Source organism: Balaenoptera acutorostrata, chromosome 16, assembly GCF_949987535.1.
Source record: "Balaenoptera acutorostrata chromosome 16, mBalAcu1.1, whole genome shotgun sequence".
In the NCBI taxonomy this organism is placed as follows: Eukaryota; Metazoa; Chordata; class Mammalia; order Artiodactyla; family Balaenopteridae; genus Balaenoptera; species Balaenoptera acutorostrata.
Genome location: NC_080079.1, coordinates 38,292,092 through 38,364,180, shown reverse-complemented (window position 1 = coordinate 38,364,180; position 72,089 = coordinate 38,292,092). Strand labels below are relative to the sequence as shown.

The 72,089-nt window shown below is 39.7% G+C and overlaps 2 protein-coding genes across 13 annotated transcripts in view; one reads left to right on the top strand and one right to left on the bottom strand.

Annotated features, from left to right (window-relative positions):
• The window catches only part of ANKRD22 (ankyrin repeat domain 22), a 32,775-nt gene extending 30,062 nt beyond the window's left edge, over window positions 1–2,713 (bottom strand). The window contains exon 1 of the mRNA XM_057530595.1: window positions 2,666–2,713. Within this exon, the coding sequence (XP_057386578.1) occupies window positions 2,666–2,713 (48 nt within the window). The remainder of the gene's footprint in view (window positions 1–2,665) is intronic.
• Window positions 2,714–20,446: 17,733 nt separating this feature from the next.
• On the top strand, window positions 20,447–66,193 carry STAMBPL1 (STAM binding protein like 1). Of its 12 annotated transcripts, XM_057531271.1 has the most exons (14): window positions 20,944–21,134; window positions 21,990–22,050; window positions 38,779–39,013; window positions 39,602–39,655; window positions 44,273–44,355; window positions 47,289–47,506; window positions 49,832–49,907; window positions 51,620–51,715; window positions 53,844–54,201; window positions 55,268–55,392; window positions 57,359–57,496; window positions 62,656–62,768; window positions 64,544–64,643; window positions 65,868–66,193. In XM_057531271.1, the coding sequence occupies exons 5-14, from the start codon at window positions 44,326–44,328 to the stop codon at window positions 65,922–65,924; spliced, it is 1,311 nt and encodes a 436-aa protein (XP_057387254.1). In that variant the 5' UTR covers window positions 20,944–21,134; window positions 21,990–22,050; window positions 38,779–39,013; window positions 39,602–39,655; window positions 44,273–44,325; the 3' UTR covers window positions 65,925–66,193. The 12 variants fall into 12 exon arrangements, with proteins under 12 accessions (XP_057387261.1, XP_057387255.1, XP_057387251.1 ...); XM_057531272.1 differs by lacking the exons at window positions 20,944–21,134; window positions 21,990–22,050 and adding an exon at window positions 20,448–20,878; XM_057531276.1 differs by lacking the exons at window positions 38,779–39,013; window positions 39,602–39,655 and adding an exon at window positions 44,597–44,655 and having other exon boundaries at window positions 20,943–21,134.
• Window positions 66,194–72,089: the final 5,896 nt, after the last annotated feature.

Sequence of the window (72,089 nt, the reverse complement as noted above, 5' to 3'; positions counted from 1 at the left end):
AGACACCACTAGACCACAGAAACTCCATATTGCTTGCCATGAGCTTGGATTCCCTGAACTTTTAAGAATCCAACTCGGGGACTTCCCTGGTGGCTCAGTGCTTAAGAATCAGCCTGCCAATGCAGGGGACACGGGTTCTAGCCCTGGTCCGGGAAGATCCCACATGCCACGGAGCAACTAAGCCCGTGTGCCACAACTACTGAGCCTGCCCTCTAGAGCCCGTGAGCCACAACTACTGAGCCCGTGCCCTAGAGCCCGGGCTCTGCAGCAAGAGAAGCCACTGCAATGAGAAGCCTGCGCACCGCACCGCAAGGAAGGGCAGCCCCCGCTCGCCGCAACTAGAGAAAGCCCACGCGCAGCAATGAAGACCCAACGCAGCCAAAAGTTAAAGAATTAGATAAAAAAAAAAAGAATCCAACTCAACCAGCTATTGTCCTGTTACATTTTAACACAGGCCTTATTAACTCTGACCAAATAAATGCCACAGAAGAGAAATCCACAGCTCTTAGAATGTTCCCCTCTCAGAGCAGGCCCTCCTGACATGAGCTCTGAGGCTAACAGCCTCATTTGCAGGTGGTCAAACAGAAGGCTGAATGAGCTAGGAGCTAGGGTCAGGTTTCCTGTACAATTTCCCAGCCCCTCGCCTCACGGCTCCTCTTCTCCCTGTAGCTCCTTGTCACATAGGGCAGGTGAGAAATGTCTGTTGGTTCACTTCTGCCTCCTGGATGACTGAGCACATCCTGGAGCCCAACAGTTGGCAGCCCGTAACACTCAGACGAGAGAATGGGGAAATGCAGCCAACACAGCTGGAGAGTCTGGTGAGCTCACACAGCAGGCACTTCTATGGGCTTCCAACCCCTAAGGACAGTGCTGGACCTTGGCTTGGGCTGTGGCATGAAATGTTAGGACACTAGATTTCCAATTCCTGCTCTGATTTTCTATGTGAATTTGAACATGCTTAGACTTCAGTTTCCTCATCTGTGAAGTGAAGGGGCTAGACAAGATTATTTCTCAAGTCTTTGAGTTCAGAGTTGTTTAAGTTTATGCCGAAATGGTGTCCTAACTAAATATTTCAAAAATGAGAGACGCTGTGGCATAATTGAAATGAACATGGGCTTTGGGATCTAAGCGACAGAGGTTCTATTCCTGGCTTTGTTACGAAAAGGCTGATGACTTCAGACAACTTTTCTGACTACTGGTTTCTTCATCAGAGAATTGAAAAGGTAATCATCAAAATTAAATGAGCTAATGATTAGAAGTGTCTAAATCATAGCAAACACAGGAAATTGTAAAGACAGTCATCAATTCCTCCCATTCCTATGCACGCATATTGCTCTTCCCATCAATATGGGACAACCTTGTGATTTGTTTGACTAACAGGATGTGACAGAAGGGATGCTATGCCGATTCTGTACCTAGGCCAGTTTATTTCTCACCTTCTCTTGGGATCCAGTCATGCTTAAAAAACGTAGGCTAGACTACCACATGATGGGGGGCCACAGAGAGAATCCCACCCAAACTCCGGTGGCTTCAGCCACCCAGCTGAAGCACCAGACACTTGAGTGACAGTATCTTGGATGTTCCAGCCCCAGGAGCTCCCAGCTGAATGCGACCACATGAGTGATCCCAGCAAACACAATGTGAGATAAAGGCACCTCCTAGCAGAGCTCAGCCAACTCTCAGAATCATGAGATAAGTTTTTTTGATTCACTAAGTAAATTTTGGAGTGGTTTGTTACACTGTAAGAGATAACTGAAACAATGAACATGATAATTCATAACTGATATGAATATTAGTTAATATATTTTGATCTCTAATTCTTTGCTACTTTGTTTTCACTGGAAATTCATGTTTTTTAAACTGACTGCTTCCACTGATTAGTTTTCCCTGTCCTCCCACTTCTCCCCTTATAATCAGACTACATAACATAGGAATATGACTTCAGTGTATATAGTCAGAGTTTCTCCACAGATAGAATTTCCCCTGGAAACAAAGGGAGAATCCAAGATGACAAAATGCACTTAATATGAGCTCTCTGGACTCCAGAGGAGGATAGGCCTGGCTTGATTAAGAAGAAACCAGTTTTGGGTGGGGTAGCTCATTGACCCTAAATGTTCCTTCCAGCTCCTGATTCTCTGATTCCTTACGTCAAGAGCTGGGTTAGGGCTTCCCTGGTGGCGCAGTGGTTGAGAATCTGCCTGCTAATGCAGGGGACACGGGTTCGAGCCCTGGTCTGGGAAGATCCCACATGCCACGGAGCAGCTGGGCCCGTGAGCCACAACTACTGAGCCTGCGCGTCTGGAGCCTGTGCCCCGCAACGGGAGGGGCCGCGATAGTGAAAGGCCCGCGCACCGCGATGAAGAGCGGTCCCTGCACCGCGATGAAGAGTGGCCCCCACTTGCCGTAACTAGAGAAAGCCCTCGCACGAACCGAAGACCCAACACAGCCAAAAATAAATAAATAAATAAATAAATAAAGTAGCTATAAAATAAAAATGGTAAAAAAAAAAAAAAAAAAGAGCTGGGTTAGTCATATGGTGTAGCCAGAATATTAGATGCTGAGTCAGATATGCTTGTTGGAATGACTGGTGATACATTTGCCTCAAAAACATCAGGGATCAAAAGATTGAGGAAAACATTTGGACTCCTCTTTTGATAAATCTTACCTCCCTCCAACCTCCTTTCACCTCTGGGTTCAGTAGCTCTTTTTGCATCTTGCCGTTGGTAGAGCTTACAGTGACATGCATTTACTGTGATCACTGAATGGAGTGCATCTCTTTTCAGTAGTGAAAGTTAAGAGCACATGCTCTGGACTCAGAGATGGATCGACTTGCTCAAAAAACCTTCATATTACTTTTATTTATTTAGTCAATAAATATATATTTATTACCTACCATGTGCAAGGCTCTATTTTATTTTATTTTATTTTAATAAACTTATTTATTTATTTTTATTTAGTTTTGGCTTCATTGGGTCTTTGTTGCTGCGCCTGGGCTTTCTCTAGTCGCAATGAGCAGGGGTTATTCTTCGTTGTGGTGCACAGGCTTCTCACTGCAGCGTCCTCTCTTGTTGTAGAGCACAGGCTCTAGGCACGTGGGCTTCAGTAGTTGTGGCACGTGGGCTCAGTAGCTGTGGCGCACGGGCTTCATTGCTCCACGGCATGTGGGATTTGCAGACCAGGGCTCGAACCCGCGGCCTCTGCATTGGCAGGCGGATTCTTAACCACTGTGCCACCAGGGAAGTCCCAAGGCACTATTTTAAATGCTCAAAACCAGTAGCAAAAACGAATGATAATGTCTCTGGCCTCATGGAATTTATTCCTCTAGTTCTTCACCTATAAAATGGAGGTTTTAATAGTTCGTACCTCAGAGGGTTGCTCTGGGGTTAATAAAACATTATGTATATAAATAACACAGTAAAAGAACTCAACAAATATTAACTATTATGGATAATATTATTCAGCCTAGTCTACTTAGAAATAGAAGCTAAAGGAACTTGTAACTTTTAAATTGCCTTGCTAGTCTTATTTTACTTGGATATATTCCATAAAGAAAAAATTTTTAAGTAACCATTTCAACAGAAAAAATATTAAATATATAAAATTTAATGTTTTTCACATATTATGTTTAAAATATTAAATAGAAAAGACAGTAGCAAAAATTTTCGTATTTACCCATGGCTATTTTTTGTCTCCAAGGAGAAGATAATAATAGTGCTGTTTTCCAACTGTTATCACCCATACTTCAGTGCACGTGTCAGAGTTGAGTTCCCCATGAGCTATGAACCTGGTTTGAACCAAATATTGATCCCTAGTTTATAATTCCAACCTTAGGGGACCGTATTCAGGAATTTTGGCAGGGACTCAGAAAGAAACCAAGAGTGGGGAAAGGAAAGAGCTATCTGACAAAGAAGGCAGTGACTTAGCTTGTGCTAAGAAATATGGGACCTTTACCTACATTCCGTCCAAAATTCTGTTAACGACTCAGAGACATTTGATGATCCAAGATGGAAGATTCTATACAGCTTCAGAGCTTGATGTCCCTCAAAGTTTAGCCCCAGTGCAGGTGGGAGTATAAATTGCTATAGCCACTCTGTAAAATTGTCTGGAAGTATTTACTAAAATTCTGCACATGACTATCCCATGACCAGGTAATGCTACTCTTAGGTATATACTTAAGCAAAATGTAAGTACCAAAGACATACAAAAATGTTCAAGCAGCATTATTTATAATAGACAAAAGTTGGACTCAACCCAAATTCCATCAACTGTAGAATGGATAAATAAAATTTGATATGGTAGTATAATGGAATACCACACAGCAATAAAAATGAACAGACTATTGTTACATGCAAAAATATGGATAAATCACACAAATATAATGTTGAACAAAGAAGTCAGACACAAAAGTGTATATACTTATAATTCCATTTTTATAAAATTCAAAAGAGCAAGCTAATATATGATGTCAGGATCAGAGTAGTGTTTACCTTTGGGAAAGAGAAAGAGATAGTAATTTGGAAGGCACTTGAGAGAATTTCTGGGGTATTTGCAATGTTCTATTTCTTGATCTGGGTTATGATTTCACAGATATATTTGCTTTAGGATAATTAATTGAGCTTATGATCTGCACATGTTTCTGTATGTATGCTACTCTAAAATTAAAAATAAAACACACATACACTCACCAAGGTCAAGGCTTCTACATGATGAAGGGACTTAACATATATGATCTTCTAGGACCCTCTCCCCCAGTGCTGCTTCCCCACTCCTAGCAACTCGCTGTTCTCTTAGAGAATCTTCCCATCTTCAGTCTTGCCTCTTTCCTTGTTATCCCAAGTGTTGGTGACTGGCTTCCACCTATGGTTCTGGCAGGCCTTGGACACCTGTAACTTGCCTCATCCTAGCCCTGAATAATCCATGGCTCCATAGGAAACCATCTTCTTTGAGATATATGAAAGGAAACACTGGAATTTGGCCATATCTCTCTTCTTCTCTTGGAAGGATTCTGGGGTACCCCGGCTTGCCTTTCTATGCACAAGTCATAAAACAAACAAAAACAAAACAAAAAATCCCCCAAATCATCCAAAACAGTTAGAAGAAAGCAGAAGTATCATTACCACTTAGAGTGCCATCTGGTGTATTTTTTGCCTCGTGGCAGAAACATCACTGCCAAGAGCCATGGAATTTAAAGCCTTTCCCTGAGGGATATTATAGACCTCTTTCTTTACATCTAACCATTGACAGAGTCCTAAGAATTCCTGCTATGTATCAATTTGAGAAATATAGAATAACTACTGATGCAGTGAACATTTGTCTGTACTTCTGCCTGTGTTCCTAAAAGCTATGTTTGGAGACTTTCCCACTGTGAAAACTGTAGAAAAACAAATATTGGATTTCCCGGACTCCTGTTCACCTCAGACATGGGCATATGACCTAGGGTCCACTGATTAGAAGCAACTGCCACCTGAGCTTAGTATTGGAAGTTTGGAAGAGAAAAAAGGCTGAGACTGCCATTTCCATTCTAGTGGTGGCCTCCAGTTTCTGAAGACAGCAATGGGAGTAATTCTAGCAGCAAGGTGCAAAAACTGATGGGTATGAGGTTTTGCCCTACTTTAAGCTAATAGGTTCACGTGCCACAGTTGGATGGATGCTAGTAGAAGACACTAAACCCTTGGGTCAAAGACAAAGGACTCTATTAATCATGGCACATTAAGCTGGATGGATATTAGCATATGCACTAGTTAGCTGCCCTTGATCCTAATTTTCGTGGGAGCAATGCAAATGGGCCAGATAGATGCCTGAACACGCAGTGGTTGTGTTACAGGAGACGAACCTGGATCCTTTATAATGGGCAGTGAGCATGTCTACTCTTTGCTCTGGAGGGAAATACGATATCTTCTAAGGCTTCTGCTGTGCAAACATCCTTGAAAGATAATCTGAAACGAAGGCAACCAGTGCCTCTGCTTGCAAGACATGCAGAAATGCAAGACGCCAATGAAGAAGTGTCTCCTAACACTTCAAGGACCAGTGTTGATGGCACTGGGGGCGTTAATTGCAGTGACTCAGCTGAACAATGGTGTCAGTGGTACCTTTACCAGACCAGTTCTGCAGCATTATTTTCAGCACTGGCCCAGGCTGCACCATCTCCAAATCTGATTCTTGGACCCATCTGGAGTTAGTGAGCTCTGGCCAATATTTTCTACTTGATCTCTTTCACTCACACCTATCAATGCTGACTGATATATTAAAGAAGTGGTGAGAAAATGCCTATACAAAACCATTTCTTATCCTTTATTTTGGTTGATTCGTTTAGTCTCTTAGGTGTTGGGTAAATCACCTTCTCATCCCCCAAAGCAGGTATAAGCTCTCTCCTCGGTCCAGTTTTAAAGAAAAAAGGAAGTGGTATCTATATCACCTCAAGATCCTGGACCTGAGTTAAAATCCCCAGATAATACAGTTTCTGAAGGTGCTGGATCTCTGGCCTGCAAATTGCTAGAACCCTAGAGATTTTGTCTTAATCAAGAATATAGAGAAACTCAGCTTCATGAGGACCATTGATGAGTTTTTTCAATTGTTGTTCTCTTTCTCCACAGCAATGCTCCCTAGGATAGCATTTCATGGTTCTTGCAAGATGTAATTTTTGTTTATTGATTGTTGAATAATGGTCTTAGTTTTAATATTTCTTGATTAGCATACACTATCATTGCTGAGAATCATAAAAAAAAAAAACTTAGGCTTGAAAGATTACTTCTCAAATAGTTCACAATTTGATATTGACTTTCTTATCTAAAAATGTTATTCAAAGTTTCACTATTGTCTTGATAGTGAAAAATACTTTTCTAACAGTTTTCCAAGACGGATTGTGTATATTGCATCATCTTCCCTCTAAGACCAGCTACTTTGATTATATTCCAACTCTACGTTTCAAGTTAATTAAATATCACATAATACTTCTTAATTTAAAGAATCATGGACTGATAGAGAAGGGAGGGGCCTTAGAAGTCATCTTCTGGTTTACTGCTTAATTTTAAAAGAAGGAGGGAATCCTACCTGCTATAAATTTTAATACTCTTTCTATTTCTTTTAAAAGCATTCCATTTGTTATATTTCATTTGAAGCAATAAAGTAATACTTGCTTACTTTTTTTAGTTGGAAAATAAAGAAACCAGTTTTTTAAAAGTCACCCAGAGAAAATTCATTATCAGTGTCTACATGCATTTTTCCCAAGCTCTTTAGTTCTCCCTGTATGTATATTTTCACACACCTTAAATTACAATGTGTATTTCATTTACATCTTGGTTATTTTTCCACTAGTTGCACATCACTTTTTTCTTTTTTCTTAAAGTGCCAGTGCTTCTTAAAGATGTCCTACCTTTTTGCCCAAATGATGAGGAAAGTTAACAGTTTTATGAAACAGTCTTCAGATATTAAGTTGCTTTCTAATTTATTTTTCATTTTATATACATAGTCTGTTGTTAAAATAATCTCTTCACAAAAGTAATTTTGAATTGAAGGGCTTCTTTAGGTTTAAATGGGATGGTAAACAGTAGAGTGTACGTGGCTATGATAAAATGTAAAGTTAGATTTATGTGCCCTGATGTAAGTGAAGACTGTGCTGGTTCTTTCTAAACCAACATGGGCACTTACGTGTCCTGGAACTATATGACCCCGAAGAAGAGAAAAGAATGTGGGAATTTCTGCTGGGAAATGGAACAGTTGGGCAAGATCAGGATAACAGATGTCATTGAAAAGTGTGGTCAGGACAGGCTAAATAACATTATTAATAATGGTAATAATGTTATTTAATATTGGCTGAGAGTCTGCTATACGCTAGGAACCATACCTTAAAGGCACTGTCTTACTTAATCATCACACAAACATCAAAGTAGATATTATTATCATTACTATTTTAGAGATCTGAAAATTGAGGCATAGAGAGGTTCAGTAACTTATCTAAGGGTGAAGAGTTTGTAAGTGACAGAACCAGAACTCTTGAAGCATCTTTCTTGGTACTAGGCATTTAGAAGTCATCCAGTAGGGCTTCCCTGGCGGCGCAGTGGTTAAGAATCCTCCTGCCAATGCAGGGGACACGGGTTCGAGCCCTGGTCCGGTAAGACCCCACATGCTGCGGAGCAACTAGATCCCACGAGCCACAACTACTGAGCCTGCGCTCTAGATCCCGCGAGCCAAAACTACTGAAGCCCACGCGACTAGAGAGAAGCCCGTGCTCCGCAACAAGAGAAGCCACCCAATGAGAAGCCTGCGCACCGCAGTGAAGAGTAGCCCCCGCTCGCTGCAACTAGAGAAAGCCCACACGCAGCAACGAAGACCCAACACAGCCAAAAACAAATAAAAGTAAAATAAAATAAATAAAAATTTTTAAAAAAACATATACAAAAAAGTCACCCAGTAATGATCTGTTGAGCTGACATAGTTGGATGTAAATTATATTTTAGGAATATATTTAAAGATGTAGGGGGAATTCCAGTGGTTAGGACTCTGTGCTTTCACTGCCATGGGCCTGGGTTCGATCCCTGTTCGGGGAATTAAGATCCCTCAAGCAATGTGGCACTGCCAAAAAAAAAAAAAAAATAGATGTGGGAATATGTTCACAATATGTTAAGAAGAAAAGGTTATTTAAAATACTCTAATGTATATTCTAATACTAATTAGGTAAAATAAGTATATAGAGTGATATGTGGAGTGTATATATGCACACGCACGTGTGTGTGTGTGTGTATAGATGAATCTGAGAACAAATACAACAATGTGTTGGTTTTTTCTGGGTAGTTAGATCACCGATGATTTTTATTTTCCTCTTTGAGATCTCTATTTTAGAAATAGTCTCGTTTTATAATAATAAGAAGCAAATAGTGTGCTGTTTGCCTCAAAATGTTGGTTGGGTAATTGGTTAAATGGTATATTAGTCAAAGGTTTCCAGAGAAATGGAATCAATGAGGTAAATATAGAGATATGTATATAGAGAGATTTATTATGGGGAGGGTTGGCTCCCACTGTTATGGAGGCTGAGAAGTCTCATGATCTGCCGTCTGTAAGCTAGAGGCCCAGGAATGCTGATGGTGTAGTTCCAGTCTAAGCCCAAAGGCCTAAGAACTGGGATCACCTACCTATGTTTGAGGGCAGGAGAAGGTGAACGTACCATTTCAAACAGAGGGAGCAATTTTGCCCTTCCACTGCCTTTTTGTTCTCTTCATGCTCTCATTGAATTGGATAATGCCCACTTACATTGGTGAAGGTGATCTTCTTTACTCAAGCTACCAATTCAAATGCCATCTCTTCCAGAAACATCCTCACAGACACATCCAGAAATAATGTTTTCCCAACTATCTGTGCATCTCTAAGCCCCATCAACTTAACACATAACATTAGCCATCACAAATTGTATCCTACCAAGCCTGGGGTAAGAGGGGAGGAACGTGTTATCAACATAAACAGGCCAGTATGCAAGCAGATGTGGCTACCAAGGGTATCTAAGCCAAGCCTCAGCGTCTCATCCTAGATTTACTCTATAAAGCACCCACTGCGAGTTCTTAGTTTAAGGCAGGGCCTCAGGGGCATAGCCTAGATACCCTCAGCAGAAGACTCACTGGAGGCCTTAGCTTTTATAAAACCTTCCAATCAACCAGGTCTGTCTCCTGAAACAAAGGCTTTATCCCAGCCTCACCTTCCAACCTCAACCCCTCTGGCAGCTTCAGATATCCCTGTCCTTCAGTGACAGATTTTCTTTTCCGTGACCAGGAAGACAAAAAAAAAAAAAAAGAAAGAAAGAAAGAACACATTGGGGATAAATCCAAAGTTTCCCATCTTACTCCCAGATACTTACCTCCAAGCCCTCTCCTCTCCAAGCCATTTTTTTTTTTTCCTTTTTTTGGCCACTCTGCTTGGCTTGTGGGATCTTATTTCCCCAAGCAGGGATCGAACCCGGCCCTGTCAGTGAAAGCTCCGAGTCCTAACCACTGGACCGCCAGGGAATTCCTTCCAAACCATCTTGAACAGAGTGGGCCGATTCCCCTTTCAAACTGGTTTTTCACACTGATGTGTTTAGTGAGAGAGATGTATTTCCTTAATAACTTAAAAAAAATTATTATTATACTTGTAATAGGTGCTCTTGGCAGAAATATTGAAAAAATAGAAAAATCATACAATTAGAAAAACTACAAAAAATGAAGAAACTAAAAATCACATATAAATCCATCCCCTGTCATCCAAGAGCTTCCAGAATTCAAATCATTCTCTAGGCACTAACACAATGCTAGAGTAGTTATTCCTATTGCAACGGCTTCCTTAGGCTAAGTCAATACAGATTTTAATCAATTTAAATCAGATCTTAATGAAACATCTGCTGACAGATGCATTTTGTCTCCTTAGTCTAGCCTGCATTACAGATATCTCTTTTGGGCTCAGATATCAGGGCTGAAAGAGTATCCAAATGCTTACAAGTAGAGCACACCACTTTCCAGGAAAGTAAGCTTGGATATTTGCATGCTAAATGTCCTGTAAGTAGATAGGCAGACTCTGTGCCCCCAGCCCTCAGACCCCACTCCATACACACACTATTCTGTGGCTAAAGAACTTGCAGGATGGCTCAGGGATGTCTCTCCATCTGACTCCGCCCATCTGACTGCCCCGCTAACCGGGACTCCTCTTTCACTACCAGCTGTATTGGTGACTATTTATTGAGTGCCCACAGGGTGCTGGTCACTGTGCTAAGTACTTTACTATAACAGCTCAGTGAATAGTTACAAACTCCCTTTGAAGTATATTATTATCCCTGTTTTATGGATGATGAAGAAACTAACATTCAGAGAAGTTAATTCACCCGCTCAAAGGTCACACAGCTGCAAAGTTGCAGCATTAAGATTCAAACCCAGGTCTGCTGACTCCAAAGCCCTTTCTCTTAATCATTGTAGTAAATGTCCTCATTTTTTGCAGACATGGTCCACGTTCATGGTTCTGATGATCCAAGTACAGAGGAAAATGCTGAACCAAGATTGTGTAGAGGGTCTCGCACTCAAACCTTAACTCCTTAAAGATCCCACCTGGAAATAAAATTGAACACTCAGGGGTCAGTAATTACTGCATGGCTGACGTCTTGAATTTTTATATTTGGTAAGATAGTTCCTATCTCCCTGAAGCACCTCTACCTGATGGGATGTTAAAGCAAAGAACTTTGTTTTGGGATGGATACCACATGCTTTCGACCCTATACTTTTCTTTTCATCCTTTCCTTCTGCCACTAGATGACTTGCATGTGACAAGAATACATGTTCATATATGTTCTCAATTTTCCGCTCTCTTCTTGGACTTGGAGAGGTAGCAGGAGGTGGTGAGAGGCTTCTTGCTTATAAGTTAATTCCTGGTCTCTCTTTCCTTGTAGGGAATCTGAATAATGTGAGAATGAGTCATTGGAAAGAGTCTAGGAAGCTATGTAGATATCACAATAAAGACAAGGGGCTTGGAGTAGAAAAGGAACACAACAAAAACCTTGGAGTAACTGCCATTTACAAGATACTAAATAATGAGAGGGAAAAAAAACTATTTAGCATCATGAAAACAAGTCCTTTGGCATCTTTGTGTCACACAGCAAAGTTTTAACTTGCTATCTAAAGTCTGGATGTTGAATGGATGTTTCTTTGAATGCAAGAGTGTGCTAAGAAAGAGTTCCAAGGCAGTAGAACATGGGAAGTTTGGTTCTCTTGTTCTGAAAACAAGTCCTCATGCCTGCATTACTGATACCATCCTTCAAGATCTTACTGTCTTCATTAACTCTTTCCATATTCCACAGTCTTCTATCTTCCTTTTGCCACCAGGTCTTTCCCTCTGCTTCCCTGCCTGGAGGAAGAAGTTACTAGGCTCTGGTTACCCCCTGATTACCAATCTAGTCCTTGCCTTCCTTTGGGGTAACTGGTGCACAGCTGGCTCCCCCACTCCTTTCCCAATACCCACCTCTTCACTTCCCTGTAACACGGTGGATATGCCCACCCCTCTTCTGAAAATGTACTCTTCACGACCAGTGACTTATACATGGGAAAATCCAATTGCCTTCTTTCCGACTTTGTTCTCCTTGCCATCTCTGCAGCATGTGGCCCTGTTCGCCACCCCTTACTTCTTCTGTCCCTGTGGTTCAGAGTGCCAGCTCTCATCATGGCTGCATCACTCCATATTCTCACCTGGAAATAACGAAGGTGATGATATGACCTACCTTGTTGGGGTGTGTGGATAAAGTGAGGTGATGCAAGCAAATCACTCAGCACAGGGCCTGGCTCAGAGAAGGGCCAGTAAAGGGTGGTGGTTTTGTAATTAATATTCCCCACACTCAGTTATGCCTGGCTCTCTTCTAAGATTACCCTTCTCTGGCTCTTCTTCCTTCTGCAGCCCAGTACACGTGGACATGTGTTAAGGTTCAATCCATGGTGCCCAGGCCTTCCCCATCCATCCTTGAGGCTTTCATCCATTTTCTGGCTTTTACTTATTACCACTCAGCAAATGTCCTCCAAATCTACACCTTAAGGTTAACTTCCCAGGATTACTAGGCATTTCCACCTGACTGCTCTTCATTCATCTCCAACACATCACCGTCTCATATAGCCTATATTATTGCTTGATTTTTTTTCTAGCAATAATAATGTGAAAAATAATAAAGGGAAATCTCACAAAAATGGAATTGAGGGGCCAGAAGAGTGAGCTCTCCCACACATACCACTTGCCATCAATACAGATTCCAACAGGGACTTCCCTGGTGGTGCAGTGGTTAAGACTCCGTGCTCCCAATGCAGGGGACCCAGGTTCGATCCCTGGTCAGGGAACTAGATCCCACATGCATACCTCGACTAAGAGTTTGCATGCCACAACTAAGGAGCCCACGTGCTGCAACTAAGGAGCCTGCCACCACTAAGGGCCAGTGCAAATAAATAAATATTAAAAAATAATAATAATACAGATTCCAACAGAAAGAGGTGTACCTTGCATCTCTGGCAAGAAGAGACACTACTTTACCACCACCAGCAGGAGGAAGGAAAATTTTCTCCTTGCCTGGTAATAGCTCAGCTAATGAGAGACTGTCACAACTCGGCCAATGAAAAGCCACTGTACTTTGAACTCCTCCCAGTATCTTCCAATGGACTTCTTTTTTATAACAGCCCCTCCCACTTTCCCAGTCTCCTCTATAGAAGTAGAGTTTCCTCTCTTTTGCTTCATCAGACTTGCATGTGGTTTGCCATAGCTGCATGTCCTGAATTGCAATTCTTTGCTGCTCCCAAATAAACCCGTTTTGCCATAAAAATAACTGGCTATTTTATTGCTTTAGGTTAACAATAGCACCATTCTTTTTGTAGTCCAGGCTCCAAAACCTCCTTCCACCCCTTCCTGCCTTACACACAGTGCTAGATGCTTTATAGATATGATTTTATTTAATCTTCATAAGAATTCCATTGGGACTTCCCTGGTTGTCCAGTGATTAAGACTTCGTGCTTCCACTGCAGGGGGCGTGGGTTCGATCCCTGGTCTGGGAACTAAGATCCCACATGCCTTGTGGTGCAGCCAAAAAAGAAAAAAAAAAAAATTCTATTGTATTTACCCATCAGGAAACTGAGGCTTAGAGAAATTAACCAACTTGCCTTTGATGTACAATTTGTCCAAAGAAAAGTACCCATTTTTTGTGCTCAACTATCCTGCCACTTCATATCCAATTTCACAAATTCATTTATTGTTTATAATATGTAACAGATACCCATTTGTTTCTATGTGGCATTTGAGTTCCACTTTAATTCTGACCCTTATTGTCATATGTTTTGCAGATTTGCAGTCTTCTGTCCTCCACACCTTTAGATTGTACCCCTTCCTAGAAGCACAACCCTTTACCCTTTGGCCTCACATATGGCCTTCTGGTTTCACAGGGTTAAGAGAACCAATTGACATCATGTCTGGGAAAGGCATGTACCGTTGGTAAAGGTAAAATCTAACAACACTAGCTAGTGGCGAGCTAACCACGTTTCCTGACTGTAATGGAACAGACTCAAGACTCGGCTGTGGTGCTGCAGTCAACAGTGACCTTGACAAGTCAATGCCACTTTCACGATCTCAGTTTCCTCCTCTGTGAAGTAAGGAAGTTGGACTAGATGATATCTGTGATAACTTCTGATTCTCAAATTTGAAAACTCTGCTTGTTCAGGAAAATGTACCCTATTTTCCACCTCAAAGAACGGTAAAGATCTTTCTGACTAAAAAAAAATGATTAAGTCAAAGAAAGGCAATAACAACAACCTCTTAGAATTTCTCCCTTCTCTTTTTGGAGGGCAGAGTGTGTTTTGTGTTTATTCGAGTCTTTGAAAACATAATGGATTATGACAGAGTGACCTGTGATGGCAAAGTTTGACATTTAGTCAGAGAAACTGAATAGATGAGTGCATAACAATGACAGAGTCATGATTATTTTGTGGCTTGGGGTCAAAGAATCCTGCAGTTTCTACGAGACTTGTATGAAACTATGTGGCTTCATTCAACGTCTATTTTGGACTTACTTCAAATGGCAAATAGGTTGCTAGCAACTGAATTGGGTCCCCCCAGATGTGACTCAATATGACCGTACTTAAAGACAGGACTTTTAGGGAGTGATTAAGGTTAAATAAGGTCATAAGGGTAGGGTCCTAATCCTACAGGACTGGTGGTCTTATAAGAAGAGGAAGAGAGAGAGAGATCTCTTTCTCCCCTCTACCCCCATATGAGGACACAGTGAGAAGGTGGGTGTCTGCAAGCCAGGAAGAGAGCCCTCACCAGGAACGCAGTCGGCCAGAGCCTTGGTATGAACTTCCCAGTTCCCAGAACCATGAGAAAAAGTTCTGTTGTTAAGCCACCCAGTCTGTGGTATTTTGTCACAGCAACCCGAGCAGACAAAGATATTAGTGTTTATCTACATTATGAGCCTAAGCTTTAAGCCCAGCAGCACATGCCTAAATGTATATTTAGAGATCTGCTATTTTTACTATTTGTCCTTGGAAAAGGTCATGTCTTTGCTTACATAGCAATAGATAAGTTTAAGAGTTGTATTTTAGGAAGGTATTATTCAGTCCAGTGAAAACTTCAGTGGGCACATTTTTCTATAAACAGAAGGTATTCTTTTTCTGTTGACCAAACACATTTTAAATTTAAATAACAAGTACAATGCTATCTTGTGTGTTTTGCACTGTTTCTGCTCAAACCTACTGAATAGCTGTTAAATAATAGTCAAAGCTTACCACAGAAGGATTTCTATTGCATGAAGCAGCCCCAGGGGAGATGTGACCATCACAGTATATGTTTTGACAGTGAGGGTGAGGGTCAGATGCTTTTCTACCACCTCCTTCCCGCTCTCCCTCCACCTGTCTGCCCCTCCCCACACATCCTTTGTATCTGTAAGTCAGCCTGCGAAAAAAGGTTTTTAGAAAAAAATCTATCTACTAATATTTGTTCCGCATTTATCAATATCTTATGTACCTAAATCCAAGAGATTAAATAATGTCAGCTGAAGAGAGAATTCACATTTTCATCAAATGTCTGTCTGGATGTTGAAATGTTAAATAGTAGTAAGCCTTATATCTGTAAAGCACATCGAAATTTCCAAAATGCTTTCATATGTATCAGCTTCATAACTACCTTAAGAGCTTCCCAGCTACCTTTGTAACATGGCCATCATTCCCATGTTTTGCTGGAAACACTGGGCTCAGAGGAATGAGGTTCCAGGAATTCTGAAACCTCACCTAGTATCCAGTATACTGGATATGAGAACATAATGGACATAGAATTCTCCAAGCCTAAGTAATTAACAGGAAGAGGGCAGCAAAATAAATCTCAGGAGTGGAAAAACTCAAACGTGCCTGCAGTTTCCATTTTTGAAGCAGTTGCTTCCTGCATTTACTGACACAGGCTAGTTGCCACAGTTATAATTCCTCAACGAGGTTTGAGGAAAAAATAGGTTATTCAGAGCTTATTAGTTCCTTAATGGCACAGATTAGTGGTTTTTGCAAACTTTTCAGTCTCCGGACTCTATACAGTCTTTTTCTTTTTAATTTATTTTTTATTGAAGTATAGTTGATTTACAATGTTGTGTTAGTTTCAGGTGTGCATCTATACAGTCTTAATCTTAAAAACTATCACGGGCTCTAGAGAGCTTTCATTTAAGTGAGTTATATCTATCCATTCTTTACTATACTAGAAAATAATATAGAGAAACTTAAAATATTTATCAATCTATTAAAAATAATAAACTGATTACACGTTAAACTAAACATCTCATTTTCATTACAATATAATGATATTTTTCCCAAACACAACAAAAACTAGTGAGAAAATTGGCACTGTTTTATATTATTACAAATCTCTTTCACATCTGGCTTCATAAGAGATGACTGGATTCTCACACTTGCATCTGCATTCTAGCCGTGGCGACATCAGCCATGTAGCTCTGGAAAACTCCACTGCAAACTCATGAGAGAATGAAAAAAAAGGTCAAAGAATGGATTTGTGTTTTCATGAAAATAGTTTTGACCTTGCTGAGTAGACTGGATAGTTTTGACTGTCTGAAAAGATTTCAAGGGTCACTTCCATACTTTGAGAATTATTGGTATAAACAAAAGCAAACTCCAGAGTTTTAAGAACACATGTTTTTAAGAATATAGTCATTTCTGAGGTACATGCTTTTAAGTACACAACCTATGAGATGAATTTTTCTTCTAATAGAATTGAGTTGGGTATTTTAATTCATTTTTCCCCTTGATTTTAAAGATAATCCAGAGCCAGGAAATTCTAAATCTGTGAAACAAAGAACAAGAACTCCAGTCCATCTGGTCTCAGCAAGGACCTCCGGTAAGGGCGGTTATTACCCCAAGGAGCACCATTTTATGTGCAAACACCAAACAATTACAGGAGGGCACAAATTAATTTCAGTTTCTCAATCAATGTAAATTCAACATTGCCCACTTTCTCCTTATACTGTCAGTTCCAACAAATAAGATTCTCTTAGGATGTCAACTGATGGGGAGAATAAAGACTACTCCAAACTCATCTCCAAACCTGTGGACTTTTGGGTGCCCCAAGGAGAGTGGCAGACCTCCATGTGATGGCCAATCAGAGGCAAGAGGTTGCCTCTTCTTCTTGAATACCAGCACCCTGTGCTCATCCAGCTTCTCTGAACAGATCTATCTCTCATGTTGTGGAACAGGAGAAAAATCTGAGTGCTGACTCCCTGTTACTTACACAGTGAGAAAGGTATTAATGTTTCACCACTTATCACATTTGGGAAATACTCCAATGCAGCATTACTTAATAAAGCAATTTAGAATGTAATGTCCTGTTTCTATATGTACCATCAACTAAACAAAAGACAGGGGAGTCCCTTAATTCACCACTCTTCTTTGTGAAATAGTGTGTCCTTCATTTTTTCCTCTCTCTCTTCTTTGTTCCTACCTTTGTCCTTTTCTCAAACATTTATTATGTACCTATTTTGAATGAGGCACTGTGATAGATACAACTTTATATTTTTCTGGCTTCCAATATTGTTTATTTTTAATTATTAAATCTTTCTTTTCCTTAAATAAGATGAAATCATGCCCTTTATAGGAAATTTAAATTGCAGTAAAGTATAAAGAAGGCAATTATAATTGCCTATAACTAATCTCTAGGGATAATTTTAATAAATTCTCCTAGATGTTTTCCCTGTGTTTTTACCTACTTGAGATTATATGTTTATGCAGTTTTGTATACTTCTTATTTATTTAACATTGTATCATAAGCAGCTTCATCATAAACATAACTCTAATGCCCAAAGTTGATGATAAATATCCCAGTGGAAAAATCTGATTCCTCATTTCAGATTTCCTTAGGATACATTGCTTCCTGGAAGTGGAATTACTTTGGGCAAAGGGATGTGCATATTTTACAGCTTCTGTTAACATACTGATAAATTCCTTCCCTGGCAGTGTATCCAAATTATACCACCAGATGAGGGGGCTCATTTCATTGCATCCTCACCAGTATTGATGGGCAATGTTTATTTATACACAATCTTTGTTAATATAATTGATAAAGGCAAAAAAATTCTATCTTTTAAAGGGATTTATATTGAAATAGAATCTTTAAAAGTGCAAGCAAAATTATAGAACATTTTAAAATTCTCTAAGATAAAAGATGTATAAATATTTCTGTGCCCACTTTTCATTAATTCAGTTAATGAAAGGGAGGCAGAGCTTGGATCAACCCAACCTCACTGTGTCAGAGTTCTCATGGCAAACACTAAAACCAATTCTGGTTAACTTAAGCAGAAGAGAAATGTCTTGGAAGGCCATTACATAGAATACCAAAGAGACAGAAAGGTTGGAGAATCCGTCTCATGAAAACAGGCAGGGCAGCTTGGTAGCTGGAATCAGAACAGGCCACACCACCCAAGCAGCCCACTTAGGACACCACTGGTACTGCCATTGGACAGTCCCACCTCTCACCGCTGGCACTGCTGTCTATGGGCACGAAAGCTACTCCACAGATAACGGTATTATTTCTAAAATGTCCCTTTGAATCAGACTGCAGATTCAGAGACTTGGGTAGGAGACTCTGATTGGCTGAACTTAGGTCACATGATGCTAGCTGCTAAGGGGAGGAGACAGTGAGTGCTGAGCTATTTTGCCTTTTATGAGAGTTTGGGATTCTAGGCAACAAGACTACGATCAATGACCACTATAAATATTTATGTGCATTCTTTGTTTCATAATAATTTTTAGGAATCTGATTAATCTTTTTTTTTTTTTTGGCTGCCTAGGGTCTTAGTTGTGGCATGCGGGATCTTCATTGTTGCACGTGGGACCTTTAGTTGCAGCACACGGGCTTCTCTCTAGTTGTGGCATGCGGGTTTTTCTCTCTCTAGTTGTGGCACACAGGCTCCAGAGCATGTGGGCTCTGTAGTTTTGCAGCACGCGGTCTCTCTAGTTGAGGCATGCTGGCTCAGTAGTTGTGGCGTGCAGGCTTAGTTGCCCTGCGGCATGTGGGATCTTAGGTCCCCAACCAGGGATCGAACCCGCCTCCCCTGCATTGGAAGGCAGATTCTTTACCACTGGACCACTAGGGAAGTCCCTGAATAATCTTCTTAATTATCACTGAATTTTAGATTGTCTAGTAGGTCATGAGATTTTCTAGTTCCAAACTACACACTCAAATGTCTACCATATCCTCAATGTCAGGGGATGGGGCATATAGGAGTGGTGGGGACTGGGGAAAACTGAAGAGCATCTTCCCAGTCTAAAGGATACACCTACTACTTAGTTCTAGCTGATGGCTGCTAGAACCCACCATGAAGCAAAAGTTGACAGTCCTTCCAACTTTCCAGCACATGCCCAAAGTCTGAATTTTTGTTAAAATTTAGACTCAAATTCAAAATTAGAAAAAACAATGACACCACTGCTTCTTAAAAATCAAGGCTGCAGGCTGCCTGTAATAGTCAGACCTCTCCATTTCAAAAACCAGTGCAGGGAAATGAGGCCTAAGAGGGTGAAATGCCTTAGGCCAAACAGCTCATTTGGTGGCAGAGCCAGGGCTAGAAGTTTGGTCTCCTGAAGAAAAGCAGGTTAGAAAAAGTTCATGTTCCATTACCTCTCTCTGCAGTCACTTCCCTCTCTTGGAAGTAACCTCCCAACCAAACTCAGGAAAAGTAAAAAAATGTCTGCGTTTCACCCAGAAGTAGTAGTATTTGTATAATGTTTACACATTCAGAGATTTACACATTAAAAGCCAATAGGAATAGCCTTTAGTGTCTGATCAGAATTTAAATCTACAACTTTCTAGGTGGGTCACCTGGGACAAATTACCTTGCTTCTCTGTGCCTCAGTCATGGGAAAAGTAAGAGTACCTTATATAAGGGCTGTGGAGAGGATGAAATAAGATTTCATGTAGAGTGCCTGGCTCAGTGCCAGGACCATACTAAAAACACCGCACATGATAATAATATAATATCCAAAATATATCCTAATAGCCTGCATTACCCCAGGACACAGAGCGGGGAGAGGGGAAGAGGACTGAACTGTTTCGCGGTGGGGGTGGGTTATGGATAAATCTCAAGGTGGAATTCCTAATACGGTAAGTGGGGTTTTCACGAAAACCCTAGCCTTCCTCTGACTGCGATGCGAGTTCACGGTCAAATCCAGCTGTATCACCTCACGTGTACACTTGAAAGGCACCCACTCTGGTCCACCTCAGTGAAACTGATGGTGGAGCGAAATGAGAGTTCAGGTGGTTCTGGGCTGAGAAGGGGACGGGCAGGGTTTCAGAAGAGAAAGTCGCACCCGATTGTTTCACATTCGCTCTAGGCCGAACCGCGGGGACCTGCTTCCACCCGCGAGCGTTTTCTGCGGAACGCGGGAGGCCGCCGCCGAGGAAGGGGCGGAGGCAGAGGCGGAGGCGGCACCCAGGGGCCGGGGCAGAGGAGGCCGGGACCATCGCAGTGACAGTTTATTTTCCTGCGGCGGCGGCGGCATCAGGGACGGCGGCTGCAGGCTCGGGATCGCCAGGCCTGCGCGTGGGTTTTCGAGGGAGCTCTCTGCGCTGGGCGCTGGGGAGCTACGGCAGCGAAGGGGAGGAGGAGGAGAGGAACGCACGGAAGCCAAACGAGTGAAGGTAGCAAAGCTCCGTCAGTCCGCAGAGAAGCGGAGGAGGGTCGGCAGAGTGAAGGGAGCGGGCGCCTGCTCGCTGAGTGCCCTATCACCCTACTGCAGTGCCTTCCAGCAAAAGCCACCGCGGCCCGGGCTGCAGCGGCCAGACGGATGCCAAGGCCACACGGCAGGCGCGGGGACAGCCGTTGCAGTCGCCATCCCACGCGGGCTCCGGACATCAGGGGCTGGTGGTGAGTAGGCGCGCTCGCGTGTGTGTGTGTGTGTGTGAGTGTGAGCGCGCACCGGCACAGGCGAGTGTGCACGCCGGGCGCGTGTGCCCGGTGGCCTGGCGCGCGCCGGCCCCTCTTCCGCTGGCGACGTCCTGTCCCGGGCTTGCTCCGCGGGAGGAAAATGCGCTTTGCGGCCGCTCACTTCCTTCCTGCCAGTCCTGCGGTCGGCTGCCTCCGCCTGCGTTGCCTCTGTCCGCCCCGCGGCGGGCTCCGAGGGGTTAGTTTCACCTTGATGGGGAAAGCAGGAAGCTGCGGCTCCTGGGGGCAGGGTGGGACGCCGGCAGTGATCTACCTCCACGCGGCTGTTTCTGGTTTAGGCTTGGGGCGCGGCCTCGGAGATGGTGTCGGCGTTCAGAGAGACCCCCGCATTGCCTTTGGGGGTGCGTGGTGTGGGGAGGGAAGGGGCGGCGGTTGGAAAAACAAGCGTCCTTGCAGGACCGTGTGTCATGCCTTTCTAGATGATGCTTACTGTTACGCCGTTTATGAGCCACTCATAAGGCATTTTCCCTCACCTGAATAATTTATAAGCCTTAACGGAGAGCCTTTAATGAAATGCACAAAGAAGTGGAATGTCACTAAAACATAATTTTCCAGAAGTCTCTGAAACAACCCACACCGCTGATAGCCAAGAGCCTAAGGTGCTGTAATTACTGAAATTTAAAAATAAATAAATAAACAATAAGTAATTCGGGAAACAGAACCTGATCGAGAGGACTGAAGAAAATCTTAAGTGTCTGGGTGGCTTGGGGGTGGCTTTCTGGAAATCGGTGTTTGAATCTTTGAATCTTTCAAAGTAAGCTCCAGAGAGCCCAGTGCTTTCCAAACATCCTGCTAATCACTGAGAATAAAATGAAGTCCTAGGTTTTAAGGCATTTCTAAGTTTATAATGGATATCACCAGGATGCTGATTTATGATCTCATGATTCAAGGCCCTGTCAAGGTCAATATGGCAGATTTGTTCCAGCAGTTCAATTACACGTGAATGTTTGATTTTCTGTTTCAAGTTTTGGGGAGTAGTTTTCTATGGTTGTTTTACACAGAGTTTAAGCCACTATCTTCTATGCTTTTCCAGACCTTGTTTCACTTGGCAGTCTTATGTTTGTGGGATGGATGCTAAATTGAACTTCAAAAAGGTACTCTGTTTTAAAATATATACGTATAAAAAATGTACTCTGTGACTCTATTATTGTAGACATTTTATAGCTACACTGTAAATATCTATGTTTCTTTTTAATACTGAGTCAATGCCTTTGGGAAGGCACCGGGAAGTAGGTTCCTCTTGTTTACCGTTTGCTCCATTACATCTTCATTCAAAGGCATGAAATGTTATTAGAATCTCCCTGGAAAATGAACAAGCTGCTTGTTTTCTGTTCAAGCATATATGCAGCAATTTGCTTGCCTCTTGGGAATCGGCTCTTGAATATACTACTTCACCTGTAATTTATGTATTAGCTGGTTCTTGGGAATTTTAAGAAGAAACTTGTTTTCTTACACTCTTTTGTAACATAAGCACCATTTAAATCAGCAGGCAGAGAATCCAAGTCCTTTACCCATATTGTGCTCTTCAGGGCCAGTTTCTTGCGTACTTTTGCTCTGTTTGATAGGACTCATTCCCATTGAAAGTCTTGGAGGGAGAAATGGGAGCATCGTGGTCCCAAGGGTGTCTTCAGCAGAGAGATTATTTCCTGGAGGGGAGACTGTTTTGGGGATTGGCTTCTGAGAAGGACTGATAAAAAATAAATAATTGTTAGTAATAGTTACCTCTGTTTACTTTTGGCACAAAGGTCTTAACACAGTTCGATCACATTCCTCCTTCAAGGACTCTTCCCAAGCCTACTTACAGCTACAATCCAGAGAGCGAGGTTGCCTTTTATAGAGAAGCAAAACCTGGTAATTCTTGCTCAGGATCTGAGGGGTAGAAGAAATAGTAGATGCTGCCCAGAAAATGCCAGGTGCCTTCAGGGAGGATACATTTACCAATTAGACACACTTATAAACCACTGGATTTGTGATTCTGTCTAATCCTAGCATTTTTTTTCTCCCCCCTGTGAAAGATTTAGGAGTAACTTCAATTGAAACTATGAGAAATGACTCATGGTCATCCTTGAAAATATGACAGTCAGTTCTCTACCCCTGAGGGCTAATGAATCTCAGCTGCCCATTAAATATTTGTTAAATGAATACCAATTCTAGAATCTTCCCAACCTTACTACATCACCTCTTCTAGTATTGATTATTTTTAGCCATAACTTTATATGAATCATCAAACGTTTCATTAAATTGGAGCCAATTGATATAGTCAACTAAGACCAACTTCCTCAACTGAAGGAACAATAACGATCCCGCTAAAACAAAACAAAACCAAACAAAGAAAAAAACACTGTATTGGTACTTACTGACTTGCTTATTTCAGCTATCTGAACATGTGAATTGTCCAGTTGGATGTGTTGAGTGTACATTCAGAAATCCTGAGTTGACATCGTAATGTTCAACTCAGGAATGATCTAGATGTAGCTACATCTGGATATGCCTTTTGTCAGAAATTAGTTGCATTTCTAAGCAAATTAGATGAACTTCTAGTACAATCCTTCATCTCCTCATGTTGAGTAGAAAAGCCAGTTAAACATTTGGCAAATTGCTAAGTCTTCAAAGTTCATATTTGATTTTCTTTCTAAATTTTAAATTAAATCCATGTTATGTCTGTCCATTGATGTGGCTGGCGTACAGACATTAATTCAGACCACTGGCTACTTAGTAACTTGTATTTATTAAAAGCAGCTCCTTGATATAAGCACCAGTAATTGGTATGTTTTGATTAGCTCTAGCTAGCCTTTCAAAATACTCTTGGAAATGAGTGCATTGTGTGATCTTGAATATGAAGAGTGTTATGCCTTCCTTTTTTTTTTTTTTTTTAAATAGTTCTGACTTTCCGTCCCCAGTCATTGGAGGTTTACCCTATGATTCATGATCTAATTTCAGGATGAACGATTAGAAAGCTGACTGAAATTTGTCTGGATATTAACATTATGGTGCATATAATAATGCAGATTTTTCTCTGGTATTCTTCCCTTTTTGTCCTCCAATCAAGCTTGTTTCATCCTGAATAAAAATCAAATGAGATCCTTAAACATTTAAAAATGTTTTCCTGTTGGGCTGTGTCCAAAATAAATAAATAAAATTTAAAAATTGCTTATTACTGTTGTGAAGTAACACAAACACTACTGCTATTCTCTGCATAATGAAACATGGCCATTCTTATCAAGTATTCATTTGATAAGTAGGCACCTAAGCACTTGAACTAGAGTTAAAGGCATGTTCCTTCCATGTCTTATTAAGGCCCTTGAAAGCAAGGGGGTGGAATTTTGATTTAGATAAAGTAGCCAATTCAAGGTAGGTTCCTTGAAGGGAGTACGTATGAAAGCATCTTTTCGGAAGAGCACTTTGGCAGTTGGGTGGGGAGTGAGTGGGTTAACAGAAGGAGAGAGTGGAGGTGAAATCTGATGTCAGATAATGACAGCCTGACATAAGATCCCAGAGACACTGAGATGAAGAAGGGAAAACTTCAGACAGCCAGACATCAGGATTCTTTGTTTTCTGTGGAAGAGGAATCGTAAACCTGGGGCATAGTGTGATCACACACGTATTCCACATCCACGGGACACCTCACCAGTTGACCACAGCATTCTTTCCTGCCGAGCCCTGGTGTAACCTCAGAATCTTGCAAACGTTTGACAAATACTTATTAATAAATACTAGTTATTAAGCATGTGCTATATGCCAGGCACTGTACTCAGCCTTTACATTTGTTACCTCAAGGATGATGGAGTGGTTAGGAACATGAATTCTTTTTGCCATTTACGAGTTGTGGGTCCTTGGGTAAGTTACTAACTTCTCTGAGCTTCAGTTTCTTCATCTTTCAATTGGGATATTAGTTTCTGTCTCATAAGGTTTGGGGAAGGATTAAATGAATAAATAGGTATAAATGAAAAGTACTGAGAAGTGTCTGGCACAAGGTTAACTGCTACATGTATTAGTTGTTACTATTGTTATTAATTCATAAGACAACCTTATGCAATAGGTACCATTTTGCAGATTAAAAAATTGAGGCACAAAAAGGCTAGGTAAATCACTCAGGGTCATAGGCTGGGATAGAGTGATAGAGCTGGGCATCAAACCCAGACAATCTTGACTCCGGTGTTTGCTTTCCTAACTTGTGTGTATCCCTGATCACATGCCAGGTGCTGGGGACGCTGACTGGGGGAGAAAAGTGGGGGCTTGTCCTAATGAGATCCGGGCCTCCAGTCATTTCCACTGCAGAGTTTGTCATCTCCTATATAGAATTAGTACCCAATTATTGTACAAAATTTTGGCTATTTTTCCTTGATGTTTTGGTATTTTGTAAATGTGTTTCATTAAATACTTTAAGAAGGGGTCCAATTTGTGTTTTCACATATGCTTTAAAAATAGGTTATTTTTTGTTTTTGTCTAACAGTTGACATATGCAATACATATTATAATCATTTGTAATATCTTTCCTTGTACCTAGTGATCCTTCGCTGGAGGCAGCAGGATATGTCTCCCTAATATAATGTATAATATATACATTAATGTTTTATATATATTGTGTGATGTAATATTATTTAACTATATAATATATATTAGATGCATTTTATACAGTGTATGCCGTGTGTACATAATATAATGTATACATTATATATAAGGTATGTATTATAAAATATATACATTATACTACATATTATATGTAATATAATACATACTGTATAACGCATTGTGTTAGGGAGACATTTACGTTAGATGTAAAGAATCATTGGAGAAGAGAGATGTTACAAATGAGTATGTGTACATTATATTATTGGAAAGGTATCAGTATTCTGAAAAACTTCTATGCCATCCACCTTTGTCCACACTCTCAGAGTCTTATATATCTCCCATTCAGAAGCCATGGTGAAGTTATGATGACATTTCATAACCATTTTTATTCAGAATATTTTATAGAGTAAAAGCAGAGTAAATTTTAGCTGTTCTTTGACTTGACATAATTACGTCTAATTATAAAAGGCCAGACATTTTTATTATTGGACCTGCCATTAACATTATATTATACTTTGACTATACCTCAATTTAAAAAAAAAAAAAAAAGAGAGAGGCCAGATTTTAATTATAGGTGGGAAGACTGCTGTAGCAACAAAGAATCAAAAATTCTGAATTCTTCCAGAACTTCTTTAGCAAGGAGTATGTCATCACTGATTTCAATATTTTAACATTACATTAGTCCTTATAATTCTTTATTCTCATAAATAAATTTCAGAGATCTGTAACTAGTATTGTTTTTTTCTAAGGAGGCAAAAACTTTTCTTGGTCTTGTGTAAAGTTCACAGATACTATTTAGTTGAGGAAAATTTTTTTAAATCTCATTTTTAAAAATACAGTCTGCATTGTTTGATTTTACCCTTTTGTGCAAATTACATAATTATTTAACTAAAGTCCAGTTTCTTTTAACTATTTTAAAATTTTGTGAGTTTAAACTTGATTAAGTTTGAGTTTTGGTGAATTTGGTGTTTTGTTTTGTTTTTAAACTTTTGCTGTACTTAGGTTTCAGTGCTTTCACAGTAACTGAACCAAAGATTCAGCCCAGGCTCATACAAGAGATAGCTAGCTGTTCAGGGACTCATCACAAATTACTCATTTTGATTGCTTGACTTGATTTGACTCTGGTTTATTGGAAACAGGAGGCCAGTGATGACTCATTTTTAACCCTTCCAGTCCCCAGTTAACACTGCCTGTTTTGCCTTTGCAGGTACTCAGGGGGAAACTCCACTGTGGGTCTTTTTTGGGAGTGTTACATTTCAAACTTGAGTGGCTAGGACAGTAATCAACTGTGCACCTTTTCATTAAAGGCATAAAGAAAACTGCAGTCAGTAATGGTGATCAAGTTTAAATTCAGCTCATCTAGGGACCCTGTAATTTTATTTAATCTGTTGCTGGAGCCCTGTCTTTTAACACCGGAAGTATGCATTTCAACCACTGAGAAGAAATATGGAGAGGCCTTTATGCCTGTGGGTTCATGCTTCAGTCTTCTGATAGATTGACTTCAGTTCTTTTTCCAATCTGTTTTGTCCTTGAGAGGTTGGTTTATAAACTGTTCCACAGGATACATTTTCTTTAACAAGAGGAACAATTGGAAGTGGTAGATGGAATGAGATTAGAAAAGAGAAGCCTGGAATAAATCCTTCATATGTTTTTGTAAAAATGGGGCAGAGAAACTGCTTACTGAATCAATATAGTACTTTAAGGAAAAAAAAGATGAAAATCACTTAGAATCATTGGTGGGTGTGGAACTTTTTTTTGTCCAAGTATTGAAAAGTTCAAGAAATTCAAATGTGGCTTTTGAAAGAAATGTAAATGACCATCACATTCTTATGGCATCAAAGTTCTTTGTCTTTTGTCAAGTGTAATATTATTGAAAGACTTAGAAAGGTAACTAGGGCAGTGCATCTCAAACTAGTCTCAAAAACCCAGAATGACTTCCATGCCACCCCCATAGGTTATTATTTAGTAAGTTTGGGCAGGGCCTGGGAGCCTTCTTTTAACAACCTTTTCAGAGGATTCTGATGCAAGTGGTCAATAAACCATACTTAGAGATAAACCTATTTAGAAGCTAAATCTAATTTTATATGCAAATTTGTGCTTCTGTTTTTAAGCTTTATGCATTTATTCCTCTGATTTTCATATACATTTTTATGGAATAACATATCCATCAAGGCTGCCTTGGAGTTTGTTTTTTTTTAAAATAATTTCTAGTTTGCCTTTATTCCTGGAGGATATTATTATCAGGGGTCCCAAGTGAACATTTGAAGTCTTTTTTTTTTTAATTTTTATTTATTTATTTATTTATTTATGGTTGTGTGGGGTCTTCGTTTCTGTGCGAGGGCTTCCTCTAGTTGCCGCCAAGCGGGGGCCACTCTTCATCGCGGTGCGCGGGCCTCTCGCTATCGCGGCCTCTCTTGTTGCGGAGCACAGGCTCCAGACGCGCAGGCTCAGTAATTGTGGCTCACGGGCCCAGCCGCTCCGCGGCATGTGGGATCTTCCCAGGCCAGGACTCGAACCCGTGTCCCCTGCATTGGCAGGCAGATTCTCAACCACTGCGCCACCAGGGAAGCCCTGCCTTGGAGTTTTTGTAATGGCACCCAACACTGTGTTTAATTTTCTTATGAATACCTGTTTTCAGGTGGAAGAAATCAGAAAACCACAGAGTTGGCAGGAAAGAATGTTGCACCTCCTTCTGAATGGCAGATGCTGGGATAGCGCAGAGAGGGTTTGATCAAAAAGAAAAGTAGGGGGGCTTCCCTGGTGGCGCAGTGGTTGAGAATCTGCCTGCCAATGCAGGGGACACGGGTTCGAGTCCTGGTCTGGGAAGATCCCACATGCCGCGGAGCAGCTGGGCCCGTGAGCCACAATTACTGAGCCTGCGCGTCTGGAGCCTGTGCTCCGCAACAAGAGAGGCCGCGATAATGAGAGGCCCGCGCACCGCGATGAAGAGTGGCCCCCACTTGCCGCAACTAGGGAAAGCCCTCGCACAGAAACGAAGACCCAACACAGCCATAAATAAATAAATAACAAAAGTGATTGTTTAAAATAAAAAAAAAGAAAAGTAGGGGAAGCCTTATATATTGGGAAGCAGTGGAAAGCAAAGTCTAATAATGCACAGCACTGAGGGCCAGCAAGGGTGTTTAGACCTCTTCCGGTAGACACTAGGTTATCAGTTGCTTTTTTGAGCAGACCAACCTGGTGCAAACAAGCCTTACTCTTGTGCTAGGGACACATGGTACGTGGTCCAGAAGAGAGGATTAAGGAAAGGCAGAAGGGAGCAGGGTGAGCCCTTGGGGCCTTGAATTTGGCGGGACTGACTGAAGGGTTCATGCAACAGGGTTCTCCCGTGCTGTTTTCCTGAAGGTCTATAGCCAATCAACTGCTCTCTCCAGCAGCTGCATGTTATGGTGTGTAACACCAAGGCTGCCCAGCCATCAGGCCAGATAGCCTCTCTGGGTTTAGAAAGCCCTTGAATAACTGTTTCAACTACCACTACCTTCATAACATTGTGAGGCAAGTAAGTGTCTCACGTTAGACAAGGGAAACAGACTCAGGGAGTAATTGATCAAAATCCACACATCTGGAAATTGGCAGGGCTAGGCTTCAAATCTGGAGCTACCTACTGACAATTTCTAGGCTTTAAAAAAAGTATAATTTGTCTGATAATGAACCGATACATACTTGTAACAAATTGTACTGAAATGAGTAAGTTAAATATGAAATCCTTCATGATTTCATCCTTGAGAGAACAGCTGAGAAAAATCCAGTGCATTTTGTTCAGATACCTTTCTTGCAAATGCCAACATACATTAAATACATATGTATTAGTACTACAAGGTGGGAGTCCTACGTTATATGCTATTTTACAACTTGCTTTTCTTTTCACTTAATGCTGTAACGCGGACAACTTCCTGGTTCAGCACATATAGATGTAAGTCTTTTCTAATGGCTTCATTTCCTGTAGAGATTCTTTATTTCAAATAACCTCCTTTTGACGGCTATGTATTTTAATTTCCAAAATTGTAATATTTTTAAGCCATGCTACAGTGGGAGCAAGTGTGTGTGTGAATTAGTGTATTATTTGGGCAGGACAGTCTATGGGGGAAACTTAGAATTGCTTGGTCAACAGGAATGCGTATTATTTTTTTTAATTGCCAATTTTTCTTCCAGTCTTCATCAATATTAAGTATGACCAATCACGTAAATTTTATCAATCAAATAAAGGGAAATACCATTTCAAATCCATAGTTTCTTAATTACTAGTGAAATTAATATTTTTCACGTGCTGCTTAGCCATTTATATTTCTCTCATGATGTGTTCATTCCATTTGCTGATTTTTATTCAACTTTGTATCTCTTTCTTACTGTTCTGCAAATATGCCCTATAGTTTAGACATAATCAATATTATATATGTTGCATATAATGCAAACTTTTTTCCTTTTGTTGTCATTTTACTTGTTGAAGGGATTGTTAAGGTACTAATTGAACATTTTAAAAATATTTAATTTTAAAATAATTTCAGAATTCCAGAAAATTGCAAAAATAGTACACAGAATTTCTGTATATCCTTTTTACCCATTTCCCCAAATATTAACAGCTAATATAATCACGGTAGTTATCAAAATCAGGATACTAACACTGTTACAATACTATATTGTCTAATCTACAGATCTTATTCACATTTCACCAGTGCCCTTCTTCTGGTCCAGGATCCCATACAGGATCACACATGGCATTTTTTGTCATGTCTCCTGAGTCCCTTTTGATCTGAAACATTCCTTCAGTCTTTCTGTCTTTCATCATCTTGACACTTTTTAAGAACACTGGCTAGTTTTTTTTGGTAGAAAATCCCTCAGTTTGGGTTTGTATGGTATTTCTTCATGAGTATATGACCAAGAGTGTGACTTCGTTTGGAAGTGGTCAAAAATATCTGCCTGAGGAAGAGATGCTTAAACTAACACTGGAAAGATACAGAGGAAGTAGAAGTGTGAAATGAGGGTGAATAGAAGGCTGGTGGGTTGGCAGCTGGATCAGACCCAGCTTTGTGGGACCTATTAAAGATGCATGGTATTGACAGTGATGGAAAGCTATTAAAAGGTTTTAAGTGAAGAAATGACAATATCTGAATAGCATACCTGTTGAATGTAGAATTAAACAAAGGGGAGCATGATGGAGACAAATAGACCAATTAGAAGGCTATTCTAGCGATACAGACAGAGTAAAGGGTGACACAGATTAGGGTACTGTAAGGAAAGTTGGTGAGAAAATGCAGATTTGAGAGATATCTTGGAGGGTGACTCAGCAACTATAAGTGGTAGAATGGATGTGGAGTTGAGGGAGGGAGGAGATTCATGGTGACTGTTTCCAAGTTTTGCCAGGTTGTGTGTAATTGGGTGTTGATGCCATTCACTGAGATACAGGAGAAGTTTTCTCTGTTGAAGTCAGAAGCATCATCATCTCCACTTCCCTTAGATGCCAACATTTACAGTATCTTTGCCTACTTACGCTCCTATATCCCGGTCTGTCCACTTAACTTCCAGGTTCTATGTTTTTTTTTTCCCTCAGAATCGCTCCCAATAGCTATTTATCCTTCTACATTCTTTTTACCACTCTCAGTCCAGTCCTGGGGTATCTCAAACACAGTTGCATACTTGCCTCCTCTCTGAATTGCCGATATCTCTTCTCTATGTAAGTTTATCCATCACTCCCAGACATTTTTTTTTCAGCTTCATTGAGGTATGATTAACAGAGACTACTTCAGTTTAATAAATATGTACTTAGTTCCTAGTTTGGGCAGATCACCTTATTGAGCTGAGTTGAGAATTAAATAAGAAGCTAAGCAAAATTGAAGAGATTCAGGGTCATTTTGCCTAATGATAAAAAGAATCTGTATCCTTGTCATACTCCTTACATAAAAATAAATTCCATACAGATCAATGGTATTTATTCAAAAATAACTAACCATAAAATTACTAGGAGAAAAGATTGGTAGACCAATCTTTTCTCCTAGTAATTTTTTATCATCAGTCAGTTTGAAGACCTTTTAAAGAATGATGAAAAACCCAGATACCATAAAAGAAAAAAAAGATCCATTTGACAGCCTAAAATTTTAAAATTTTATACAAAACATTAAACAACCTTCAACAAAAACTCCAACTAAACTAATAAATATAGAAAGAAGGATAGAAATAGAAAATTCACCATTTTCAAACATCACAGTAATAATCACTTCAGAAAAGAATAATCTTTGGATACTAAAATGAATGGGCAAAAGTACACTTGCATATTCGCAAAGTAATTCCCTGTAAGACACTTTGTAATTACAAAAGGAAAAATAGTATCTTTACAGGGGAGAAACATGGCAGACATAACTTAGGTGATCAAAGTAAACATCGCTGATAACGGCAAATCAGTGTCTCCTGATGTACTGAGAAGGACACACCACCACTTCTGAGATATTTTTGCCAAAAAATGCATGTCCACCTCTGTTGTATTTCATATTTGTAGCACTTACTGCAGTTTTACTGATATATTTGTGCAGTTAGTTGTTTAGTATCTTAGTACCTCTGTGCTCAACCTCCTGCCTCTAGCAGAATGTAAATTTCATAAGATCAATATCGTCTGTGTCTTTGCTCACTAGTTCCTAGCAGGAAGTAGGAGCTTCATAAATAATGTTGAATAAATAAATGAATGAATGAATTTACTTGGAGCTGATACTTGTGGGAAAGATATACAGTAGTTATTAGCCTTGGAACTATTGAGTGAGAAATCACAGTCGGATATCCTGGTGAAAGTGGGTGGAGTGAAGACACAGTGCTCAGATTAAGCCTTAAATGAAGCCTTGAAAGAAATGTGTCCCATGGAATAAAAGTATGTTAAAAGACAGAAAATTAATAGGTAAGATGCAAGGTGAGGGAAGTGGGAGGAAAAAGGAAATGCCTCTACTTCATTTAGAGCAAAGCAGGAGTTTGTTCTAAAGTAGGTACTGCTCAGCTGATCAAGGCGGGTATTTAGGGGGTTATTTGTAACTGTCTTAGAGCAGTTTTATCTGATGCAGTGAGTCTCAAGTTTCAATGTGCATAAAGATCTCCTAGGCTGCTTGATAAAAATAGAGCTCTGTGGGGCACCCTTGGCAGAAATTCTGACTTGATGGGGCATAGAAATGTTTCTTATTAATAACCACCCTTCTCCTCCACTGAGTAATTATGGTGCAGGTGGCCCAGGAACCACACTCACAGGAAACTTTATATCAGAGTAGAGGGGTATAAGCTGCAGGGAAGGAAAATAAGAAGGAAGTGAGTGGGGTGAGCAAAGAGAAACAGTGGATGGCCACTTGCTAACGGCTTTGGCAGTATAAGGAGGGGGCTCTTTAAACATTTAAAAGTAACCTGCCAGGGAAAGTGATGAAGGGACACAGCCTGTTTTGATTTTGTCCACCTCGTTGAAGAGATGGTCTAGTTCAAAACCAAAAATGTGACTGCAGCTGTCTATTAAAATGTGTTGAACAGTTAGAATATTTCCTTTGGTTGAGGAACACTGGAGAAGCCGTGTATGAGAGGTATTCTGGGACAGCTTTTGCTTTTGAAAGGAGTGCTGGACTAAATTCATGTCTTTCAAGCACTGCCCTTAGGAAATTTATGAAAATTAAATAAAATTGATTAATAATGCCCAAGGACTGACCTCATCTCTGGGCTTCAGGCATCTGGCAGGCAAGAAGATGATGTTATTTTAAAAATGTATTTCTGACTCATTATGCTTCACTGAATTAGATAACTTGTGGATAGTATTTTCTTTTCTTTTTTAACATCTTTATTGGAGTATAATTGCTTTACAATGGTGTGTTATTTTCTGCTTTATAACAAAGCGAATCAGCTATACATATACACATATCCGCATATCCCCTCCCTCTTGCGTCTCTCTCCCATCCTCCCTATCCCACCCCTCTAGGTGGTCACAAGGCACCGAGCTGATCTCCCTGTGCTATGCAGCTGCTTTCCACTAGCTATTTTACATTTGGTAGTGTATATATGTCCATGCCACTCTCTCACTTCATCCCATCTTCCCCTTCCCCCTCCCCACATTCTAAAGTCCATTCTCTACGTCTGCATCTTTATTCCTGTCCTGCCCCTAGGTTCTTCAGAACCTTTTTTTTTTTTTTTTTTAGATTCCATATATATGTGTTAGCATACGGTATTTGTTTTTCTCTTTCTGACTTACTTCACTCTGTATGACAGACTCTAGGTCCATCCACCTCACTACAAATAACTCAATTTCATTTCTCTTTATGGCTGAGCAATATTCCATTGTATATATGTACCACATCTTCTTTATCCATTCATCTGTCGATGGACACTTAGGTTGCTTCCATGTCCTGGCTATTGTAAATAGTGCTACAATGAACATTGTGGTACATGACTCTTTTTTTTTTTTTTTTGGATCCCCATTCTCTTTTATTTTTTTTTTTTTAAACATCTTTATTGGAGTATAATTGCTTTACAATGGTGTGTTAGTTTCTGCTTTATAACAAAGTGAATCAGTTATACATATACATATGTTCCCATATCTCTTCCCTCTTGCATCTCCCTCCCTCCCACCCTCCCCATCCCACCCCTCTAAGTGGTCACAAAGCACCGAGCTGATCTCCCTGTGCTATGCGGCTGCTTCCCACTAGCTATCTATTTTACATTTGGTAGTGTATATATGTCCATGACACTCTCTCACCCTGTCACATCTCACCCCTCCCCCTCCCCATATCCTCAAGTCCTTTCTCTAGTAGATCTGTGTCTTTATTCCCGTCTTGCCACTAGGTTCTTCATGACCTTTTTTTTTTTTTTCCTTAGATTCCATATATATGTGTTAGCATACTGTATTTGTTTTTATCTTTCTGACTTACTTCACTCTGTATGACAGACTCTAACTCCATCCACCTCATTACAAATACCTCCATTTCAGTTCTTTTTATGGCTGAGTAATATTCCATTGTATATATGTGCCACATCTTCTTTATCCATTCATCCAATGATGGACACTTAGGTTGCTTCCATGTCCTGGCTATTGTAAATAGAGCTGCAATGAACATTGTGGTACGTGACTCTTTGAATTATGGTTTCCTCTGGGTATATGCCCAGTAGTGGGATTGCTGGGTCATATGGTAGTTCTATTTTTAGTCTTTTAAGAAACCTCCATACTGTTCTCCATAGTGGCTGTATCAATTTACATTCCCACCAACAGTGCAAGAGTGTTCCCTTGGATAGTATTTTCTTAAAAGCAAATTGCAATAAAAAGGGAAGTATGTTCAAGTGGATATTAGAGTTTAGTGGCTTATGGGTGGCTTATCTTTAGAATGCATAATTTCCAGGAAATTTTAGTATTTCAACAGCAAGATAACACAATTAATCTCATATGAATCTATCTTGGCAAATTAACTGAATTTCTCCCCAACACTTCAAATTCATATTCCAAATGTTTTATGAATTTTTAATTGTTTTATGAAGATATTAATTGAATCACCTCATTTAAAATGTACAACAGAATCATAAATTAGTATATTTATGAGCATATGAAATGCCTTTTGAATACCAGAATTTATTTTATTTTTTTATTGAAGTATAGTTGATTTACAATATTGTGTCAGTTTCAGGTGTACAGCAAACTGATTCAGTTATACATATATATATTTTTTCCAATTCTTTTCCATTATAGGTTATTACAAGACATTGACTATAGTTCCCTGTGCTATACAGTAAATACATGTTGTTTAGCTATTTTATATATAGTAGCGTATATCTGTTAATCCCGTACTCCTAATTTATCCCTCCTCCCCTTCCCCCTTCAGTAACCATAGCTTTGTTTTCTGTCTGTGAGTCTGTTTCTGTTTTATAAATAAGTTCATTTGTATTATTTTTTAGATTCCGCATATAAGCGATACCATATATTATTTGTCTTTGTCTGGCTTACTTCACTCAGGATGATAATCTCTAGGTCCATCCATGTTGCTACAGAGGCAATTATTTCATTCTTTTTTATGGCCAAGTAATTTGAGTACCACAATTTAGAATTTACATTAAAAACCAGCACATATTTTGAATTAAACTGTGTCTTGGTCGAATAATTATGCATTTGAATTTCTTAACTACATATTCCAGGTGGTCAGTGCACAGACATCGAATCACTCTGCCTAAGAAACAAGTGGAGGGAATGGATGCCCTTTTATTTCTTTGGCAGGAAGAAGACTATGAAACAGATGTAATGCTGGCCTGAAGTCTCATTTCTGCAATAAATCCTATCACTCTTGTCCAAAGCCCAAGAATTTGACCTTCCCCTGATTTCACCATCAGCTATTAAACATTAATTGCCAGTATCGCTGTGTGACTACGAGTATGAACTCTGGGATCTTACACACCTAGTCTTGAGTCCTTGCTCCACCACTTACTTAAGTTGCTTGCCTAGTCTAGGCTCAAGTTTCCTCCCCTGTAAAATGGAGATAATGGTCATTATCATTTGCTGAGTGCTTCCTGACACCAAGCATCGCGCTCTTGTTTTCACAAGCATTTTCTCACTTCACCTTCTCAACAGGTCTTTCCTTAGTTACTATTATCAAGCCCACTTTGCAGTCTGGGTAGCTGTGATTCTGCAGTTATTGCTTGGAGTCAGAATTTGAACCCATGTGGTCTGACCCTGGAGGCTGCATGTCTAATCTCTAGACTCAACTGCTTCCTATTTGATAAGGCTGTTGTGAGGGCTGAGAATGGAGGTCAATGCATTACTTCAGATAACCAGGGAAGGAAAGCTTTTGGTTAGTATATAATTAGTAACCAATTACTATAATATAATTATGATATTATATTATCATAATAATATAATTATTATTACGATAGCTCTTTTGCTGAATTAAAGGTGATATACATAGTCCTACCTCACCTGCCCAGAACTCAACTTGCTCTTATGTAGAAGACAGTAGAGGAAAAAAAAGGTAAGAAAAATGATTTTTCAGCAGCCAAATTAGAAATCATGTAGCAGTCACTGTAATCAGCATATAGTTTATTCACAGGAGATCCTTTCAGACCCATGTCCAGCTAAACTTTAATTTTACAAATAAATTTAAATTATTTTATCAGTAATCAAGATAGACTAAAAGGAGAGAAAGACTGAAGTCAGAGAAGTTTAGTAAAGAAGTTGTTTTTTAAGTGATTTTCTAGATGAAAGCAAATTAGAAATGGAGGGAAGCATTGCTGTTGGCAGGTACGTTGAAATAAAACTGTGAATCATGAAGAAAGAGTTAAATAACATATTTTAATCAAAGAAGAATATAATATTATGATAGAAATATTTCCTTCGAAAATTGTTAAATCTCACAAAATTCTTCCCCTTCTTCTTCTTCTTCTTCTTCTTCTTCTTCTTCTTCTTCTTCTTCTTCTTCTCCTTCTCCTTCTTCTTAATATTAGTATTAGTATTCAGAATTAGCACTTTCACCATTGGATTCACATAGGTAAACATTTCCTTATGTTGCCGGAGGAATCCTGTATCAATTAGGAAGCAGATTACAGAATCCTAAGAGTGCCTTAAATAATGGTACTTATGTCTTACACAATAACAGTTCAGAGGAGAATGGTTTCAAGATAAGCTCAGCAACTCAACAGTGTCTGCAAGGAGCCAGGCTCCCTCCCCCCTCCACCTCTGCCATCCAGCTGGGTCTTAGGCTTGACCCGTCTGGGTTACCAGATGGCTGCTGCATTTCAAGTCTTACATGAAGACACAGGTCCAGCTGATGAAAAGGCACATATTCTCCAGACTATCTCTTTGTATTAGAGATGAAAGTATGTCAGAGTCCTCCCAATAGATTTCTCCCTTCTGGTCCCATTGTCCAAGATTTGGTCACTTGCCAACTAGTCAAGTCCTGAGTGCCAGGGAGTCTGGAAAAGTGAATATCTCTAGTGAGGCTGGGCCCTGCTGGCAGGAAGAAGAGGGGGTGGGGAGAGTGGGCGGCTGTTGGATAGACAACTGACAGCGACTGTCAAAGACTAATTGCAATGAAGCAAGTAGTTAAACATTAGTCATCTCTGCTATTTATAATAGAAGCCTACATCACATTACTTTTCTAACCATTTGATGTGAAAAGGGACTGATTTTCTTTGAGTTTTCTACTGCATGCCAGGAACTGTAATAGAATTTGTGTGTGTGTGTTTTAATGATCTTTATTTATTTAATTTGGTCATGCTGCGTGGCATGCGGGATCTTAGTTCCCCAACTGGGGATGGAAGTGGACGCCCCCTGCAGTGGAAGCGTGGAGTCCTAACCACTGGACCGCCAGAAAATTCTCTTTTTTGTGGTTTTTTTTTTTTAACCTCATGTAAGCTTCCACTGAGTTCTTCTGGAAGGGTGTTATTTCCCCCCATTTAATAGATGAAGATAAAGTACACAAAAGGGTTAAATAAGACACCATAGCACTCCCACCTCACAAGTGGTAGAAGCTGGTTTCTCCTACACGTATACTGCCCCAAACCCTGAGCTGCTGGGCTAAGGGTGCCCAAACATCTCATCCTGGTGTCAGAATAAAAATTGTACTGCACTATGAGAAATAATTCTTTTATGGCCCAAAGTGCGACTTGATTGCCCTCAGGGTAGCCTAGACTTACCTCAAAGTAATTTGAAACATATATTGGGCATGGTGATTTATTTAATAATCTTTCCTGTAGCAACTGCATTCTTGCTGATTGATCTAATCTTAACCACACTGCTGAGGTATGTTTAACTTGGAATATCCTTCTAGGGATAAGAGACAAATACCTGATACCTAGCAGGTACTCACATGTAGTACTTACAAGTGTATAAAAAAGACAATAAAAGCTATTTCTAATATTCGGATCAAGTTTCATATTTATCTCATCAGTATTTTAGTACAAATAATGTTATCATCTGGGTCACAGCAGATGATAATTTCTGATTTACAAATATTATATAAAAATAATCTCTTGAGTATAAAAAAATAATCTTTGGTTTTAACGTCTGAATCCTTCCAAATGAACAGCAAGGATGGGCTTAGGTCATTTTTTTTTTTTCCTGAAGCAGGTCCCAATCTGTAAGCCTGCTGTGACTCAGGAGATGCTCCTTTCTGCCTCTGTCATTTAAGGCGTGGGAGTGACCTTTAACCTCCTTTTATCTAAATCAGATTAGGTCACTGCAGCCCACAGTCTAGGTTATGATCATTTCCTTTATCTCCAACTAAGTAAATTGCACCATGTTCTTCCAGGAAAACCTGAACTCTGACCCAGTGGGGAGAAGAAAGGCTGCTTTTGGCCAATTAGAAATGAGACTACAGCATGTGGCATGAGATGTCCTGGCCTCTCTCATCTGCCGCCCCTGCTTATCCAGTTCCCTGCAGCACTCAGCCTGAAAGGAGTACCAGTGAGAAAACAACACGTTTGGGCGATGGTCTCACTGGCTGTCCTGTGTGCCCAGTCTCTCAGGAGACTCTTTCCTGCCTGGTTAGTCTTTGTATTCTGGAAAATCTGGCTCTGTGTATGCAAGTAAGTCAGGATTCTGGGCTTAGCCCCCCAGCTCCCCAAAAAAAGTATTTAAGAAAAAAAAAAGGAAGAGAAGGAAAATTAAGGGAATTAATAATTAAGGCTAAAAAGGTCACAAAAGAAACACTGTGTTAACGGGTTAGATATTGTCCTCTTTTGTTCTTGGCGTTACTTGCTGCTGGTTTTAAAGGGCAGAATCATAGATCTGCTTCCACATTTCCTTGGGGGCAGTTGAGACATAGAGACATCCAGTTGGGACCCAGAACCCAGAAGGATCCTGCTGTTGGGCTATAGCACCAAGAGGGCGTAGAGAGAGTGAACTGTTAAAACTCAGAGCTGAGAAGTGCCAGTTTGGAGAGGGTCCTGCCCCATCCCAGGCCACTCTTGAATGAGACTAGATTTTTGCCTCACCCGCTCTGGGCACAGTCAGGAGCTGCTCAGATGGTTCCAGGAGCTACTTGTTAGCTGCTCCGCTGGGACGGGGGTTGGCTTCCGTGTGCTCGTTGTGAATATGTGGTTCTGATACCTTTCTGCGCCCGGTTTCCCCAGGCCCTTGTGTGCGAGGATGAACAGAAATTGGATACTCTCCCTACTCTTTAAAAGGTCAGTTTAAAGAGGAAAATGGTGTGTCTTTTGAATCTACAGTGAGGAAAAGGGTCTGGAGATAAAGGCAAGAAGACAGGAGCTCTACAGCCAAAAGAATTCTCAAGAGGTATATTACAGGTTAAAGGTGTCACAAAGCTGTAGTTCAGATGTTATCAAGCTGCAGGAATATGGGCTCTTCTGGGGGCAGAGAGTAGGGAGTAGATTGAGATTAAATCAGGCATTCCTGTTGAATGTTTTTCATTAGTTGTAAACCACTCTGAATTGATGAAGTGGTGATGATCCCAGTTGTGAATGAAGGAAGTGAGCCTGGAAGGGTCCAGTGAGGATGACCAGCAAGTAGATAATGAAGCCGGGACTCATACCCAAGCTGAAGCCAAAGGCTGTCTTTGCACTATGTGCTCCTGGAGCCTCCACTTTGAAAAGGGATTTTATATTTTATTCCTGCATGATGTTGAGTCCTTCCCCTGCGCCTTTGGCATCCTCTGGGTGTCTTGTTTCAGTATATTTCTGATCCTCCAAATTGCAATGTTTATCTTTATCTTTAGCACTTGAAGTCGTCTTCAGCCTGTCTTCCCATGACAGTTGCTGAAGGGTGAGGATTTGGAGAAGATGGCCCTGCCAGTGTCATGCCAGCTCTCCTGTCATTAATGTTACATGGATTACGTCCTTCCTTTAAGTACCATTTGCTTATAATTATGGCATTGAAGTCATTTGCCTTTCCTCCGGTTGGAAATGGAGAAAATAATGAACATCACATTTGCTGATCCACTGCAGTCTCCAGCTCTCCGTACCCCCCAAGCCGTCATCACCTCTCCCCACTGATCTCCCACTCCTCCCGTGCTTCCCAAAGTGCATTTTCAACAGCACCCCAAGGTCACTTTTTAAATTGTAGTGCCATTGATGTCGCTCATTTGCTCATTGCCCTAAATAGCTCCCCATTTCACTCCAAATAAAAGTGAAAGTCCGTATGGTGATCTTGTGTCCTTATGGAGGACTTATGTCCTCCTTACCTTCCTTGCCTCTCTGATTTCATGTCCCGCCCCTGTCCTCTCCTCTCACCCTGCTCAGACACACTAATAGATGCGTTGCCACCTCAGGGCAGGGAAAGCCTGGAAGTGTAGGTTTTACGTGGGTGGCTATGTGTCAACTAAAAAATTATATTTTTATATTAGAAAAAGAGAATGGGTATTGCAGATTATATAGCAGTCTGCCACATTTGCTCTTGTGGGTCTTGGGTTCTGTGAGGTAAGGTATCTCTTATTGTGCCCTCAGTTTTCTAATTATTTTAGTGAGACCTTAGTAGTATAAATGGAAGGTGATACTTGACCATTATTTTTTCATCTTTTAGATTCTCATGGCTCACTATATTTCTGGTTAGATTGAAGTAGCATGGTGAGGTTTTGTTTTGTTTGTTTGCGTAGTTGATCTAGAGCAGCGGGTTCTCAAATTTTTTGGTCATGAGACCACTTTACACTCTTAAAAATTATTAAGGGCACTAAAAAGCTTTCTGTGGGTTATATCTATTTATATTTACCATGTTAAAAATTGTAGCAGACATTTACAAGAAGATGCAAGTGAGCATAGCCATTAACTTGTACCCTATGGAACTCTCCACTATACAGATGGATGGTAAAAAAAGCAAATAATGTTTTAGTAACATTACGAAAATAATATTGACCTTGCAGACCCCTTGGGGACGCTGTATCACACTTTGACAGCTACTGGTCTTGAGAACATAACCTGTTTTTGCTGACATTGGTAATTGTTTATATTGCAAGGGATAAGTGGTAGGACTGCAGATTGAAAAATAAAGGAATTAAGGCAGGACCACTGCCACCGAGTAGTTAATGGTCCAAAAAGAAGCAGTTGACTGACCAATGTATAAACTTCTTTCCTATTAGATTTGAGGGGAGTTGGTTTCCGTTTCTGAATTATAAATAAATTTGTGTGGGGGAGTTAATAGAGTTAAAGAGAGATTTAACTATTGGTTTCCATCTACAGGAATTTAATAAATTCTGGTGTTCAAGATATATTGAATTAAGCATTTTATACGTCTAGAAGCTCATTGCGGAAAAGTTTGATTTTTGTGCGCACTTACCGTTGTTTTTGGCCGCCCAGCCCTGAATCTACCTTTTCTCACCCGGCACATTCCACTTTGCCTCCTATGGAAGTGTGAAGTGCTAGATATTTGCATTTTTAGCCACCTTTGCAGCCTGGCTGCAGGCATGTGACCTAGGTTCTGCCAATCAGGCACCTCCATCTCATATTTGGAAATAGAAACCAGTGACATGAAAAAATAACGTGGCACCTCCACAGGTGGCTTCCCGGACAGCAGCTGGTGTTGGTGATGGAAGCCGCTGGCTCCCCCGCCCATCAGTGACAGGCAGCAGACCAGTGCTGCTGTGTGATTTGGGGTCATGTTGCTGGGTATGTAGCCTCCAAGCCCAATTTCTCTGGCCTTCTTGGAAATTTGTGACCTTTCCATTATCATTCTGTGGATTCAAGAGTCGGTGCCTTTGCTTGCAACTAAGACTCCTGCTTGATACATTCTCAGATGCAGTGTCTTTCCAAGCATTGTTTGGAAGTCTCATGTGTCAAAATCACCTGCACCACATCCTAACAATGCCTATCGGTGGGCTTAAAACTAGTGGATCCAGAATCCTTTTGAGTTCCAGGAATCTGCATTTTAAACAAGTCTCAGGGTTATATGATTTTAGAACTGCTGTGCTAATGTTTCCAACTTTTTAAATTATTTGTGCTCTGTTTAAGGATCTGAGTAACCCCTAAAAGAATTCATTCTTGGCTTTTAGGAGACCCTAATCAATGAGTAACTAGTATTTCCTTGTCCTCTTCTCTTCCCACCCAGCCTCAAATTCTCCATAAGCCTCTTTGTTCTGTCTCCTTAACTCTTTTAATGTCTTTTTTTCCTGTTTTATTCTCACCAAGAAGTGGTAATTCTCCCAAAGGGATTGCCTACATTCAGTGGTCCCAGGATTAATTTGGATTTTAAAACTGCACTGTGACTGGGGCTCTCTGTAGGTCCTTTCTTTCTTGGGCACTTCTGCAACCTGCAGGCCTACAGCTTGATGTGTACTCCAGGGATCACTGGAGAGGATGAAGGGGAAAGATCAGAACACACTAAGTGACTTTCCTTGGAAGGATTTTCCAGCCATGAATTCAGGTCAGAAAATAGCACGGAAGGATTGAATAAGCTACTTCTGAAGTTTTCGAGAATCACAGAACGTTGTAACTTGAAAGAGTGTAGCTTAACCCCCTCATTTCATGAATGAGGAACTGAGGAGAAAATATGTGTTCAGCGTCGCATAAGTGATTAGTGGAATATAAAAGCCGACGTAAATTTAGAAGTGGGAAGTGATCATGCAGAGCTCGACCTAAACTAGCATACAGAGGAAGGAGACTAACATTTATTGAATGATTATTTGAACTTGGGTACGTTCACTTAACATCCCTGAGCCTCAGTTTCCTCAACTGCAAAATCAAGATTCTAATAATAGCGGACATTGATATGATATTGACTATGTGCTGGGAACTGTTCTAAGCACTTTATGTGCTAAGTCATTTAATCCTTACCACAATGACATGACATAGGTACTATTATTTTCCCCCTTTATTCAGGTGCACAGAAAGGCTAGATATTTACCTGCAGTCACCCAGCTAGAGTATTCATTTTCTATTGCTGCATTGTAAATCACCCCAAGCTTCATGTGTTAAGACAACATACATTTATTATCTCACAGTTTTGTGGGTCAGGAGTCTAGGCACAACATAACTAGGTCCGCTGCTTGGGGTTTCACAAGGCAGCAATGGAGGCGTCGACCAGGGTAAGGATCTGATCTGAGGCTTGGAGTCCTCTTCCAAGAGCACGTCATTCTTGGCAGAATTCATCTCCCTACTGCTGTGGAACTCAGGATGGCTGAGTCTTCCAGGTCGGCAGGAGAGGTCTCCCACTCAGGATAATCTCCCTTCTGATTAATTGAACCTCAGATGTTTAGGGGCCTTAATATATCTGCAGAATCTCTTCATCTTTGCCATATGACAGAATATAATAAACATGGGAGTAATCTCCCATCACCTTTGCTATGTTCTGCTGAGATGAGAAGCCAGTTACAGGTCTTGGCCACACTCAAGGGGAGGGGCTTACATAAACCTGTGGATTCCAAGGGGCGGGAATCACAGCACCGTCTTAGAATTCTACCTACCACAGCCAGTAGGACTTAGTTTAAGCCCAGATGGGCTCCAGGGCTGAGTCCATGCTCTCAATCACAATGACCTTCTTTCTCCTTTCGAAGCAAGTAAATCCACTTTATAACCTTGCGTAGTGTTCTAAGTAAGATAACACGCAGCAGATTCATACTGGGTACTAGGCAATAACTAATTCTCTTCACACTTCCTTTTTTAAAAGTCTGCTTCAAGAAACCTTATAACCACCTGCAGTTCTGTATTTTCATGAAGAGATTTCCAATAGTCTTAGATTATATAAGTTATTTCAATTTGTACATATTTTTTCTGAGGCAGAAATAAGCCTGGCATTTGGGATTTGAGACTTGAGTTCTCAAGAAATAACCATAGCTCTGCTTTTTGTCTTTGAAACAGATGAAGTGATTGAGAAGAAACAATAAACACCATCATTTTGTAGACAGGACAACATGGATCCGCCGTTAACGGTGAATTCCCTGGTAGGTTGGCACCAACCGATATTTTACATGTGGTCCGAAAACCCAAAAAGAAGAACAGAAACACACTGAATGGGAAATGAGTCACAATTACTTCAAGAAGTTGAGCACTTGCCGTTTTCATCCATCTGCGTGGTCCTCTCCTTTGAGGAAGTGATTAATAAAACCACCTTTGCTAGAATTAAAAATAATGCTTTTTTTTCCATGAAAGTGTGACATTTTAATTTATCTGGTTCGATTCCAGGAGTGTAGTCCTTTAGCACAACACCGGGGAGAAGAATTTCACAGATGACATTGTAGCAGGTACTTCAACTTCTTTGTGCCTCAGCTTCTTCCCAGATAAAAATTAGAGGCTTACCTTGTGTGGTAATGACCAAGGAAATAATTTTGTATTTAACACCTAGATGCTGCTTTGGGATCTTTGTGTAAATGTGTGACTACTTGAAACTCTCATCCTTTTCATCTTTTCCCCTTACAGCCAACATAGTACACACCTTCTTGAGCTACATCTTAGAAGAAATAACGTGCTGGAGAGGAAATAACAGGGGCCTTGGGATCCCATGAGCTTATTGTGTGTCCCAGATCAGTCTCTGAATGTGAATATAGGAACGTTATATAATCTCCATGGCCCTGTTTTTGTACTTTGTGCCTTACAACTTTTGGAAACCGTAGTTTTAATGTTGCCAGCCTGTTCTTGGGGCTTGATAAATGAAAGCTGTCATTACCCTCCCCCTCCTCCTGATGACCCTCCCAAACCCACTCACTACCCCTGTAGCCCTGGGAGCAGCAGTATACTGAATACCCTATACACACAAAGCTTAGCACCAGAACATAAAGAAATAGAGGGCCTGGGGCTTCCCTGGTGGTGCAGTGGTTAAGAATCCACTTGCCAATGCAGGGGACACGGGTTCGAGCCCTGCTCGGGGAAGATCCCACATGCCGCGGAGCAACTAAGCCCTTGCGCCACAACTACTGAGCCTGTGCTCTAGAGCCCACGAGCCACAACTGCTGAAGCCCAGGCGCCTAGATCCCGTGCTCTGCAACAAGAGAAGCCACCCAATGAGAAGCCCACACACCTCAATGAAAAGTAGCCCCCGCTCGCCACAACTAGAGAAAGCCTGCGCAACAAAGCAACAAAGACCTAATGCAGCCAAAAATAAAAATAAATAAATTTACTTAAAAAAAAAAAAAAAAAGAAATAGAGGGCCTGGTTCTTGCTCTGAAATAGGTTAGTGTTCTCTCTCTGAGGAAAAAGTCCTTCACAGATGCTCAGTTGCTTTTGAGAGTATGTTTGAGGAGCAGAAAATTGGAGGAACTTTTCACTTTCTGACCCCATATTGTCAAGGCACTGTGGGATAATAAAGGCTGACCCATTTCCACCTCTGCAGAGGAAGGAGTCATCCTTATCAAGTGCCTTGTGTGTTTTTCTAGAACATTACGTAGGAATAATTAAAATTTTAGTGGACATGTCAATGTAAAAATGAACACTAAGGCTTCTTCATCTGGAAAATTTATTTACATCTAAGAAGTTCATATGCAAATGAAACATTACAGATTGATGAAGAGTTTAGGCTATTTCCCAGTTTATCTCCTAAATCAATTTTAAACTTAGGAAGGGTAGCACCATTCCCGTAAAGGGAAAATAAATCTTATTTTTTTCCTTCAGATAAAAAGATAATCTAATTATAATCATGTTGCTCCCTGTCTCTCTTCCTCCTTTATTTGATACATTTATTGGTTATCATTTGTGTTGCAGGGAATATACTACATTCCAGAGGACAGAGATGAGTGTAAAATGGTTCCTTTCCCTCATGGAGTTCATAAGGAGTCAAAAATACTTGTATACAAATAATTATAATTCAGGGTAGACCGTATAGTAATAAAAAACAGACAAGTTACTTTTGTGCACACAGGAGGCTAGAAGTCTGCTTTAGAAAATGCCCTAATTTCCATAGATTTTTTTTTTTCCTGATGTCATTGAAACATTTACCTGTGGTCAAATAACGATATTTTTGGAACACAGGATTATTTGTTTACGTGGGGTTTATGGCTGCTTTCACACCAGCAGAGCCTGAGTAGCTGCCATGGAGACTGTATGTCCCACTGAACGTAAGAAACTTGCTATATGGCCTTTAACAGAAAAAGTTTGGCTCTTTCACCTTTCAGAAGCACTGACTTTTTATTGAAGAATTGAATAATTATCCTCAATGTATATGTTCCATGTTTTTTCAGATGTGTATAGATGTTGTTTTTATTAATAAAATACAAATGTATTAATATCACAGACTTTTCTTTAGTAATTATTATTATTTTCTCAGTCAGGGACTAATTAATGGTGTAGTTACTATTATGTTGAGCTCTGAGAGTGTCTTTATGTTAAAAAAGGGGTGGGGGGAATGGCCATATGCTTGAAAAGGTTTTTCCTGGAATTATTGGTGGGGTTTTATTCACTTGGTAAAGATACAGGGAGACCCTGAAAGCTACTTATAAAACCAGATGTGTTTTGGAATAGAATTGAATCCTGATAGTAACTTCGAATCCAAGCCATCTCTTGGAGGCCCTTCAAATATAATGACATGATCCCTACCCTGGTAGGAATTCATCTCTTGGCTTGCTTCCGTGAGGATATAAGGGTCAATGATATTTTACCTAAAATGACCTAAAACATTTGCATACCCAGGAACTGCCACATAATTGTAGCTGAAACCTGTAAGAGGTCTTAGTCCAAAAGAGTGTATGTTTACCCTGGAGATGTGTGTCTTTCTGGTGTGTAGACCACACGTTTAAGCAAAAAGACTTATTTTTATCATATCATTAACTCTTACGAAAAACTTTCCTTAGGTATTGATGTCAGGTATTTAGTACAGAAAATACATGTATAATTTCAGTCATGTTCATTTCTTCTTATAACCAGAGATTCAAATTCGACTTTGCAGAAAAAGTTAGCTGCGATGCCGGACCACAGGGATGTTTCCCTCAGCCCGGAAGAGCGAGTCCGCGCCCTAAGCAAGCTGGGCTGTAATATCACCATCAATGAAGATATCACTCCACGCCGCTACTTTAGATCCGGAATAGAAATGGAGAGGATGGCGTCCGTGTATTTGGAAGAAGGAAACTTGGAAAATGCCTTTGTTCTTTATAATAAATTTATAACGTAAGTGTTTTATTTTAGAGGTCTTCGAAATGAGAAAATTGAGGAAAATATTTACATGGTATTTTGGTGAGACAGCTTAGATGCCGGCATGTTTTCATATTCAGACTGAATTTACAATCTCCGAAAGCATGAGATGTCCAGGTTTTTAAGTTACCAAGTAATGTACTCAAAGGCGGCCTTACACCATCTCTGAGGCTTAGGGATGAATGATCAGGGATGGGGCGAAGCTCAGGGATGTCAGACACCTTTCAACAGGCCAGCGCAGTAACCAGCATGCCCCTTCCCTCTCTTCACAAATAAAATTTCTTGTTTTGTGTCATTCTTCCTTCACAGGAATGCAAGCTTTATGAAAGCAGACATCATATTGTAGCTCCATCTACAACACCTGGAACGTGCCATTAACATTTTAAATATTTAATTTGATGGGTTGAGACTAGGGGATAAATTGACGATCCTAGGAAGGAACTGATTCCGGGACAGAGTGTAGTAGTTGGTTTCACATTGTGGTTAGTATTTTTTTAAGGCAATTATTTAGCTGTGTAAGAATTGTATGTATAAAAGAGCTTCCAAAATATTGAGTGAAAGTGGCTCCATCAAAACAGCCGTGTAAAAATATCACACTTCACATTAGATAGATATTTGTTAGTAAGATATCCTAGTTTGAACTAAAAGAAATGGGATTTGGGTTTTCCATACCAATTTGCCAGCTTACTGATTGGGAGGATCTCCTGTTACCAAAAATTATTTCATCTGAGCTGAACCCCTTATTTTTGTTTTAATTGGAAATCACACATTGATTAATTGTATTAGTTTAGTTGGGGACTTAACCTGAGAACATTCGAGAAGCTGAAAGATCAACTGTTTTAAATACTGCATCCATGATTCTACCATGGGTGAAATTAAAGGCAGTTAATATGGTGTGCAAAGTGGGCTCTGCACTTTATTCAAGTTAATTAACTTCTTGGAAATTTAGAGAATGGTTGGCAACATTCATCCTACCTGGGAAAAATCGAGTTTCTATAAAGTTAAGCAATAACTATGAAATTGGACGTTATAAACTGTCATTGATGGCACACATTTTCCATTTTAGTTTCTGAACTATAAGTTACTAATGGATAATATTTTTTTCACCTTCTTCTGGATTTTGTACACACACACACGTAAGTGTGGTAAAGGGCCACTCACTCTCTGAGTTACTGAATAATCAGAATATTTGATTTCTCTCCTGTCATTAACGATATGACCATAGGTAATTCAGTTATCCTCTGTGAGTTCAGTTCCTCATCTACATAAATGAAAGACTTAAGGGTGAAAATCTCTGAGGTCTCTTCAACTCTAAATGTCTATGACTTTATGCTACTTACAAAAGCCTTAGGCAACTGACACACCTTATGTAGTTTCTTTAGGCTTTAATTTTCTTATTTGAGAGATAAGAGTTATAATACCATTCCTCTGTATTCTATAGATGAGATGATCAGTGTATGTGTGATTTGTAAACAACAGAACATCAGTAGCTATAAGGTATAACATATTCATTGATCAAAAATAGTATTTGCTCTAAGAGCTTTTCATTCATTTAACAAATATTTATTGAACATTCATTATGAGAGGGACACCATTCTACAGGCTAAGAATACATCAATAAGGAAAAAACAAAAACAAAAACAGAATTTCCTGCCCTTGTGGAAGCAATATCTTCACTTTACCTGGAAGCAATGTACCTGGTTTGCTGTACTGATTTCCCTTCATTTTTATTGTCCCTTGTTCCTCAAAGGTGATGAAAAATAATTAACTCTTAATTAGCACCTCCAAATCCACTAAGGATTCTGTCTGACATTTCTCTGAGTTATGAATTTTCATTTAAGAGTTTTTAACGTAGACACCATGGCACTACTGATTCATCAGTGGCCCTTTGAGTCTTTCAATGGTGAGAAGGGGTTACATCCATCTTTCCAAACTCTTACATTTTCACGTGATCCTCAGTGCTGCCAGCACTACACATAAGTAAAATGATGCTCAAGTGGGATTTAGTGCCGAAGACCCGAGAAAAACCAAAGTGATGTGGTCTCTTCAGGGAGCATCCCAACTTTAACCCTCTTAACCTCAGTGCTTAGTTTGCTGAGCTTAACTACCCTGTAATGCCAAAATCATACTTGGGCCAACCTTTGATGGAAAGGCAAATGGAAAGAATATAGGTTAAATAATGTTATTAACAATGTCCTTTTTGAAAAGGAGGCTCATTCTCAAATCATTCATCATCAAATCAACCCATCATTGAGCTTTTTCTGTCATATAATGCTAAGGATGTGTTTTCTTTTTCTGCAGTTTGTTTGTAGAAAAGCTTCCTAACCATCGAGATTACCAGCAATGTGCAGTACCCGAAAAGCAGGATATTATGAAGGTATTGTGGGATAGACTCTCCCCCGGGGGGTGCAAATGTTCCACAAGCATCCATTATTGATTCATCCCCTTCCTCTCCTCCTCTGTCTCATCCTCTCAAGAGTTTAAGCACAAAAGATTCATTCCATTAGCTATGATGTTTCGATCTCTTCCTAGACCTTTAATCATCATTACTGTGGGATGTCTACTTGAAACGAGAAAAAAAAAAAAAAAGAAGAAAAAGATCAAGAATGTACTTAATCATCTTAAGACGTGAAGAAGGAATTATTTTATGATTCCTCCCAGAGATTGAGAGAATGGTTGTCTATTTCCCCATACTTATTTGAGACAGTCATTTTGACTGGTTTTGATTATTCCATACAATTCTGAACCCAAAACCTATTTGAATATAAGTGTTGATTATTAAGGCAGCCACAAAGTTCTAGTCGTTTTCTTCTTATAGTACTAGCCTATGAGACAATAAAGTGTTTAGTGAGTGGCCTGAAATATTCCAAAGGAAAAGGAAGGTTGTTGAAATGTATTTATTTACCAACAACATTTGCTGCATATATAGTTTCAAATATCTTTAGCTAAGACTATATCCTTTTAGATAACATTTTTAAAATGTTTTCCATTTATTTGTCTTAAGTAGTTTGGATTGATTTTATATGATGGAAGATAAAACAATGTATACAAAGCCAATCACAGTATGAAATTTTAAATTACTCTCAAAAAATATTTTACCACATAACAGAATAAAAGCTTTCTTACCAGCTATGTCAGGCCTGGGGGTGCCTGTAAGCAGAACACAAATTTTTGTCAAATAGTCATCTACATTTTAAAATTTCTGTACACTATCTGAAGGGTCATTCATTATCAGGCCTTTGAGTAGCATTTCCCCTCAATTCTCTTGTTCATGTAAACTCAGAAAATTCTGTATGGAAACCAAGGTCTTAGGCTGCCAAGGTGACTCTTTTACTCTAATTTAGGGTTATTCTTATTTTTACTTGTAGGGAAAGAATTCTCCAAAAGCATATACATTTTCTGTTTGTGATTGAATAAATGGATGGATGGATGGATGGATGACAAAAGATTGGCTAGAGTTAGGAGTTTTAGTCCTAATGAGGCCATTAGCTAGTTGTATGACATTGGACAAGCCTTTCAATCTCTCTAGGCCTTTGTTTCCTCATCTCTACAAAGGCGGGGCTGGTGGGTGCTTGGACTGTATCAGATTTTCCTGCATTATGAATCACTGGGATCCAGATCCCAATCCCTTCTCTGAACATGTTGTCTCAGTAGGTCTTGGGTTAGGCCTGGGAATCTATATTTTTATAAAAAGTACCTCAGCTGATTTTTACAGTCTGTTAAGCCTAGGGATCCCTACTCATGGTATTCTCTGAGGTCCCTTCTAACTATGATGCCATAAAATTTACCTACCATGGAATGTGCAGTTACAAACCCACTACCTAAAAATGAGGTACCTACTAAACAAAATGCTTATCTAACCAGTGAAGTCAATAAAGGTCTTACAAAAGGGATAATTTTTTCTCTTCTCTACTGATAAGTTATATTTTGGAGCCCTAGAAAAGATTGATTTTTCCACGATCATCTTTGGTTACTTGTGTCTTGATTTCTAATGCACATACCAGCTGTTTTTCTTTCTCAGCTGATGATCTGAAAGCTGACTATACTGAAAATCCCACTAATCAATATGTATATATATATTTTTAAAAGAAACTGAAGGAGATTGCATTCCCAAGGACAGATGAATTGAAAAAGGACCTTTTAAAGAAATATAACGTAGAATACCAAGAATATTTGCAAAGCGAAGTAAGTTCAATGGGTACATTTATTGCATGACTGTTTTCTGTGCAAATATTTTTTGAATTTCGTTTTAATGAGTTTTTCAAATGTCATATGCATTCAAATTAAAAATTAAAAATACAGTGATATAAAACCCATAAAAAATTCATGTTGATATCCTGCTTAAGCACTTGCACCAAGGATGTGGTATTTTTATTTCCTGACAACATCTAATAAAGTGAAGCATTAGAAAATAGACTTCTTACAGTGATTTAAACAGAGCTTTTTGACCAACTCTTGCCAATGTAATCTTGAGCCAGATGGCTGCTCTTTAGCAATGAAAGGAGACAGTAAGAGAGGTAGGGAGAACAGTATATGGTTTCTGATGTGTCTAATTATGTATGCCTTGGAAATGTGAATTTGATTCTTAAATATTATAATCAATATAACATCTAGATGGAATAATGGCTAACCATATGAGTGAAATGTAATCTTATCACCAAGGGGTGATGGCTCCTGGATTCTTATTAAATAGAGAGTGAAAATGAAAATGATGTCTGAGACTGAAGGCCACTGAAGGAAGAAGCTGACCCGTCAGTCTATAAGATACTCCAGTTCAACACTTGATCTCTTAATGTTTACAGCATAATGATAAAGGTTGTTTTGCTTCTTCGTTTGGCTATGTGTTTATGTGCTTTGGAAGTTGTCACTTTTACTGACTCTCAGTTCAGTCCGATCTTGTTACCTCGGAGTGTGGTCACAGGCCTTCTCTACTTCCTTCGGTATAGCTAGAAGGCAGGTTTGAGTGAGTTGTTTGCACTGAGTGACAGAAGGAATGTTGAAATGAGAAGATTTCCTCCAGTGTGGATACTGATGATTTGATTTGAACTATAAAAGTGATTTTGGCGGCTTGGACAGAACTGCAGGAAGGGATTTAACTTAACGACAGCCCAGTTAAGTTCCCTTCCCTACTCAGCCATGTGCACGCTGGTCCCCTCAGGAGCTCTCTGGGAGGAGAAGCCTCAGCAGTTGTTACCTGGTCTGCCTTTGGTGACACCAATTACTTCATAGTCCACAGTAGGATCCCAAGTATATGACATGTAGAAACCTTTGGGGGATAGAAGGGCAGGCTTTACGCCTTGGAAAGATGAACAGACACTCTGATAAGCCTTTGCTACAGGCAACACTCACATCACCTGGGAGCCTGTTGGAATGCAGATTCTCAGGCCCCACCCCAGACCTGCCGAAGGCCAATCTGCCCTATAACAAGACCCAGAGTGCATATCAAAGTGTAAGCTGACATGCTGTAAACTTACACCGCTGTAAGCTCTGTCCCCCACCCCACCCCTGCCTTATAGTAGCTCCCAAAGTCTAGTTTTCATCAGAATTATTTGGGAAGCTTGTTAAAGATTTATTCTCTGACCTAATAATGCCTGGATATTTTTGTTAAGACTGGGGAGCTTGGGAATCTTCATTTTTAACAAAACTCCTAGTAGTTTGTTCTGACAGAGTTGATTGGACCACATTCTGAGAACCATTTGTTAGTGATTCCCCCTTCTCCATAAAGTTCCAGCAGTATGAGTTATAGAGTCAAATGCAAAAGGTTCTAGGGTGGCACTGTCCCATAGAACTTTGTATGATGATGGAAATGCTCTATTTGGCACTCTCTGATATGGGAGGCACTAGCCTGTGGTACTTCAAATGTGGCTAGTGAGAACTGAGGAGTTGAATTTCTAATTTCATTTCATTTTAATTAAACTTGATAGTCACACGTAGCTAGTGGCTACTATATTGGACAATGCAGTCCAGGGTGATATAACTATTTCTGAGATATGGTCTGATCAGTCAGGCTGTGTAGACAATCCTGACTTTGATTTACTAATATTTAAAAGCACAGGAGGGTGGAGGGAACTTGATTGCCCTGGCCTGTCTCTGGTAAAATATGAGTGGATTTAGAACTGCTCCCGTAATCAGATTAAGGGGCTTTTGCCACGATGTTATATATTTTCCTGGCAGTCTCAGGAGTGTCCCTGTGGGCATATCGCAGTATCTAGCTGTGTCTCTCCGTCTGCTAGAAGATTGAAACTGTCTAATCCCAGTTTGATGCTTTTGCCTTGGAAACTAACCTTTTCTTCTGGCAACCACATTTTTTTAGAACAAATATAAAGCTGAAATTCTCAAAAAACTGGAGCATCAGAGATTGATAGAGGCAGAAAGGAAGCGGATCGCTCAGATGCGCCAGCAACAGCTAGAATCGGAGCAGTTCTTGTTTTTCGAAGATCAGCTCAAGAAGCAAGAATTAGCCCGGAGTCAGATGCGAAGCCAGGAACCTCCAGCACAGTCAGAGCAGATTGATGGGAGTGCTTTGTCCTGCTTTTCCACACACCAGAACAATTCCTTGCTGAATGTATTTGCAGATCAGCCTAATAAAAGCGATGCAGCCAATTACGCTGGCCACTCACCTCCCGTAAACAGGGCCTTAAAGCCAGCTGCAACTCTAAGTGCTGTTCAGAGTAAGTGAGGAAATGCACCCCACAAGACACGGAATCTCCTCTAATGGAACCATATTTCTGTGACACCTGGGAGGGGTCTCCTCATTTTATTGTTAGTTGTGGTAGTTCCCCTACATGATGTGGTGTGAATGACAATATCACCTGACTTTTGCTATATGTAACCTCAGAATTCAGGAAACGTGATTGACCCCCTGGTAGAACAGAGACTCCATAATAAACAGCACTGTATTTGATCGTGGTACAGAGATTTTAAAAGAGAGAAATTCCGAGCTTTTTTTTTTTTTTTTCCTTTCACGTATTTTGACCAAGAAGCACTGAATCCTAAAGGTAAACACACTGGAGAGGAAAGAAGATGCTGGAAACCTTGTTGGTTCAGAACCTTGTTCAGTCATTAAATTTAAATATTTAGCATTTCCCTGGCCCAGGAGGATCTGTACACATGGGTGTTAACCTCCAAAGGGGTTATGTGTTTCTGCCAAAAGTTAGTGCTCCTGGACTGTTACATCAGTGCTGGCAGCTTTCCAAAACCAAACGGGAAAATTTCCCAGCAGACACTGTTAAGTGGAGTTTATATTTCCATTTATTTTGAAAGAGTTATGATAAGCAACCATTTTATAAATTACTCTACTGCCAATTATTTCCAAAAACATGGTGCTTTTACCTAATGATCACCAACTTTCATAAGATATAAGTAACACATGGCAAACACAAAAAAAGATTTATCCTACCACTTATAGAATATGAGACGTATTCTAAGCAGCCTATGCACTTTGTGCCAAAAGAAAACACACACATACATGTAAATAGTTGATGTAAGGCACAAAGATGTAAAAGTGCTTGCACCTTCCCACTTGTATATAAATAATTTATATGCAAGGGGTAATTTTACCTTCCTTCTAGTCAATGTTCACTTTTACAAGTTTTAAAATGAAATACAGAAAGTGGAGCACCTGATTATTTCATTTTTGAAATTTATATTTACCTGCAGTCACTTGCTAAAAACAGTTTTGAAGGATGGGATGTAAGGTTTGTTCTTTTTGTTTTTTCTCCCTTTTCTGTTTCTTAGATTTAGTGGTTGAAGGACTGAGATACGTTGTTTTATCAAGAGATCTTTGCCACAGATTTCTGCTCCTGGCAGAATCTAATACAGTGAGAGGAATCGAAACCTGTGGAATACTCTGTGGGAAACTGGTATGGTCTTTGTTTCATATCTTCCCTGCACAGGATACTTTCAGTAGAGCTGGCTTTCTTGTGATAGGCTGAGCAGAACAAAAGCATCCTAAGTTTTGTAAACATTATGAAATTAACTTATTATAGGTTAATTTCATAAAACTACTGTCATTATTAATGGAATTATCCTTCTAGAAAATGGATTGTAAAATTTCAGAGATACTATAAAAGTTTATTGTAAAGAACTAATCAAACCATAAGTTAAATCTTTGTTAAGAAAAAGGGTGGCTTTCAGATTTTCGGATTTCCAGAACCATCTAGTTTTCTGAATCACATTTCCGTTGCAATTGTTAGTTTCACATATATTCCTATAATTAACTCAACCTGCTTTTGTCTGTGGTAGGTATAATCTTGCCACCCTTTTTCAGATACATGCAGAATAAAGCTAGGGTTTTGTTGTTTTCTTTAAGGCAGTAGTTTCAACAAACTGAAATCTTATAGCACAGGTCATATTTAAGTATGGAAGATTTTATCAGAAATAAGTGATGAAAGACAATATCAAACTAGAAGGAGATAAAAGAGAGAAGATACATTGAATTTCCTACTTCAAGAAAGAGGAACAATGTTTCTTTGGAAGTGCCTTTGTACCCTCTGTGGGGTATCAGTTTATGTTTCTAAGTCCAGGCACATTTTCATGCCTGAACATTTACCTGGGAACTGTTATTTAACTGAATAAGATGTTTCATTCAACACACATTCTCCTACTGTATTCCAGTGTTGCATCATCACGTTTCCCCCAGGGCAGAAGAAAGACAGGAGACAAGCAAAGGAGAGTGACCTGCCATCTCCTCCCCACAGCCACCTTCTTTGCCCTGCAGGGGGCAGTATGCTATGGATGCTTCTTCCCCAAGACCACATGTTGTACTTAGTTTGAGTCACTCATTCATTCATTGATTCATTCTTCATTCATTCCTTCATCAGACAGGCATTCAGTCGCCTACAACAGCCTCAGTCTTTGCCACATGATGCTTATAAAGAACCAGAGAGATGATTAATTATAAATGGAGCTGGGTACTCTCAGTGGAAGTGCAGGGTATCATGGGAGGCTGTAACTGGGAAACCCTGTCTGGGAGGGTCAAGAAGGGGTTCCTTGAAAGCCGACGTTTATACTACATACGTTTAGAATACATAAAGTTAGCCATGAAAGGAGGGGCTGGGATGGAGAGAAGTATTGTAATCAAGGCCAAAGGAATAGGGCCCAGTTTGCAGAAGTGCCCTAAGACTAGAGACAAGATGGTACTGTGCAAGGAAGGACAGCTTCCCACCACACAAACTTCTTTTTTCTGAGGATCCTATCACTACTTTACAACCCTCTTCCTTTCAACTCCTATCTTTTACCTAAGGGGGGCAATTTGTTTTTCCTTTCTCTTTATCTAATTGCCAATCCAAAACATTACCTTAATTATGGAAAATCCCATTGAATTCCACCCCCCCCCAACAGTAGAAGAAAGTCGTAAATCTTCACGCGAAATTAAATAACAATTAATAAACTAAAAACAAGACCATCAACCTTCACAAACCTTAGAAATGTCCTTCAATAAAACCACAACATGATTTAATTAGCATCTCCCTGCCAAATAAACCTGCTGCTGTTTTGTTCTGATTTTTTCCTTTGCACATGTAATATAAAACACCATTATTTATTAGCTAAACTTCCAGGGACCAGCCCAGGATGCTAATTCCTATTTATGATACATTTTATATTGTGAAAATGGGTTTCAGGCTCCAAACAACTGACTCTCAAATTTTTGGCAGATGATCCATGTTCAAGTATGGGGCTTTGTTTTTGAATTGTGATGGGGTCGGGGTGGGAGGAGGATGATGTAAGTGGTGGGCACTTTCTAGTCTTATTACAACATTATACTTCCTACTCAGGCTTTTGTTTTCTGTCAGATGCTTATTATTCTCTTTGCTATTTGTTTTTCAGACGCATAATGAATTTACTATCACCCACTTAATCGTGCCAAAACAGTCTGCGGGACCAGACTATTGCGACGTGGAGAATGTAGAAGAATTATTCAGTGTTCAGGATCAACACAATCTCCTCACTCTGGGATGGATCCATGTATGTTTCACCTTTTGGGTTTCAGTTTACTTATTTATTTTTTTTGGCGGGCTGTTTTCCTTCTGGAGGAAGTTTAGCTTAAGAAATAGTTTCTTATTTTTTAAATTTTCAAGTGTAATAAATGTCATCGTTTTAAAGCATTTTCTTCAACGTTAGGCCGTGTCTACATCTGTCAAATCCAGATTTGGAGAGGGCTATAGTATGCTTTTTCCTACCGTCCCAAGTTGAAAGAGAGATAAACATTTGGAAATCAGCTGACTTGTTTTGATGATTTTATGTAGTCTAATGGAGACCTCGGCAGATTTTTAACTAATATGATTAGACAATTATTAACATTCTCTTTCCCATGGCTGTGGGTCTAAAGTAAATTATTTTAAGAAAATTTCTGAAAAGGTCTCTTTTAAAAAGGTGTTTGTACCTATCACATAGGGACCTTACCCTCCACTTCACCTCCCCTACAGGCCAAGGATGTACGTGTCGCTGTATAACCAGCCACGGAGTAGGGCCAAAGACACTGGGTTCCAACATCCACCAGGCCACCATAGGAGCAGGAAAGGGCTTACAAATCAAAAGACATGAGTTTAAATATCAGCTCTGCTAAGAATTCACTATAGGAATGTTGGCAAGTTATTTAAGCAATCTGACCATCAGCTTTATCATCTATAAAATGGGGACCATAATAATGGACTTCATGTGATAGTGAGATAATGTCAGTGAATTTCTTAGCACATTTTTTCTAGGAACTCAAGAGTATTGTAGCTGATGATATTTGGTGATGATACTGTACTTTTCCTATCCATGGTTTCATCTGTCTGGGGACATTTTTCCGTTCAGTCTCACACATCTGGGCCTGGGGTAGGAACAAGTCATCTCACGGCATGAGATGCTAGTCAGGATTTCCAGGGCACATCCTAGGGACCCCCAGGGCCTCTGAAGAGTGAGAAGGGGCCATTTTTTATTTTACTTGCTTTACAGAGAAGTATTGAGGAGGGGCAGGACACACATCCTCACCCACACCTCAACACACACACACACACACACACACACACACATGCACACACACACACACACACTCACAATCACCAAGCTTTTGGTGTTTTGTAATTCAGGAGGGCAGAGGAGACTAGCTCTTAGTCCCAGCTCCACCTGCAAATTACTGTGTGCCTGTACAGTCCTTCAGTCAGGACTCCTAGCGTCCTGTTTCCAGGTTCCCTCATTGATCCAATAGGGCTAATGAATGCCTTCTCTCCCTCACCGGATTTGTGTGAGCTGTAAGCAACATCCTGGATGTGAAAGCCCTTTGAAAACTATAAACCACCTCTCAAATACAAGAAATTATTTATAATGAAGACTTTGCAAAAATTTTCTGTATGTCTGTTTGTTTTCCTTACCAGTATGCGCCTTACCGTTTGCTTAGAAATTGGGTAATTTTAAAGGCATTATTTAGTTTAATGTAATTTTCTGTAACAAGAATGCATTTTAAAGGAAAACAAATTGTAGCAAAGCAATTGTAACATAAACTGAGAAAGAATGACAGTTAAATTACACTTACGTTGAAAAGTCAATGTTAGTTTATCTCATAAAACATTTCCCAGATCAGAAACAAAAGATTTTCCCTTATGACATGTACATATAATGTATGCAATAATGAAGTCATTTAAATAATGAATTTAGCATAATTTTAGAATCCTAAGACTTTGTTTTTTTTAATTTTACCATGTCAGATTGTTGTGGTTCAATGAAATCAGTAACATGTTGTATTTCTAAACTTCAGTGGTTGTAATGACTTTTTGTGATGGTTTTTATTGGTATAACAATAGCAACAAATTCCAGAGCTAATATCTTTCGGATATAAATTGGTCATAGGAAAGAAAGGTTGAATCAGAATCAGACGGATCCGGATTTCAATTTAGACATCTCAGCTTAACTAGCTCTATGCCCTTCAGCATGTTATTTACTTTTTTGCTTAGCTCAGTTTCCTCATCTGGTAAAATGGGGATAATAACAGCACTCATCTCATCTTGTAAAATTAATTCATGGAAAAGTGATTAGTTCAGTGCCTGGCATGTTATTCAATTGTGATAAATGGCATCAGCTGCTGATGTTGTCATCATCGTCATTACCATCATCATCATCATTTTTATCTCCATAGAATGGGGGCATGGGATTGGAGCACCATTCTCCCATGGGAGAGCTGTCCTTATTGGAGCTGGAGTGATTCCTCTTGGCAGAAATGAAGGACTCAGAATATCTTAAGGTGCAACACAAAGACACAAAACAGAAACAATGAAAACAAAACAAAAACAAGCAACAGAATGTCTTAACAGTGTGCATTCAGTCTGGAAATAAGTTGAAGGGAGAGTGATTTGTCTGTTTGACAATCTGCTTGCTGCCTCCATAGCACTAGAGCTTCTTTGAACACTTCTTACTTTTTCATCAAGGCATAGAAAGCTCTATGTATGAATAGAAGGTTTTCACTGAATCAGGTAACAGGCAGTCAGACCCTCCCACTCATGCCCTCACTAAAGATTGGGGCTTTAAAAGTTAATTTCTATTCTTCAGTTGATCTAGGTCTTTGCAGACCCATAGTTATTTTTTCCCTGCCGAACATTTATCTTTCTATAAAGAGGTATCAATGGATTTTACCTTCATTTTCTTAAATAAAGTAGAAAGGGGTTTTGAAATCTTGCATTTCTTCAACAGATCATAGTTATGTTGTATAGGCATGAAGCGGTTTCTATGGGCCTATGCCCTCTAGTTAATAATGACAACATTAGACGGTCTCTTCAATAAGATGTGCTGGCAAAAGTGTAAAACAGCTACATGTAGAAGAATGAAATTAGAACACTCTCTAACGCCATACACAAAAATAAACTCAATATGTATTAAAGACCTAAATGTAAGATGGGATACTATAAAACTCTTAGAGGAAAACATAGGCAGAACCCTCTCTGACATAAATCACAGCAAGATCTTTTTCGATCCACCACTTAGAGTAATGAAAAAAAAAAAAAGATAATAAATAAATAAATAATAAACAAATGGGACCTAATTAAACTTAAAAGCTTTTGCACAACAAAGGAAACCATAAACAAAAGGAAAGACAACCCACAGAATGGGAGAAAATATTTGCAAATGAAGCAACTGACAAGGGATTAATCTCTAAAATATACAAACAGCTCATGTAGCTCAATGTCAAGAAAACAAGCAACCTAATCAAAAAATGGGCAGAAGATCTAAATAGACATTTCTCCAAAGAAGACATACAGATGGCCAAAAGCACATGAAAAGATGTGTAACATCACTAATTATTAGAGAAATGCAAATCAAAACTACAATGCAGTATCACCTCACACCAGTCAGAATGGGCATCATCAGAAAGTCTACAAACAGTAAATACTAGAGAGGGTGTGGAGAAAGGGAACCCTCCTGCACTATTGGTGGTAATGTAAATTGGTACAACCGCTATGGAGAACAGTATGGAGGCTCCTTAAAAAACTAAAAATAGAACTACCATATGATCTAGCAGTCCCACTCCTGGGCATATATCTGGAGAAAACCATAATTCAAAAAGATACATGCACCCCAATGTTCATTGCAGCACTATTTACAATAGCTAAGACATGGAAGCAACCTAAATGTCCATCGACAGATGAATAGATAAAGAAGATGTGGTACATATATACAATGGAATATTACTCAGCCATAAAAAAGAATGAAATAATGCCATTTGCAGCAACATGGATGGACCTAGACATTATCATACTAAGTGAAGTAAGCCAGACAGAGAAAGACAAATATCATATGATATCACATACATGGAATCTAAAAGAAAATGATACAAATGAACCTATATACAAAATAGAAATAGACCCACAGACATAGAAAACAAACTTATGGTTACCAAAGGGGAAAGGGGGAGAGGGATAAATTTGGAGTTTGGGATTAACATATACATACTACTATATATAAAATAATCAACAAGGACCTATTGCATGGCACAGGGAACTCTCCTCAATATTCTATAATGACCTATATGGGAAAAGAATTTGAAAAAGAATGGATATCTGTATATGTATAACTGAATCACTTTGTTGTACATCTGAAACTAACACAACATTGTAAATCAACTATATTCCAATATAAAATAAAAACTAAATTTAAAAAATGACAACATTACAATAAAAACAGCAATAACAACAGCAATCGTAAAAGCTAATGATTTTGATTCCTATCTCTGTGCTAGGCACTGTTTTAAGAATTTTACATGGATTGTCTCATTTAAGTTTCATAACAATCCCATGAAGAAAATGATTATTATCCTTATTTTACAATTGCTGAAATAGGCATGAGGAGGTTATGGAATCTTCGCAGTGTCTTACGACTAGGGAGCAATGGAGCCAGGACCCAGCATGACGGGGATGTTGGATACATGCTTTAAGTGGTCGCATCCCTTTTTCAAGGGTGGTTGGGGTTTGCTGTGAATTACAAATCATGGGGGTGCACGTGTTTGTCTCTCCTAAACACAGGTCTGTATATAGCCCCAAACCTGGAAGACAGCTCTTGTAATTTATAGTCTCCCCTTCCCTCCCGTCATGCGAGATGAGTCCCAAACATCTTCAACACCTCGGAGAGCTCTGTTCCCTCATCTGTAGGGAATGGGGATCCATGAAGGGATAGCAGCATAGTGTGGAATATTCAGCGAAACTCCTCCTTTTATGTCCACGGTGTTGTATATGAGTATCTCTGGGTTTCCAATCACGGTTCTGCTCCTTAGGAGCAAGTCCCTTAAAGGAGTCTCAGGATCCTTGTACGTAAAACTGAGACACTAAGTATCTCCCAGATGAGTTGTGATGATTAAAGGAAGATCTATGTAAAGGCTTTGGCAAATTTTCAGCTTTACGTTTCCCAATAAGCAGAAAGTACATAAACACTCCCAAGAGCCTCTTCTCAAAGTCGTAGTTATTCCATAGATGCATAAAGGGAAGGATTATGTCAGCAAGACATTTTCAGAATCCTCATTTGATTAATGATGGTAAAAAAGAAAAAGCAAATAAACTAGAGTTTTTTCTTGGCATGGGCTCTGACTTTGGCCAGCACTCAGCTATTGATTGTCCAATAGGATTGTCCAGTAAGAGTGTCCTCTTTTCTTTTTATAGACACATCCAACCCAAACTGCGTTCTTATCCAGTGTTGATCTTCACACTCACTGTTCTTATCAGCTCATGTTGCCAGAAGCCATTGCCATTGTCTGTTCACCGAAGCATAAAGAGTAAGTGTGACTATTGAGAGGGTTCAAGTAAGGCTTTGTCTGGGTCTGCTAGGTTCAAGTGTGTCCACACACCAGGTTGTAGCACTTGGATAAGTAGGCACACCATGCCCTTGGGAAAAAGAGATTGGTGCCTGCTGGCTTCCATAACTTGTAAGTCTGCCATCTTTTGCTTTTTAAGGTCCTTTCCGTGGTAGAATTACTGGTTTTCCTTCTTTACATGACCTTGAAGTGGATAAAGCAGATGTTATTCCAGTTTGCCGTCTGAAATCTTAGTTCTATTGTATGATTTCTGCTGTGAGAAAATGTCCAGCCTTGGGGAATTCCCTGGCGGTCCAGTGGTTAGGACTCTGCGCTTCCACTGCAGGGGGCACGGGTTCGATCCCTGGTCCGGGAACTGAGATCCCACATGCTGAATGGTGCGGCCAAAAAAAAAAAAAAAGAGAAGAAAATTCCTAGCCTTAGCTTAATTATCTCCAAAACCTTCCTAAATTTGGAGGACAATGATTATCGTAGCACAATTATGAGCAGAGGAGTCAGACAAACTGATATTGGAATCCCGGTTTGGTACCTGACCACTGTGAGCCTCAGTCTCTTCATCCCTGACACTTACCCATCACAGATTGATGTGAAGGTGAAACTAGATGATAGTCTACATAAAGGGCTTAGCATAGTGCCTGGCACCACAGCCAACACTCAGTAAATATTTCCTGCAGCTATAAATACTATTTATTTCTCAGAAATATTGCAGGTTCAGTTCCAGATCACCACAGTAAAGCAACTAACACAATAAAGTGAGTCACATGAATGTTTTGGTTCCCCAGTGCATATAAAAGTTATGTTTACATTGCAGACTATTAAGTGTGCAGTAGCATTATGTCTAAAAAAACAATGTACATACCTTAATTTAAAAATACTTTATTGGGATTCCCTGGTGGTGCAGTGGTTAAGAATCCACCTGCCAATGCAGGGGACACGGGTTCGAGCCCTGGTCTGGGAAGATCCCACATGCCGCGGAGCAACTGGGCCCGTGAGCCACAACTACTGAGCCTGCACGTCTGGAGCCTGTGCTCCGCAACAAGAGAGGCCGCGACAGTGAGAGGCCCGCGCACCACGATGAAGAGTGACCCCCGCTTGCCACAACTAGAGAAAGCCCTCGCACAGAAACGAAGACCCAACACAGCCAAAAATAAATAAGTAAAAAAAAAAAAAACTTTATTGCTCAGAAATGCGAATTATCATCTGAGTCTTCAGCGAGTCATAGATAACTGATCACACTCTACCATAACAAATACAATAATAGAAAAGTTTGAAATATTGTGAGAATTACCAAAATGTGACAAAGAGACGTGAAGTGAGCAAATGCTGGAAAATGGCTCCAGTAGACTTGCTCAACGCAGAGTTGCCACAAACCTTCAATTTGTAAAAATGCAGTATCTTCGAAGTGCAATAAAGTGAAGTACAGTAAAATGAGATATGCATGTATTAGAGAAATTAGAAATATCCATCACCTGTAATTTCCTCCTGTGGGGTCTCAGCTTTTCTCCCAAGGTCTCACACAGCAGTTCAGGCACTTGGCAGTAGCATTGGTCTCTTCAGTCTTCCTCTAGGCCGTGAGCACAACACTGGTTTAAAAAAATCACTGTAAAATTTTTAGTTTGTCGTTTCTTTCTCCATTCCCTTTGAAGAGTATGTATGCTTGTGCCATTCAAATTAAAGCATCTGGAAAGCGCAAATGATCCTTAATTTTTGTACCTTTTTTTCACTCTGAAACTTAGCACCGGCATCTTCAGGCTCACCAATGCTGGCATGCTTGAGGTTTCCGCTTGTAAAAAGAAGGGCTTTCATCCACACACCAAGGACCCCAGGCTGTTCAGTGTGAGTAGACAACGTTGGTTATTTTTTGCACATAGTGTTTATTTTTCACCCCCTCCTTTTTTTTTTTTGATTGAAATATAGTTGATGTAATATGTTACTTTCAGGTATACAATATAGTGACATTTTCATACCTTATGAAATGATCACCATGATAAGTCTAGTAACCATCTGTACCCATACTAAGTTATTAAAATATTATTGACCATATTCCTTACGCTATATACTACACCCCTGTGGCTTAAAAAGATGTGAGATATATATATACATACACACACACAATGAAATATTACTCAACCATAAAAAAACACGAAATCTTGCCATTTGCAACAACGTGGATGAATCTAGAGGGTATTATGTTAAGTGAAATAAGTCAGACAGAGAAAGACAAATACCATATGATTTCACTTACATGTGGAATCTAAAAAACAAAACAAACAAAACAGAGTCATAAATAGAACAAATGCGTGGTTGCCAGAGGGAAAGGGGTTTGCAGGTGAAATAGGTGAAGGAGATTAAGAGGTAGAGACTTCCAGTTATAAAACACATAAGCCTCTTTTTTTATTTTTAAGGAGAGAAATAGTAGCAATATAATATAGGATAAAACACTTTATTGCTTAGTTTGGAATTTTCTTATCTCATAAAATTAATCCATCTTTGTACTTTCTTCTGATTTCTTGTCATTACTATTTTACTTACAAAAGAATGGCAGTATTTCTGTAGCAGAGTTGATTATACATAAAGTTTCCTTTCCATTTACGTATCTGTGTGATACTTAAACAATTAACAGTTTTCTCCAGGGTCCCAGCAAGCAAACGATTATTAAAGAAAATGATAATAAATGTGTCCTGAATTATTTCTGCTTGATATGGCCAAATTAGTTTTTCATAACAGTTCAATGAAAACTGTAATCCTATTTTTTTGATTAGCTTTGTATAGCCCCAAAGTAACATTATTTGAGTACATCTTTTTCTGTTTGCTTGGCTGTTCCCTGGCTGTGACATCAGAGAAACAGTATTATGAACTTAGAATTTATTTAAAATGAAAATTACTTGCACCTTTTGTAAACATTTTCTTGTTGTCGAAAATGAATACATATGATTGTATTTGTTCTGAGTGGAAATATTTTTAAAATTAGAAACATTTTAAAATTAGGAAATTCATACTCCCTCCCTAAAGAGAATCATGTTAAACATCATGAGGTAAAGCCATTTTTTTCTTTCCTAGATATGCAAACATGTGTTGGTAAAAGACATAAAAATAATCGTACTGGATCTGAGGTGATATGTTCCGAAGATTAGCGCCGTCCACTCCAGACACTTACCCATGGACCTGTGGTTGCTGGATTTTCTTAAGATGTTTCCAGAAATGACTGACATTTTATATTTATACATTTTAGATCAGAAAGTTTGATATTTATTACTTTTGCATATTTTGAAGCTTTCTTTTTGGGTTGCTTTGTCTCAAGAGAGGTTACAATGGAGTTAAATCAATACCTATTAATGTGCCCAAATACTATGACCAGATAATAAATTGTGCCGCAAACAACAATATGTCTGGAATTCTTAAACTTTTTTTTTTGACGTATAGTGGGTGTACAATATTATATAAGTTCTAAGTGTACAACGTAGTGATTCACAATTTTTAAAAGTTATACTGTCTGGTATTTTTAGAGGTCTCTGCATGTGTTTTCAGAGCTTTAGATGTTTTGCTGTATTATTTTCATTCCTGTAAAATGTAGTTCCACATAAGAAATTCTGAGTACCAGGGGGTTTCCAAGACAGGTCATATGTTTCTGAGACTTTTCCCTGCGGTGGTCAAAGAAGGATGTGAGAAGAAACACGGCTGCAGACACTTGAGCCCATCGTGTGTTTTCAGTGTCAGCGAATCCTGGCTCAGAGTCTGTAGTCATTCTTAGTGTAGGAGACCAGAGCCCTGAGCTTCTACTCAGGGATCAGGTGTCAGAGGGCCTGAGATAGCCGATGATTCATTAACTTGATTTAGAAGACTAAAAGCAGAGACACTTGAGAGAGGAATAAAAAAAAGGCTCAGATGGAAATGTAAAGCCTATTTCTGTGAAAGTCAATAGGGATGACAGGGAGAAGAAATGCAGTATAGGAACTACTGATAATTCTCAACCAAAAAGAATAAATAAAATCATTTGGAAAGAACATTCATAATTAAAAGTATCTATATAAACCAAGGCACAGGGAATAGGAAGAAAAATATGTTTAAACTGAATAGGGTAACATGAATACAGAGTTATAGTATGACCAAGGCTTGGAATGGAATTTGTGACTGGTACCCAGCTAATAAAGGCATTTACCTGGATCAAAAGATAATAGATTAATAGAAGGAATGGGGAACTGATGGAGTATGTTGGCAAGTTGAATTGGTAGGAAAACATTATGAAGAAAATGTAGCCCAAATAAAAGAGAAGAATGGAAGTCAAGCTAATCCGATCTAACCTTCTCTCTTCCCAATGTCTTGTGTGCCAACCTCAGCTTTCCCAGACTTTGCTTTCCTCCTGGCATTATATCTGAGTTGCCTTAATGATCTTGTTTGCATGTACTAGCATCCACTTTTTAGTTCAAGGATTTCTGTATTCCTAGGAGGAATATTCCCTGCACTCTGTGCTTGGATGAGATAACTTTCCTCCCCCACTTGTCTCTTCCCTAATACAGGTATCATGTCACCTAGCTTCTACTCTAGCTCTCATTCATAAAGAGCCTACTGTGGGCAGCTCAGTGACTTGTTTCTGCCTATGACAACTTGTAGGCTTGGAGAATTCAGGTCCCAGACTCCAGAAGCAAGAACTTTGCTTGCCCAATGCACGGGGACTTGAGTCTATAGTCTCCGACAACTAAGGGCATATTAACTCTGCGAGCCTGGCTCCACGGACAGCCCACTATCCCCCGAGTGATGCTGTCCTCAACGTCTTAGCATTTAAGGACGGCATGATATTCTGACATACTTGATCACAGGAAAAGATTATGTAATTTATTCAGGTAAAAATGACTGTTGGGACTAGGGAGAGTTGAGAAATGAATGATAACCGAAGATACAGTAGTAGACCAAGAGGATGTCCAATGAGAGGTATCTGATGAAAAAACTATGACCATTGAATGGTACCTAGAGATAGAAAGGACTCAATTGAAAGCCAAGAACATTTGGCTTCTTAGATTTCTGGAGAGAATAGAAAGAGCTACTCTGAGCATTCAGAGCCAATTATATCGCTTCTGAAAAGCAAATTAGAAGGGAACTCTTTTTTTTTAATTTATATTTTATTTTTGGCTGTGTTGGGTCTTCATTGCTGTGCGCGGGCTTTCTCTAGTTGCGGCGAGCGGGGGCTACTCTTCGTTGCGGTGCATGGGCTTCTCATTGCGGTGGCTTCTCTTGTTGTGGAGCACGGGCTCTAGGGCACACGGGCTTCAGTAGTTGTGGCACGAGGGCTCAGTAGTTGTGGCTTGCAGGCTCTAGAGCTCAGGCTCAGTAGTTGTGATGCACAGGCTCAGTTGCTCCGCGGCATGTGGGATCTTCCCAGACCAGGGCTTGAACCTGTGTCCCCTGCATTGGCAGGTGGATTCTTAACCACTGTACCACCAGGGAATTCCGGGAACTCATTTTTCATTAAAAAGATATACCACATTCCCTAAAGGAGTGGGGCATTCTTGGCATTTTTATTCCCTTGCAAGGGGACGCAAAATCTCAGACCTGAGACGAAGTTTGAAAAGCTGCTCTTGAAGGGCGTATGGTTTTCTTATTGCCAGGTGCAAACCCAACTAACCAGACTTCCCAGGAGACCTTGTCACAGCTGAAGGACCCCTGGAGGCTGCAAACCTATGACTCGCCCTGTGTGGAAGAATGAGTTCCTGACGCTCTGTCTGAAAGAGGAGCCATCAGAGGTGTGGCCACGCCCCCGAGGGCTGGGCTGGCCAGGAGCAGAGCCCACGTGAGCCACCGTGGAGGCCCGTATGAGTGTGAGTGTGTGTGTGTGTGCGTGAGTGGGTGGGTGTGCGACCATAGACGTTCCCTGGAAGAGCTTCCTCTGGAAGATCTCATTCCCAGCAGGTAGTGCAGCTCCCTCTTTTGAATATGAATCCATTCCAGAGCCCCATTTGCCACTTCCTTACCTTCGAAGGCAAAGATAGTTCATTTCTTTTCAGATTTGTGCTTCTGCAGAAAATGAACCAATTACGCCTGAGCTTCCTTTGTATTTTTTTTTTAATTTTTATTGGACTATAGCTGATTTACGATGTTGTGTTAGTTTCTGCTGTACAGCAAAGTGTATCAGTTATACATATATATATATATATATCTCCACTCTTTTTTAGATTATTTTTCCATATAGGTCATTACAGAGTATTGAGAATTTCCTTTGGTTTTGAATGCTAGTCTGTTTGTACTCAGTGCCTGGCACCTGGTATGTACTTGTTATGGGCTGAGTTGTGTCCCCCCAGAATTCACGTGTTGAAGTCCCAACCCCCAGTACCTCAGAATGTATTTGGAGAAAGAACCTTTAGAGAAGTAATTGAGTTAAAATTTGGCCACTAGAGGGGGCCCTAATCCAATGTGACTGGTGTCCTTACAAGAGGAAGAGATCAGGACACAGACACAGAGGGAAGACCCTGTGATGACACAGGGAGAAGATGGTCGCCTACGGGGAGAGAGGCCTCAGAAGAAACCAAATCTGCCAACACCTTGATCTCTTACGTCCAGCCTCCAGAACTGTGAGAAAATAAATTTCTGTTGTTTAAGCCAACCAGTCTGTGGTATTTAGTTATGGCCACCCTAGCAAACTAATATAATACTCAAAAAATATTTACTGAATTTGTTTTCTTTTTTTCTCAGAGATGGAATGGAAATGACTTTCTTTGTTGTCATGCAGAAATCATTCTCTTCTCCATAGACCTTGGAACAAAGCAGGATGTCTGTGGATTATTCTCAGCTGCTGAAGTTATTCTTGGTTTCTTTTTAGTAGAATTTTACTTGTGGAAAAAATGGCATTATATTTGAGATACAGTATCAGTTAAGGCCACATCCTAGAATTGGTTCAGTATTTTCCCCCCAATTCATCCCCTGCTGCACCCACTTCGGTCGTGCTGGAAATTGCCTTATTACAATGGTTTGGACTTACATCGAAATTTCTGTTGCAAAACCAGCTACAGTTGTCCCAGATGTGGAAAGCAGATGTTTCTCTTCCAGCATGTCTTGCAGAATTTTCTAACAAGCGAATGTCTTCTGTGAAAAGGATGCTTGAGAAATGTCATGTATTTTGCAAAGATGAAGGAAGAAAGGTAAACTTTTAGCTCCTTATTCTTAGAAGACTTTAGCTTGTTATTTATTGTGAAGACACAAATATGCAAAGAACACTTCTCTGTTTTTTTAAGAAACTTGTTTCCTTTTCTAGCATCTTGGCTCTTCACAAGGCAAGAATATATTTTTCTTGGGGGCAGCTGACAAAAACATAAGTTAGTCTGGGGAGATGCAGAGGATGAGGGAGAGAAAACAGGAAAATGGAGAAGGACCCTTGGGGAGAGAGGGTAGAATTAGAATACTGTAGACCGCAGACAGGCTTTACTTAATTTGTTTGAAGTCAATGTCTTGGGCATTATCTAGACCAAAAGACATTCTAAAACCAAATGGAGACGAATAGTTTAGTTTAGTTTTGTCTTGTTTTACCTCTGTCAAAGAGGATTAACTATTCATCTGCATGGAGTTAACCAGAGTTGACGGTGAAAAACTAAAATTGTTTACTCAAATTAGTCATTGTCTGGGTGGGTCCCAGATGTATCAATGTAATGAGTGGGGAATCTGTATTCTTGAGTCCCAAGAGGACGTTTAAAATTCCTCTCTTCAATTTGTCAAGAAAAAGCATTTATAGGTTGTTCAAAAAATAAGCTCCATTATGTGTCCTCCTAATATAAAGGCTGATGAACAAGAAAAACAAACAACCCGAAGAAATTTACTCTATTCTTGACTTCGGGCAAGGTTTCATTACCTACAGAAATGAGGTGTGTGAATTAACTGATGTTGCAGGGTTTTTTCAGCAATAAAGCTTTGTACTTACTGACATTTTTTCCAGGATAGTACATAATTTTAATTTTTTAATTAAAAAGTAATTTATTGGGGTGAAATTCACATAACATAAAATTAACCATTTTAAAGTGAACAATTCAGTGACATTTAGTACATTCACAGTGTTGTAAAACCGTCACCTCTATCTTGTTCCAAAAAATTTCCATCTCTCCAAAGTGAAACCCCTTACCCATTAAGCCGTTTATCCCCATTCCCCTCTCCCAACCCCTGACAATCATCAATCTGCATTCTGTTTCTATGGGTTTTTCTATTCTAGAGATTTCATATAATTGAAATCGTAAAATATGTGAACTTTTGAGTCTGGCTTCTTTCACTTAACGTAACCTTTTACAGGTCTATCCATGTTTTAACATATATATCAGTGCATTCCTTTTCATCCATTGTATGTGTATACCACAATTTGTTTATCCATTCATCCATCAATGGACATTTGGGTTGTTTCCACCTTTTGGCTATTGTGAATAGCACTGCTATAAGCATGCATGTACTTATTTGTTTGTACAAGTTTGTACAAGTGCAAACGTGTACTTGTTTCAGTATATGTTTTCAATTCTGCTGGGTATATATTTAGCGGTAGAATTGCAGGGTCACATGGTAGTTCTACGCTTACCTTTTCCACAGCAGCTAAACCATTTTATATTCCCACCAACAATGTACAAAGTTCCAATTTCTTCACATCCTTGCCAACACATTATTTTTTTATTATTATAGCCATCCTAGTAGGTGTGATGTGATATCTCATTGTAGTTTTGACAGAGCAATACATTATTAAGTTAATTCTTTTAAAGCCAACTTTTAATAATAAAATCAGAGGTGATATGATGAAGGCACCTGAGGTTTCTAGAACCCACTCTCATCACATTCTTATTGTTGTGGGTGACCAGTCCCAGGCCTTTATCAAGTTCACTAGAACCAAGTTCAGAAGCAGAATTTTATTTTATCAAGGATGGTCAACTATTTGGGCTGCAACCAACTAGAGCCACAGTAATAGCGCTCTAAAATACTACTTTTGCTTTTCATTAAATGCAGTGGTGTATGAATTCACAAGAGGATTACATCAGAACATCCATCTGAAATCACAACATTTTCTGTTTTTAAGAATGAGGGCTAGTTCTAAATTTGGAGGATACGATTCGCCTGCTTAATATATTTTTGTCTGAGTAGGTGATGCCATTTCATAAAGGAAGGTTGAAGTTAAATGATTTTAGGCCATTTCTTAAGGAGTTTTAGATTGTAGCAGATGCAGAGAGATCTAAAGCAGGGGAGGAAAGAAGTGATCCAAGGAAAGGACTGAGGAATAAGGTTCAAAAACTGAATGTGGAGGGGAAGAAATAGAAGACATGATCTAGG

Bases quoted from the DNA above. Each gene is read 5' to 3' on its own strand.
- STAMBPL1 (XM_007198447.3), top strand. From the start codon at position 44,326: ATGGATCCGCCGTTAACGGTGAATTCCCTG. The intron at 54,202-55,267 runs GTAAGTGAGGAA...TCTGTTTCTTAG, and splicing joins AACTCTAAGTGCTGTTCAGA to ATTTAGTGGTTGAAGGACTG. The intron at 57,497-62,655 runs GTATGTTTCACC...TTCTTTTTATAG, and splicing joins TCACTCTGGGATGGATCCAT to ACACATCCAACCCAAACTGC.